Source organism: Vitis vinifera, chromosome 7 (genome assembly GCF_030704535.1).
Source record: "Vitis vinifera cultivar Pinot Noir 40024 chromosome 7, ASM3070453v1".
Taxonomy (NCBI): Eukaryota; Viridiplantae; Streptophyta; class Magnoliopsida; order Vitales; family Vitaceae; genus Vitis; species Vitis vinifera.
The window spans coordinates 17,979,659-18,051,747 of record NC_081811.1 but is presented as its reverse complement, the minus strand read 5'-3'; the positions used below and the strand labels follow the sequence as shown (position 1 = coordinate 18,051,747).

The 72,089-nt window shown below is 34.3% G+C and overlaps 2 protein-coding genes across 7 annotated transcripts in view; one reads left to right on the top strand and one right to left on the bottom strand.

Annotated features, from left to right (window-relative positions):
• Positions 1-2,651, bottom strand: part of LOC104878234 (membrane protein of ER body-like protein) — a 7,033-nt gene extending 4,382 nt beyond the window's left edge. The window contains exons 1-2 of the mRNA XM_010648272.3: positions 2,546-2,651; positions 1,987-2,319 (exon numbers count right to left, since the gene is read on the bottom strand). Coding sequence (XP_010646574.1) covers positions 1,987-2,319; positions 2,546-2,627 — 415 coding nt within the window. The 5' untranslated portion in view covers positions 2,628-2,651. The remainder of the gene's footprint in view (positions 1-1,986; positions 2,320-2,545) is intronic.
• Positions 2,652-20,556: 17,905 nt separating this feature from the next.
• LOC100852895 (membrane protein of ER body-like protein) lies at positions 20,557-66,592 on the top strand. 6 transcript variants are annotated; one of them, XM_059738126.1, is made up of 13 exons: positions 20,559-20,692; positions 20,810-21,078; positions 23,486-23,965; positions 28,802-28,849; positions 29,902-30,174; positions 35,551-35,661; positions 36,661-36,777; positions 41,928-42,095; positions 43,097-43,273; positions 48,874-49,050; positions 57,170-57,355; positions 63,415-63,476; positions 65,739-66,592. In XM_059738126.1, the coding sequence occupies exons 2-13, from the start codon at positions 20,841-20,843 to the stop codon at positions 66,210-66,212; spliced, it is 2,511 nt and encodes an 836-aa protein (XP_059594109.1). In that variant the 5' UTR covers positions 20,559-20,692; positions 20,810-20,840; the 3' UTR covers positions 66,213-66,592. The 6 variants fall into 6 exon arrangements, with proteins under 6 accessions (XP_059594110.1, XP_059594111.1, XP_059594109.1 ...); XM_010648371.3 differs by having other exon boundaries at positions 20,560-20,692; positions 29,902-30,120; positions 35,404-35,661; XM_059738125.1 differs by having other exon boundaries at positions 20,560-20,692; positions 35,404-35,661.
• Positions 66,593-72,089: the final 5,497 nt, after the last annotated feature.

The following is a 72,089-nucleotide window of genomic DNA, read 5'->3' as shown; positions in this document are numbered from 1 at the left end:
GTTAATTTTCATGGATAATAAATTAAAATTTTTATTCAATATTTTCTTTTCTTCTATGTTTTTCTTTCTAATTTCTTCACTTCAAATTTTCTAACATCCAAATATAGTATTAACTAATATATAATAAGAAAATCCATGAAAATAAATTATAATGTAAATTTTATAGTTTTCATTTTATTTTATTAAGGAAATAATAATAAAAAGGTTTAATTTAAAAGAAATTAAATTTGATTATTGAAAAATATTCAACAATAAAAATCTTTATTTTATTAAAAATGATAAAAATGGTTTGTCAAAAACTTCTAAAAATTTGTAAATTATTGATCATGTTTTGCTATTAATGGTTAGTCAAATCTTTATTACTAAATAGATTCAATGTAAGTAATTTTAAATTTTAAATGATTTAAAATTTTTGTTATCAAATGGAAGTAAAATCGACTATCTTTTCTTCTTTGAATGATTAGTTGTTTTATCCAACACCTCAAATCTTGCTCCTTTGCATTTCTCCTGCTTGCTCTATGGGGTCAATCAACCTTAAGAGTGTATTACCATCCAACCCATTTCATCCTAGACCCTTTGACTTGTTTTGGACAACTTGATTTTAGGAAGTAATTTTAGTTTAAAAAATGTTTTTGAAAAAAAAAATATGTATTTGATAAAATTTAAAAAATATTTTTTAAAATTTTAAAATTCACTTGTAGTATTAAAAAATCATTTATAATATTTTCTAGAAAAAAAAATCTGATAGGTGATTCTCGTAAAAACATTTTAAAAAAACACTTTCATTAAAAATATTATGAGTAAAAACATTGTCAAATACACTTTTAAATAATATTTCCCAGTGATTTTAGAAAATGTTTTTAATCTTTCTAATGTTTGAAGTATAAATTTTTTTTATGTGTTATAATGACTAGAAACATTTCTCAAAATTACTGACAAACATACTTTTAGAGTCTGTTTGACACTAATTTTAAAAAACGTTTTTAGCCTAAAATTTTTTTGAAAAAATATTATGTATTTCGTAAAATTTAGAAAATACTTTTAAATTTTTTAAAAATTATTTATAATATTTAAAAATCACATTTGAATAAGCATTTAATATATGATTCTCCTAAAAACACTTCTTAAAAAACACTATCATTAAAAACACTTCTAAACGTGACCGTAACAAAGAAAGACAAGTCAACTCCCTAGTACTGTGGGAATATCATAAAGTGCACGTTAACATACCTACCCGGAGTTATGTTTGATTCCTAAAAGGTATTATATAAAAAAAATCAAATATATAACTAAAATTAATTAAAATTTTATATATTTTTAAATTATTTAAAGTTGACATATAAAAAATAATTTATTAATTTAATTTTTTTTTCTAATTTTTATCTTTATTTTATTTCTCTTATATATTTTTTAAAAAAATTTTAAGAACCAAACATAATCCTATATTAATTAATTAATTTGAATATCTGTGAAAGAAAAGAAGGTGCATAAATCAAGTTTCAATCTCTCATTCATATATATATATATATATATATATATATATAATACAAGGACAAACTCTTCATAAACATTATGATCATGCAAATAAGATAAGGAGTAATATGTAGACGTGTCATATTTATAAAATATGGATAAAAAAAGAATTCAAAAAAGTCATTTTAATGAAAAGTCCATTTTAGAAAAAATAATTATCATTTCATGGGAATAATGTCTATCTCATATATGTGTTTTGATTTTAAAATAACACTACTTTTGGGCTTAAAGTATCTTTATTAATTGGATATGATTTGAGTTAGTATGGGTGGCAACTCATATACACATATAAGGTATTTTTCGTGCATAAAATGAGAATTATAATTATTTTTTCTAAAATCATACCCATGAATTTTTTTTATTATTTTCTTTTCATTTATATTTTGTGAATAATGCGTGTTTACATGATATAAGATAGAGTAACCATAAGACAAGGATGGGATAAAAGAATACCTATGAAAACCAGAAAGCTGCTGCAGGATGCGCATATTATTGGCCACCGAGGATCAGGATTTGTTGTTATTGGCCCCGGAGGATCAACAGGATTTGTTGTTGGAGGATCAACAGGACTTGTTGTTATTGGCCCCTGAGGACCAACAGGATTTTCTCCCCCATGAACGACATTAATATTTTCGATGCAAGCATTGCAATTAGGACAGCGGAACTTATGTGAATCCGGCTCCTCCAAGAACCTCCCAAGTTTGAAATCTGTATCTCCGTCAGTTTTTTTTATTAAGTCAATGGTTATATGTCCTATCCCCGCAGCGTCCGAAGATCCGCTCCCACCTGCCACCATGAAACAAAGAAACTCAGCTTTTCAATTTAGTCAAATGGACACTATTTCTTTTCAATTTTTTTGCATTTTTTTTTTTCAAATCTTTGTTTAATTATCCAAACTTGTATAAAAGATCAAACACAATGAATTTATTTAAAAAAAAAAAAAATCTTGCTTTTCTTCTCTCTTTGTCCCAAAGCCACAAATCCAGAACAAAAGACTTTAGAGAAATCTTACCACTACCATCCGCCGCCTTGATCTCTTCCCCCACTTGTGCCATTATTTCTTCCTCTCTCTCTGGCCTCATCACTTGTGCCATTATTTCTTCCTCTCTCTCTCTCTCTCTCTCTCTCTCAGCTGCTATGGCATTACTCTCCTCATCATCTTCCTATATATAGAGGAAGTCACTGTTAACGGTTCGTCCCCTGTCTCATCTAATAAAAATAGACCAACGGTTGAGGAGGAGGAGAGCGTTCACACTTCACGCATTTCACATGTGCTCCTCTGCTCCCGCTATTAATTTGTTTTTTTTTTCGTTTATATATACATATAAAGTCGTGACTGAACGTGGGAGCTCATCCTCCATTTTCCAAATGAAAATTAATTCAGGGGGATACGGCCCATTCCAATCTTCTCACAGAAAGATCCATTTTCACTTTTTTATTTTTTGAATATTTTAATTTTCAGTTGTAAGGTTTCAATACAAATCACTACAAAAAAGTTCTTCAATTTTTAAAATTTTAGATTAAAATTAGATTTTTTTTTTTATGCTAGACAAAATATCTAAAACAACAATTGAACAAAATGCAACTTTTTTTCTTAAAATATTTTACAAAAAACATCTTTATAATGAATTGTCATTTGTGCCTTGCTTGATGAATTAGTCATTAAAAAAATATTATTATTTATCATGTTAATTTTAAGATATTTTAGGCTTTTTAAAGTAGTTTTAAAAAATAATTTTTAAGAATTGTTTTTAAAAATGGGTTTTAATTATTTTATAAACAAAATTTTACTTAGAAAAAAATAATGAATTCATAAATTATCAAATTATTTTTTATATTTTCAATTTTTTCTCAAAATATTTTACAAAAAAAAAAATCTTCAAGTATCTTAAATTTGTTTGAAAAATATAATCATGACTATTAATGTTAATAATGATTTAGGTTGTGTTTGGTTTTTGGTCGAATAGTTTGGCTTTTTCTATTAGTTAAAAGTAATTTGTTAAGATCAACTAATATAATTAAAGTAAACTTATTATCAATAAATTCGATTTAATTATGTTGATTGATATCAATATATTACTTTTAATGAAAAAACAAAATTTTAGATTTTTTTATTTAGCTAAAAAACAATTAACACTTGTAAATTTGTTTCATTTCTTCTTTGATCCCTCTCTTGTTATATGTAAAGAGAAATGAATTGACTATTAACCTTTCTGGTCGTATAACTTGTCAAGTTATATTTGATTCTCAAAAAATTTAAGAAAAAAAGGCTAAGAAAAGAAATTAGCGAGGAAAAGTATAATAAAAGAAAAAAGTAAAGAAAAATAAATTTAAATTTAATAAATTATTTTTATATATTTTTTAAAACTCATTTTACTTTTTTTATTATAACAATATTAAATAATTTAAAAATTATAAATTTTAAAATAATTTTAATTATATTTAATTTTTTTTATATTTTTATGGTGAAACTAAATATGAAAAAGCTATTTTCTTTTAAGATTTTTTTTTAATAGTTCTCCTAACTAAAAATAACCTTAATAAAAAACTATCAAATAATTTTTAAAATTGTAAAGAATAGAATACCATTTTCAAAAGAGATCCAAAGCAAGTCGTCGTTTTTAATAAATAAATAATAAAAAATGTCTCATGTGGAAGATGGTGTGAAAGAGTGACTTGAATGAAATCAATTGCTTAACTGGCAAAGCTGAGCTGGTCAACTTGATTTGCTTATATATAATTAATTAGGGAAAACATGTCAGGTGGGCGGAGATGGAAGAAACAAGTACATATATAACTATTGGAGGAGGGTTGACGTTGACTGTAACAGCAACTGATAATGACAACTCATGCAGTACTTTTTCACTTCTAATCCATCTTCACCGGACTTTCTCCCTCCCTAATATGACAAATATTAAATGATAGGTGACGTAGCAAAAACCACGTCACCCTATATATTTTATTTTGAAAATATGTATGAAAAAGAAAAATAGAAATGGGATGATGCACATGGCCTGAGCCGTACGTTATTAATTTGTTTTTCTTTTCGTTTATTTGTTTCAGCTTTCGCTTGTATATACTAAGTAAATCAACGTATCCTATACATGTGAAAGTGCGTATATACTAAGATCGACACATGCTATACATGTGAAAGTGCACATGGATGATCTCCTAATTTTATTTTATTTTCAATATTAAGTGTGTATATTCATCATCAAAATTTTTACTTCTAAATAACATATTGATTATATGTAAGACATGTATTTATCTCGTGTCATTATCTAACATTTTATCTTATTTTAACTAAATTGTTTAAATTAAAATATATTTTAGTAATTTGAAATATCCAATTATTTAATATTTGAGAATTAATTTTAATTATTATTTTTAATAATTACTAATGATTTGTATTATGTTATTTAAATTATATCATTATTTAATATTTAAAAATTAATTTTAATTATTATTTTTAATAATTAATTAAAATAATAAATAGTTATAATTCATATTATATTATTAAATTATATCATTCCTAATTAATTGGAAAATTCAATCGGTATATTATCATTATAATGGATAATATCGCTTTTTTCACAATTTACATGATGTGATAATGATGATGATGATAATAATAATAATCTATATTATTATGTTAGATATTATATATTTCACTATTATATTAAATTTGTTCATTTTTTATTTTAAAACATTTTGTTAAGATATCCTAATATATTTATAATGAATCAACTAAACTATTTTAATATAAAAATATATTCATTTAAAGTAATGAAATCTAATAAATAAACAAAATATTTATAAAGTATATAATATTTGCTTTCAAATATATATATAATATCAATAATATTTCTATTGCTCATATCTTATTGGTTTCAACTTTTCTAATTAATTTAAATTACTTTTAGATATTTTAAAAATAATAAATATTTGTTAAAAGGAAATTTTTTTTCTTATTAATATTAATTTGACTTTCTATTGTATCCTTGCTTCATAATTATTGATAAATATTTTATAATTAATTTAAAATTAATTAATTTATTAAATAATATGAATTGTGTGACACAATACCATATTAAAAATAAGAAAATACAATCTTTAATCTAATATATTTCTAATAATGAATATAATACAATCTTTAATCCTTTTTCAACATCAATCTTCATGAAGAGGATCAATAACATTGGGTGCTATGGTAGCCTTAGAGAAAAATCATAACTACGAAAAAGAGTGGGCATCGAGCACCAACCCTTTCCTGAGAGAAAAAGAGAATTCAAAACTATTAATGCCTCCATGAGAGGAAAAACATAGAATTTGAACCCTTAGGAATCAAACAATTAGAATAAGGAAAAATAGAGAATTATGAGGCGAGAATCCGAAACTCTAGTAGAGGTTAGGTTCAACCACAATGTTAAAAATAAATGAAGCATCTCACGTGGCATCTTCACAAACCAAGAAATATGAGATTACGAGGTGATATAAGAATTATGTATTAAAGTTTTTTCTAAATTGTGGAAGATGTTTATTGAAAAAATACTTTTAATATAAATTTAATTTTTTTTACTGTATGACAGATATGAAAATTACGAAAGGTATCTTTTAAAAAGGCACCTTTTGTATAAATTTGATTTGGTGTAATTTTGGAAGGTGTCTCTTCAAGAGAAGTCTTTAGTATAAATTCGAATTTTTAATGTTTGACCGATAAAAAAATTTATAAAAATATGTAGAAATTCAATTTTTTTTAAAATTGTGAATGTATCTTTTCGAGAAACTCTTTTATTTTAAATTCAATTTTTTTTTATAATATTTATCATTGATACGAAAACAATGAAAAGTGTCTTTTGAATAAACACTTTTAATTTAAATATAATTTTTTTTAATATATATCATTGATATGAAAATAAACAAAAACATGTGTTTCTCTAATACATCTACCAAATAGAGCAAAAACAAATTAATAATGTACTACTCAGGCCACGTGGTATTAATATTGTCTTGCATTATCCTCTTTGTGTTTTTTTATACACATTTGTGAGAGTTTTTATCAAAGTAATATGTTTTTTTTTCATTTATTTTATTTTATTTTTTTAATTCTCAATCTAAAATTGTGTTAAAAATATTTGTCAAAGTAGTGTGTTCATACAACATCAAGCTCCATTTTTTTATTATTATTATTATTATTTGTTTTAAAACCACATAAGTAATTTTTTTATGACTAAGATGACAAATGTCAATTCATTGTAAAGATGTGTACTAAAAAATTATATTTTTTCAAGTCTATGATCAGATTTAGGAATTTTGAAAAATGATTTGGCAATGAAGATTACTTATTGAAGCCTTTTTTTTTTTTTTGTTAGCAAAGTACTTACTGGCTTGCAAGAAATGAGCCTTAGAAGAAAAAGAGTTTCATTTTTTTCAATTGTTATTTTATATATTTTTGTCTAGCATAATATTTTTTAAAAGAAAAATCTAATTTTAATCTAAAATTTTAAAAATTGAAGAAATTTTTATATTGATTTGATTCAAACCCCACAACTAAAAAATTAAAATATTCCCAAAAAAAAAAATGGATCTTTCTCTAAGATGGGAAGGGGCCTCTGTTATCCTTGAATTTTCATTTGGAAATTGGAGTATGAGCATCTGTGTTCAATCATGACTTTTTATATGGATTATTTAATTAAAAGGACCATTAAAAACCCAAAATATGAAATCTAATCATTTATTTTATTTTGGTCATATTTAGACAAAAATGTCTTTTATTATTTTCTTGTAAAAATAATAATCCTCTTTTTTCAAACCTACTTGTAAATACTTGAAATGGTGAATGATATTTATATAAAAAAAAATAGTTATTTTTTAAATAAAACTATGAGAGGGGTTAGATTCACAAATCCAAGGATTTGTATATATATATATATATATATACAAAAACGAAAAGAAAAACAAATTAACAATGCCAGAATAAGAGATTCAGGTGGTGGATGGTAGTGGCAGGATCCATCTGCAAGTCTATTCTTTATTCTCTCTTTCATCCATTTTTTTTTCTTTTGTAAATTAATTTGTTTTTTTTTCTTTCTCATATTTTTCTATTATTATTTTTTCTAGTTTTAAATATTAAATTCTCATAAAGTGTAAAATGTGTTACGAATGTTGGAATTGATTTGTTTGTAGGGATTTATTTTGGAAAATTTTAATACATTATTAAACTCAATTAAAAATAAATAAATAAAAAATAAATTATAAAATAAATAAACTAAAAAATGCAAAAAAAATTGTAAAGAATTTGTGGCCATTTGATTAAATTGAAAAGCAGTGTTTATATGTTTCATGGTAGCAGGTGAGAGCATCTCTTCTGAGACTACGACAATAGAACATATAAGTATTGACTTAATAAAAGAAAGTGAGGGAGATAGGGAATTCAAACTTGAGAGGATATTAGAGGAGCTAAGTTCACATAAGTTCTACGAGTTTTGGGCCAAAATGGGCTTCTTTAGAAACTTAATATTAAAAGTGGGCTTCTTCCAAAACTATTGTTCAAAATAGCCCCCATCAATCCACATAAGCATAAAACCCAGGTTTTTATACTATTTTTGTTTACTTTCCTAGCGTCCCATCCCGTGCTCTGTTCTTTGTGTAATTTTTTTCTTCAAAACCCTGGCCCCACCAATGGGCCACTATGAAAGAGACATTGTTGGAGTTTCAAAGCATCAAGGTTGAGGTTGGTCCCAATCTTCTTTTTGGCTTGTTTTATGTAAAGTTTTTGGCACTTTCGCATTTTTTTCCCATATCGGGATCTCGGTTTTTAGAAAAATAATAATAATAATAATAATTTCCTATTGCTTTTGGTTTTCTCTTTTGTTTACTTCCTTCATGACTATTCTAGCATAAATGGTTTGTTAACACCCAAAGATTGAATCCCTTTAAGATGCAGACGTTTGTTGAAGTTTCTAGGGAAAATGAAAATTTATGGGGAAAATGAAAATTTCTGGGGAAAATGAAATTTTCTAGGGAAAAATAACAAATCTGTGATTCTAATATATGACATTTATTCTAGTCTATCTTTTGTCCCTTTTCTATTGGGACTTTGGGAGAATGGATTTTATATCATTTCTTAAAGTTACTTTCCAATGCATCCTAACTCAAGACATACATGTGAGCTTGGTGTCTCACACAGGGCCTACAATTGTATATTGTGATGATTAATGTCTTGAGGGTTGGTTTCAGCTTCGGCCTTGTTAGCTTAAGCATCATATAGGGTAACTTGCATGAAAAAAAAAAGGCTCGATTTTGTAGCATTTAGTTCTGGATCTGGATCTGGATCTGCAACGCACTTAAATGGTCCAACCTTGATTTCTCCGATGAATCAGTTCACTTTTTTTTTTTTTCATTTTTTGGTTGGTAATAAAATGCTTTTAGGTCTTAATTGGTTTTTAGCTTGAAGGTACTCATTACAGTGCTTGATAGCTTGAAGCTACAATTGAGTCGTCGAGTAGCAAAAGAAAGGGTTTGTTTGAGGGTTTTAGGTCTTTCAAGTCAATTATTATTAAATTAACACTACTTATAATATAATTTTTGTCACCTACATCAAAAACTAATTATTACTTATTAAAAAAAAATTACTATATATTTGTAATATCTTTTACTATCCTAAACTCACTTTTGGACTTTTCAGGGGCTTAATGTTAAGTTTTTAAGTTTTGTGAATTTGATAATATCATTAATAAATTTATAAAATATTTATATATTTGGATATTTAAATGAATAAATGAATATAATAATTAAAATTTGAAGGCGTAGTAGAGTCATTTTTATAAATATATCATATTTAAATACTTCACTTTTAAATAAACTTTATAAAATATACTATTATTTATTTTTATTTTCATATTTTCAATTGCTAATTTAATTAATAGCTTGTTTTTAAAAAATAATATTATTTAATTTTATGACAAGTCAACACAATACATGAATAATATTTAATAATTAAAATATCAATCATATTTATTTTGACACATTAAAATCTATATATAGACCCGATGTGATTTGATTGGTTGTGTTTTTCAATATGTATCGAATCAGTTCGGTAGTTGGATTGAGATCGTAACGAAAATTTGGAGACATGATGGACCCTAGACACAGTAAGAAGAGTAAGAAAAAAAAATGTCATTCATCACTTCTTGCTCATTAGATCTCTTCATGTATGGTTTTGTGAGAAACTAACCAATAAATGCTTCCCAACTTATCTCTTCTATAAGATAAAAGGGACGGATCCTTTGTAGAATGATGGGTCCATATCACCTGAGGTTTGTTTTACCACTAGCTAAAATAAATGCCTAGATGTTGGAGGAAATCGCTAAAAAAAATAATGGGTAAATATTAGTGCTAGTAAATTTCATCAAAAAAATATTATTTTCTTCCTCCCTATTTTTAAACAAACAACAACTTTCTAATGAGTGGACTAGAATCAAAGATGAATGATATTCCCATTGACTATTTTGATATATACCATGTACCATTCTCAGAACCTCCACATATAGAAAATCATAGTTTTTAGTATTGGGAAGTTTTTCCCTCTGTTCTCAAAGAAGGAAGAAGCTTTTAAGTTTATTCCATGTTATATGCATCGATGCCACTCTATAAAAGCTATTGTCCAGCCTACTTGTAACTTGTAACTTGTAACTTATAATGTTACATCTTTCTCAATGTATGATACACCCTATCCTATATTCACAAAATACTAGATGCTAGATCCTATTTTGGTTCTCAATTAATCGATATTGTTAAAGTACTCAAGCCCCATGAAAAGAACTTGAATCTTACCTAAACATTAACGTCTATATCATTGAAAGTTAAACACTATTTTAGGGGTGTTTATACAGAATTTTAAATCACAGTTCCCAACGTACATTTTGTCAAAAAAATTAACATATTTAACAGATATTTATTTTAATTTTTAATTTTTAATATAAAAATATTAATTTCATTTTATCAATAAAATATTAAAGGTTAATCTCATCCTAATTATCAAATTAGAAAAATAAACTAAACGTGTTTGTAACCCAAACACATGTAAAACATTTTATTGGACCAAAAAATAAAATAAAATAAAATACATCAAATTACGCAATAATAGACATAATAGTAAGCTTAACAGTTTCTCAACATCCAAACAAGAGAATTACCATTAGATAGTTTTCTAAAAATATTTTATAAATTTTTGTATTGTATATAAGTATGTTGTAATTTTATGAATAATAAGTTGAGCAAATTGTATTTCATATTTCAATTCTCGAACATAAATTTTTTTTTTAAAAACAATTTTTAAGAACTATAGAATAGAGTTAGTTGACTAGTCTTTTTAGATGTGATATATGTTATTGGAACTCGGGGAACTTCCTTAGTTGCCTTTTATTTTTATTTTTTTCATGTGTTTGTACAAATCGTCAATGGAGAAACTGTTAAGTAGAAGATAGTATTTAGGGAATGATGAAATAATTCTTATCCATTTCGAATATACTACCACCCCAGACAAGAGTCCTAATGCCCATATTGATGTTTAGTATTATGACCAATGCTACAATTTATTGCCATTATTTAGGCCATCTAAGACATACTCATGATTTTTTATTTTAAAAAAAAAAAAAAATGGACCTAAACCCTATGCTATTTTAATTTATTTTTTTACTATAAAATGACATGTTAATTTGGTGTCATGAGTTCTTCATCTCTATGAGTTCTTCATTTTGAAATATTTATTGATATTATCATATTAATTCATAATATCATCCTACTCTTTACTTATACACTTATTTGTTTATAAATTGCTTTCATTTGAGTTGAACTTGATATTTAGACATGAAACTTTGTTACATTCCAATATTTATTTGGTTTATTCTTGTCTTTTATGAATCATTGACCGTAAAGTATTATTTTTTACTTGAATAAATATTATTTTTTATATAATAACCATTTGTTATTATCTATATGAAGGCAATTATAACTAATTCCACGGTAGAAGTGATATGTTATTAGAATGGAACAATTTTGAGGACAAAAATGGATTTGAGATATATTGGAAATAATGTAGAGATTGAGCCTATAGATGTGCCCATTCATACAACCTTTGTGGTGTTGTTGAACATGATATATGGTATCATTGGTGTTGATAGACACTATCAGTTGGTCTTGAAATGTCGACATCCAACTGAAATGAACAAATTTCAACCATTCGTGGTTAGGAATGATCAGACAGTTGCACGTATGCTAGTGATGCAATCAAAGTATGGAATGTCTTTAGTTCAATTATTCATCGAGCAAACTCTTAATCACTATCATTTGAGTAATGAAATGGGTCATTTGACACGGTTGTCGGTAGGTGATACTAATATTGATGACGAAAATGAAAGAGATGGGGAAGATGATAGAGATGATGCAATCAACACAGATGAGATTCATTTACTTAACGGTGATGAAAATTGTTGTGAAAGATGAAATATTGATTTGGTGATGGTCCAACAAGTTGTGGAATGTGAAAGCACAAGATATGTGAACCTTGAAGTTGGTGATAGGTCTAATAATCTCGAGGTTGAGTTTGAGGTTGAAAACACATCACCAGTTGCCTCCCCACATGGCACCCAAGTTAATATCTCTAATGACAACCTAGAGGCAACATTGACACCCATTTCATACCATATGCCACCTACACAACAATTTTTAAATATGGACGAGGCAATTAATTGTGTTGTAAGTGATTGGACTCCGTGGAAAACCCAAATGTTGATGGGGAGTTATCAATTAGCCAAATATTTTCCTCAAAATCAGATTTTCAACATGCTGTGAAGATGTTTTCCATAAAATCGCACCAAGAGTTTACTGTTTATAGATCAAATGCAAGTATGTTAGTTCTTAAATATAAAAAAACACCGGAGTGCCAATGACGACTAAGGGCAATGACTGTGAAACATACAGGTATGTTTAAAATCACAAAGTACAAAGGTCCTCATACATGTGTCAATCCATGTATAAATCAAGATCATTCTCAATTGTATTCTAGCTTTGTATCTGAGTATATTGAAACATTGGTAAAGACAGAAATGACCATTACAACTGCTGGAATTCAAGCTGTTGTTGATAAACAATTTGGTTACCAAATTTCTTATCAAAAAGCAATGAAGGCAAAAAGGAAAGCAGTGACTCGATTATTTGGTGATTGGTACAAGTCTTATTTAGAGTTGCCTCTCTTCTTCCTTGCTTTGGAGCAGTCAAATCCATGGTGTATTATGTATTCCAAAATTGTTCCTGGAAACAACCCAAATGAAGAAATTTTCCAACATGTTTTTTGGGCTTCGCTCCATTTATTAAAGGGTTTACTCACTATCGACCAATTCTTAGTATTGATGAGACACATTTGTATGGAAAATATAAAGGGACTTTGCTGATTGCTATGGGATGTGATGGTAATAACCAATTGTTCCCATTTGCATTTTCCAATATAGAATGAGAGAATGCAGATATTTGGAGTTGGTTCAGAGTTGGAGTAACACAAAGGAAAGGCTTGTGTCTAATCTCTGATCGTCATCTTGGCATTATAGCTACTATGAATGAAACATATTTGGGATGGACTGAGCCAGATGCTTATTATAGATTTTGTATGCGTCATTTAACAAGTAACTTCAACACGAAGCTCAAAGATAAAACTTTAAAGGAACTCATGTGTAGAGCTGCAATGGAGAGTAAAGTTAAAAAATTTATTTCTCACATGGATACAATTGGCCGAATAAATGTCAAGGCTAGAATTGGTTGGAGCATATTACTCTTGAAAAATGGGCACTCTCACATGATGGTAGGCGGAGATATGGGATTATGACAACTAACATATCTGGAGTTTTTAATGGTGTCCTTAAGGGTGCTCATAACTTACCAATAACAACTTTAGTCCAATTAACTTTCTATCGGGTTAACAGTTACTTTACAGTCAAGTGAGAGCATGGTGCTAGTCGACTCGCTTCAGGTAAAGAATTCACTCCATATATTGAAGCCAAGATGAAGGTTAAAGTTGTTAAGTCAGGTTCACATGAGGTTGTTTTGTATGATCATGTGGCAGGATGTTTTCATGTTAAAACTAGACACTCTGTTAGAAATAGTAATAGGAAACCTCACACATTTCATATTACCCTTCAAACAAGGTCTTGCATATGTATCAAAACACTTTTGTTATGATTCCCATGTTCGCGCATTCTTACTGCTTGTCATTGTCGAGCAATTGATTTTCGACAATTTGTACAAGGTTATTACACCACATGTGCTTACCTATCAACATGGTCTCCTTTGTTTTATCCCATATTTGATGAGTTGGAGTGGCCTAAATATAATGGATCGATAATTGTACCTTCAGACTCAATGAAACGACTAACTTCTAGTAAGCTAAAATCAAGTTGTTTGCATAATGAGATGGATGCAAGGGAAACTAGAACTCCACAAACATGTGGACTTTGCAAGCAATCTGGTCACAATCGACGTTCTTATCCTAATAGAGAAACCAATGATAGGAGGAGTTGATATACTTCATGAAAATCTTATTGTACTATTTTTTTTAATTTACTAGTATTGACCTTAATCATTTTAAGATATATGTAGAAACTATCTTATTGAACATCTTATTGACGTTTGCTTGTTTGAAATTTTTATTTTTTGTCAATTCATTCTTATTTTGCTTATACCAGGTTACATAGAAAAAATATTAATCTCTGTTGTTTAGGGGAGATGTTGCTCAAATTTTTAAAATTTTAATCATGAAATTCATATTGTTAGAAAATATTGTGAATTCATTCATATTTAGTTTATATCAGGTTACATGGAAAAAAACTAAATCTCTATTGTTTAGGGGAGATGCTGCTCAAATTTTTAAAATTTTAATCATGAATTTCATGTTAGAAATTGTTGTTTTTTATCAATTCATTCATATTTTACTTATATTAGGTTACATTGAAAATTTTTGAATCTCTGTTGTTTAGGGAAAATGCTGCTCAAAATTTTACAATTTTAATCATGAAATTCATGTTGTTAGATATTATTGTTTCTTGTCAATTCATTCATATTTTGCTTATATCATGTATTGATGTACATGTAGACATGGATACTCTGTTGTTTCCTGCTCGTCTTGACCCTGAGGATACATCTGTGCTTACTCTTCAACATCAACATTGATCATCCACCATTCGTGTTGATCCAAATATGGGTAATGTTTTGACTTGTCGACACAGGTTTCATTGAGAATGGGTTTTTGATGATCGTATTCGACCGTACATTACACAGTTAGAATTTTATGTCTTTCATCGAGTGGGCCATGTTAAGGTTGATTGGCCTTTGATTACTGCACTAGTAGAGAGATGGCGCCCAAAGACGCACACATTCCACATGCCAGTTGGTGAGATTACCATCACATTGTAGGACATAGCTATCTTATTTGGATTATGTGTACATGGTCATCCTGTCACTGGTTCTACAGATATCGATTGACATGCACTTTGTGAGGAGTTATTGGGTGTTCAACTGACAGAGACTGATATTCGTGGAGCATCCCTTAGAGTTCATTTTATTAGTACCCATTTCTCCCACTTACCACTAGGGGTTGTAGATGAGGTCACATTACAGCGTCATGCTAGAGCATATTTTTTATTGTTAGTTGGTGGTTCATTATTTCTAGATAAGAAGGGAACCTACATCCAATTAGTAATTCTACCCATGTTAAGAGATTTTGGTGAGATTGCACAATATAGTTGGAGGAATACAACACTAACACATCTTTATCGAGAGTTATGTCGAGCTAGCTTAGATAGTGCATAAACTATTACAGGACCATTACAGTTGTTGCAAGTATAACTACAAGTCTTATTAATTATGTAATTTTATCATAATTATGTGCATTTAAACATAATTTTGTTTCATTTTTAATTATGGTCATGGGAACGATTACATGTGGGTTGTCCTAGTAGATCACTTTCCCATGCACCAATGCCTATAGATGAGAGATTTCTGCCAGATGCACTAGGGAGTAGGTGGAGAGTTCCCTTATCTCATACAAACACTCCTCATCATGTGTTTGTCACATACAAAGATGAGTTTGATAGACAATGATCTGAATAAGTTTGGGCTAAATATTAATATTCTTTAACAAGATTATTAATATTAATATTATAATTTAAACTTTATTAAATACATACTAAGATTTGAATATATTAGGTATTATGGAAGCCTTACATAGATGATATACTAGCATTGCTTCCAAACATTTATTTAGCTTATCAGGATATTTGGCGGATGATGTCACCACTTTTTTTTTTATATTGTTGAGTGGCATCGTCCTAAGCGTGTGTTGTGACAATTTAGACTCATACAGGGTATTCCTTCGACATCCCCTATAAATTCTGACCTTCACTCCATAGATCGACGTGGTCGACCTCAGTTTGATTGGAGGTTGTATCATGAGAACTACATGGCATAATGGGAGGTTGGGGGGGACCACATTGTCACTACAAAGCCTATAGAGCCTCATATGGACTACCATGCTCCGTACATAACATGGTATCGTCGTTTTATTACACCTATGGATGATTTTGGACCTATGCGGTACCAAGCTACTGCCTTATCTACCCACTTATTGGTTTGTATCACTTTAATATTATGTACATATTATGTATAATATTTATTCCAACAAATAATTATATATCATTTTATGTGACAGATTGAGACTGACATCTATCATATCTCGAGGAGGTCATGCATTGGAGGACTCTGATAGTGATGTTTGTCACACTGGTATTGTTGATATTATTCGTATGGCCACTGATGTTATGTGCATTATTCGGGAGGATCATCGTATCCCACATGTAGAGCATGGAGGAGGTAGGTCACCAGTTCAGTCGATAGTTGCTCGACTACCACTTGTTTGAGGTCGGTCAACATCTCGAGGGAGAGGTAGATATATTAGTTGTCAACTCATCACATCGTTAATATCAGCATTATTACAGCCCCCTACCTTTTTATCCTCACGATTAGTACAATCACCCATATCTTCAGACTTACCATCAATGCAACACCCTACTTATACAGACGTACCATCAGTGCAACCTCTTACCTCTTTAGACCCACCATCAGTACAACCCCTTATTTCTTTAGACTTGTCTGTAGTTTAGGCCCTTACTTCTTCAGACCCACCATTAGCACAACCCTTTACCTCTTCAGACCCACCATCAGTACAACCCCCTACTTCTTTAGACCTACCTCCATTACAACCTCCTACCTCTTCAGACCCACCATCAGTGCAGATTGACACATCTACTCAGCTAGATTTACAGTTAGCCATTCCAAGGGGTAGGCGGGGTCTACGTCGACCTAGATTGCTACCTCTACCACCACCTCTATTTCCAGCTCCAACCCCATCACAGACAGTTGTTCTTCATGTGTCACATGCAGTACCTGCTACAGTTAGAGAGAAGCGTCTAAAAAGGAAGAGAGTACCAGTTACACATAGGTTCTCTCCTTGTGGAGACATGTGAGATTATATATGTTTTTTATTTTCCACCATATTAATGTTTATTGGATAATTTTTGCGACTTTGATTAAACTACTAAAAATTACATTTTGTAGTAGACTTTTTCTAATTAATTTCATTAACTAATTTTGTCATAAAATCTATATATGACAACTGCGGCTTTAGAGTGTACTATTATTTCGATAAAGATAAATTTGTCATAATACAAATAAATTAATATCTTAAAAAACAACAAATTAAATATCTTAAATTAATAAATTATATAATTTTATATATTATTTATATGTTACATAAGTTTATTATTTTAAGATTATTAATTTATTAATAAATAAAATATTCATTTATAATATCTTCTATTTATCAATTTATGTTTGTTGAAGTAATACTAGATTCTTAAGTTTAAATATAAATAAATTATTATTAAAGTATATATTTTTAATTTTAATAATAAATTATAATTTAATAGTTTTAAATTAAATTTGAAAGTAAAAAAAAAATTATAATTGAAATCTCAATTAGCAACTGCAGCTTAAAATTATACTATTATTTCGATAAAGATAAATTTTTCATAATGCAAATAAATTAATATCTTAAAAAACGATAAATTAAATATCTTAAATTAATAAATTATATAATTTTATATATTATTTATATGTTATATAAATTTATTATTTTAAGATTATTAATTTATTAATAAATAAAATATTCATTTATAATATCTTCTATTTATCAATTTATGTTTGTTGAAGTAATATTAGATTCTTAAATTTAAATATAAATAATTTATTATTTAAGTATATTTTTAAATTTTCAATCATAAATTGTAATTTAATAATTTTCAATTAAATTTTAAATTTTAAAAAAAAATTAACTAAAGCCTCAATTGACATTTAGTTCAAAAATGAAGCGTCAGTTGGTAACTGCGGTTTTAGTTCAAAAATGAAGTTTCAGTTAGTAATTGCAGTTTCAGTTTAAAAATGAAGTTTGAGTTGCCAACTAAGACTTTAAATAAAATAATGAAAAAAAAAAGTTTTTTAATGAAATGACGTCGTGGCACCACAGAGGTCAATTTGAACATAAGTTTCAAAAAGTGGTTAGATTTTATTTATTTATTTTTTAATAAATGGGTAAAACTCAAGTTTTGTCATGATTGTAAAGCTTGCATCGAAAATATTAATGTCGTTCGTCGTGGAGACCAGGAGCCATCAAAACCATTCGAATGTACATTCTGTAGCAGCTTTCTGGTTGTCATAGGTACTCTTTTATCCCATTCCCATCCTTGTCTTAAAGTCACTTACTTGCATGATGTTCACGAAGGATCTGTCATTTTATCACCATGCATAAGAGATTGAAACCTGATTTATGCATGTTCATTTAGTATAAGTATAGTCATGTTAATGTTGACTTTGTAATTTATACATATTAGATAGATAGATGATTTCAAGGGGTTAAATGGATCCAAAATCTTGTCAGCTAATTACTAAGACCGTTGCTACCTTATCAACACCATTAAAGGGAAGTGATGATGCGGGTAATAAGCGGTTGTAGTGAAACAGAGATAGCACCAAGAAGAACGTTAAATATGAGACGATCCTTACACTTCCAAGTTGTGTATGCCGAATTTGAGGATGCAACACCAGTGACAGTGACAATGGGTGGTGGTGGAGTACGAGCGTCATCAATGAAGTGATGAAGATCATAACCTTCAATAAGAGATTGAATTTGAAGGCTCCATGTGAGATAATTGGTGGATGATAATTTGGTAATATTAGAGAGATTGATTGTAAGGAGGGGATGTTAAGGATCTTGGGAGTTTTGGATGGTGATAGGATTGTTGGTGGAAGAAAAGGATGCACCAGAAGCCATTGAGGAGAAGGGAAAAAAAATAGGAAGAAAATACGTCCAAGAATATTAGGCTCTGATACCATGTTGAAGTAAAAAGGGGATTATTGGGAAACAATGACTTGACTTTTTCATTGATTAAGAATGAATATATATATATATATATACAAACCTAAAACACAAAAACGGGAAACAATCTGCCCAAAAACAAAAATAGGAACAATCTTAGAATTAGTCTAAAACACAAAAATAGGAAATTACAATTAATTTGAAGAATTTAAAAAAAGAAAAAAAAAATTATTATAAAGAATTCTCTAATAGTCTTGTCATAACGATTAGGAATATTTATTACTTACACAATGAATATGGATACTATCAGAATAACCCTTTGCCCGTTTAATACCTAAACAAGAAATAAATTTATGTGTAAATGGATACGAGTCCCATAGTTTTAAAACCAAGAAAAATTAAATAAATAAAAAAAGAAAAGATAATGGTACGTACATATTACTTTCACAAATATTTTCAACAAGTTTAGATCGATTTTTTTTTTTTTAAATGTTACTTTTACCGCAAACTCTAAAAACCATTCTAAATTCCAAAGAGCACAATTTTATTACCAACACTTCCTGACAAAAAAGAACGAGAAGGTATGGGCGTGACGATGGGAAGGTCCCACGGTTTTATGAAAAACAGAACATGGGAAAGTGTGTATTAAAAATAAAATACATGAGAAGGAAAGGTAATGGTCCAGATTGGGTATATATTTGGGCCATTAAGACGCCGATATTACTGATGACAAAAAAACTACATTATCTACCGTTTAATACTGTGAGATCAGGTATGGACAAAGCCCGTTAAGGCGGGTGGGAAGTCAGGACATACTGCATTAATGCCCAGTATTCATTGCTCTCCCAAGTCAAAATCGACGTCTACCCTCCACTTATTATTATTATTATTATTTTATATTTTTCTTACTTGTTGCTTCCGTCTCCACCTATCACCCACACCTACCACAGGTAAGATGACCTTAATCATCCATTGCATATCAAGTCTTAATATCATCCGATGGGTATTTTTCTCTCTAATTAATTCTAAAAAAGCAAGTCAAGTTGACTAACTGGTCCTTGCCACTCGCTCTTTCACACCCAACTCAAAATTGCTCGTTTATTGTGTTCACGTCAACTCCTCTCACTGAGGGTTTGTTTTTTTATAGAAAAAATTAAAATATTTAATATTTTTTATTTAATGAAAAATAATAATTTAATATTATCTAATATAATTAAATTGAATATAAGGATAATAAATTTATTTTAATTATATTGGATGATTTTAATATATTACTTTTAATTAGACAAATATTTAATTAAAAAATAAACATCACTTAACTGTTAACATCAAATTTCTTAGCCCGCCCTAATAGCTAGTATTGATCTTTGTTTCAATCTCCCAACAGAAATTAATAAAATCATTAAAAAAAAAGGAAAAGAAAATTGAAATGTATGTTTCTCCTGAAAAGATGTGAATGGTCCGTGTCCCTTTGAACTTATATGTGGAGTCTGAGCATTATGTAGGCTCTGTCACCAGTCGCGACTTTATATATGGATAAAGAGTAAACACAAGAACAAAAACAAATCAATGGGAGGAAGAGAGGGAGGGGCACGTGAAATGAGTGAATGTGAAGGCAGCAGCAATCAAAATTAATCATGCTGCTTTCCTCCACACCAACCTTTGGTCTATTTTTATGAGGTAGGCATACATCGTATCTGTAGGTCAGACGGTGATATACCCTTAATTACAGTCATGCATTTTCTTTTACCTTATATCCTCACCCTCAATTTCTTTCTCTGTTTTATACATTTATAGAGAGAGAGAGGAAGATGAAAGATGATGGAGAATGCCACAGCAGCTGAGTGAGGAAGAAATGGAACAAGCGAGGCAGTGGGAGGAAGTGGAGGAGGAGATTGAGGAAGTGGGTTTGAGAAAAACAAGGTCCCAGAACCACGCCGTGGTCCCCCCCGCCCCCGCCCCCGCCCCCACCGCCACCGCCACGGTCACCACCACTGAGTTTGGCAGCGTAAGAATCGAAGATGAAGTAGTATTTGAAGAAAGGGTTGATGTGGAGGATGGTAGAGGTAAGAGCTCCTCTCTGTATCTTCTCAAGTCTTCAACTTTTGGGTGTTTTTGAGGAATGGGGCGGATAATGAATGATATGGGTTTAAGCTTAAAGAGCACCTTTTAAGGAAACAACTTTACCAATCCTTCAATCCAAGGGGACCCAAATGGGATGCGATCTCTTTCAGTTCAGGCCAAGGGACCTTCACCTCGCTGACCCACATCATACTTTTTGTTAATTAAGGTTCCCTATTATTATTATTATTTTTAATTTAAAAGACACACAATTGATATTAATTGTTTTTTACTTGTATGCAACTATGCATGCATAACATTTTGTTTTCAACTTGAAAATATATGCCTGCAACTCTTCACTCTTTTCCAATATTTTAATTATCTTATTACAACTTACTAAAGGAAAAAAAAAAAGATCTGCCTTTTATTTTATTTTATTTTATTTTTATAATTGACTAAGATTTAGGGAATTTGAGTTTAATTTAACTCAGAATTAATATTTTTATAATATTTATAATTTATGTAATCCAAAATGATAATATTCATTTTACATGTTTTATTTTATTTTTTTAATTGTTAAAGAAAACATATGAAATTGTAATTATATATATGCTTTTTGATTTTGTTATGGAGATAGATTAATTTATTTATTTATATTTTATTTTATTTGCATGAGATGTTATTTACCATTTTACATTTTGACATACATCTATAGAAAAAAGCTTGAAAAATAACATTATGGGTGGGTTCTACCTAATCTAAATTTGATTTATAAATTAGATAGATAGATAGATAGACAAAGGTTGATAGATAGATAAATAAACAGAGCGGCAAAGGTTGAGGAATTTATCTTTGGGATGGCTAAAAAATGTTCTTGATTTAACTTAGTAGTAAATGTTGATTTTATTCATTTTTAGTGATTAAGCATTAAGCAATGAAGTCTTTCATGCTCGTGCCAGCTTTTAGCTTTCAGAATAAAAATTAAAAACAACACATTTAAAAACTAAAAACAATTTTTTGTTCTTAATAATAGAAAATAAAGTGTTTTAAGAGAACATCTTTTAATTGTTTTCTATTGTGTTTTACTTGTTTTTTGAATACTGTTCTAAAAAATAATTATATAAATACGTGGAATGATTAAAAATAAAATACTAGATGTAAAAATTCTTTTTAAAACATATTAAAAAAAAAATTAGGTTTTTAAACAAACTTTTATTCTACAAAAATTAGAAAACAAATTTAAAAAACCGTTCTTAAAAACTATTTTTTAAAATTGTTTTAAAAAATAGTTACCAAATAAGTCACTTTACCTATTTGGTAACTATTTTCGAAAACAGTTTTGAAGAAAACGTTTTTGAGAATAGCTTTTGAAAATTCTTTTCTAATGTTTTGTAGAATACAAGTCTATTTAGAAATCGAAAATCTTTTTAATATTTTTAAATATGTTTTAAAAATAATTTTTATATCTAACATTTTATTTTTAATCATTTTACATATTTGTATAATTATTTTTTAAAATGACCTTATAAAACAAGTAAAAATAGTAAAAGACAACTTTTTTTTTTTAAAACACTTTATTTTCTATTCTTAAAATGGTTTTTTATTACCAAATATGTTTTCCTAATTTTTTTTGGTAGAGATTAGAAACCGAAAACAGTTGCTAAATAGACCCTCAAGCTTGTTGATATTTTTTCTATAAAATTAATGAACTTCATCATAACAAAAAACAATGAGATTTTGGCGTTATTTGAATTGATTGAAAAGCCAAAAGTCTTTTAAATGCCTATTTAATTAAATTTATGAGTATTCAATTTTGGCTTTTGTAGGAGCTATTCTATATTAAATAAAATTATATTTGAGTTATTTAAGAAAATGAAGAAGAATCTTCTGTTTTCCTACCCTCATAACCAAGGAGAGGGACCACGTTCAGGAGCAGAGGCTGTCATGCATCAATGCGTAAGACTTGTATCCGAAATCTTTCCTTTGTTGCCTTACGTAACTTTCTGCTGCTCCTTATTGGGAAAATGGTTAGTTTTTCTGTAATGGTTTTCAGTTCAATTTACCAACATGTTATGCATCCCCTCGTTGTTAGGAATGGGAATGGGGGTGAATCAAAATACCATGTGGAAGACAAGATCGGGTTTTAGTTCGTATTAGAATGAATTTGTACTCTTATTCCAATTTCTAAATTGAATGGATTTCCCATTCCCATTTCCTATTCAGACACTTCAAGCATGCCCTGAGTGGTGAATAGACAGGGGTGATGACTTGTTTATTCCTAGCTTACAAATTTGTCATCTTCCTTTAGTTTTCCTGTGATTTATTGCTTCATGAGTACCTATTTATGGTCATGAATTTGCATTGAAGAACAAAATTTCTGAATGCAATGTTTATTTTGTTGCTTGATGGCAGGTGTGATCAAATTTGGTGACGCTGAATCTTTTGTTCTTGAGAAAAATTCTAGTGATGAAGGATTGGATGTCACAGCAAAGATCACTGACATTCGAAAGAGTCTAAGCACTATTATCAAACATCAAAATGGAGAAAACAGTAGGGATGAAAGTTTGCCTCGCAATCTTTCAACTTTTGATGAGTCATATGAGGAACGAATTACACGCTTCAAACCTTCTGACAGTGAGATAATAGAACGTGCAAGTATTGATTTAATAAAAGAAACTGACGAAGAAACAGAATTTGAACTTGAGAGGTTATTAGAGAAGCCAAATTCACACAAGTTCTACTGTCCTAATTGTAATGCATGCATTGAAAAGATTATTCTTCTTAGGAGAGAACAGGAGAGGCTTCTTGCAGCTGTAAACAACCTTGAACGTAGTGAGCCCATTGAGACGACATTCACATGCACATCATGCTACACCTTTCTTGTTTTCATAGGTATCACTTCATCTCATCCTTGTCTAAAAGTTACTTTTGCTTCCGGTTGTCTTGTTTACATGAGGAATTTGTTCATATTTATTAATGGTATAATTTTTGAAAGTACCGATTGAATTTCAAATACGATATTAACATATTGAATAAATGTTTCCAGTATTTGAGTATTTCTTAGTGACAAATCACTATAAATATAGGACTCATTGCGTTGGGTAATGCTTGTCATCTCTGTCATTTCATCACTATTAGAGATTGAAACTTCATGCATATTCATTTGTTTCACAGATATTGTAACTAATAGAGCTGTAGGTAAGTTTTGGATACTGCCAATGACACATTCCTAGAATGTGTGAACTCACCTTTCTTTATTGTGATCATGGAGACAACCCCCTTGGAGTTGGATCCATGTTTGAACACTCTGAGAATCCCAGTGGAAATAGATGATAAGCAATGGCGCAAAGTTGCATGATATACAAGTATGATTCCAAGAGTTAAATGACTCATAAGTCTTGCTATCTAAGTAGTAAGACTATTGCTACTTGATGAACATCAATACACCAGAAACTCTTAGGAAATAATTGAATTGAATCATAATTCCAAAACCTATAAAATTTTATTGGGGAAGATTTCAATTTTATTAGGTTTTCCAAAAAGAAGTTTGGGTTTGAGGATTACTAGAAGGATGAGAGCCTTTCATGAATGGCTTAGAGATTGTGGGTTGGTAGGCCCTCTTAGAAGTGAGTCTTTTACCTCATCAAATATGCAAGAGACACTGGTTTGTAAAAGGTTGGATGAATTCTTGATCTCAATGGAGTGGGTCCCAACATTATCTAGGAAGTATTATGGACGTTTATTTACGACTATTGTGCATCATATTGGAGATAACCAAATTAGTTGGGGTCCCACTCCCTTTTGGTTTGAGAATATGTGTTGCAATATCTGAAATTCAGACAGATTATTAGGGAGTGTATAAAATTCAGGTCTAAGGCTGGAAAGGCGCAAATTTATGCAAAAACTGAAGTCGATTAGAAGTTTTATTGGAAGTATAAACTTATTCTGTTCTTGGAGAAAGGACAACTGCAATAATCAAGGATATTGGAAATATTGATGCCACTGAGGAGATGCATCAGTTTATGGAAGAACTCAGATATCTTAGGGTAGAAAGAAAAGTTTAGCTGGGAGATATTGTGGGGAGGGAAGAGATGGGAAATGTCTAGGTTGAAATGGTCAAGAGGGGGAGTACAATTCTAAGGTACTTCACACTGGGGGGCTAATAGTAGGAGGAACAAAAATTTGATTGCACCCATGATGGATCAAGGAGAAATCCAGATTGTCAAGACTTAATCTCTAGGGAAAATGACTAGTTTTTCTGCTGCCCATTATAATCGGCTAAAGAGTAAGACACATTGAGGATTGAAGGTTTAGAGTATGCCCTTATCTGAGACTAGTGGCAAATGGGTGGAAATAAGTTTTCGAGAAGAGTAGATTATGAAGACGATTTTTCATAAGGATAGAGGTAAAGCTCCTAGACTGATGCTTTTTACAATATCATTTTATCAGGATTTTTTGTCAATCATGAGAGAAGATCTATTAAGAGATTTTGAGGAAGTTCACAATAATATGACAAAAAATCAAAGCACTAACTCAGCCTTCATCATGTTTGTCCTGAAAAAAAAGGAAAGTATTATTGAGGTTAAAGACTTTAGCCCCATCAATCTTGTGTATAACTTTTAGAAACTCTCATCAGGGTGCTGTTTATGTGTCTGTGCTTTGTATTCCATGAGACTGTCTCCTTTTCCCATCGAGCCTTTGTTCAGGGTATAGAGGTTCTTGATGCTGTGTTGATAACTGAAATCGTAGATGAGAAGCAGACTGAAGGAAGAAGATGTGGCTTTCAAAGTGAATTTTGAAAAGGCTTGTGATTATGTAGATGAGATTTCTTGGATCACACTGTTTGCGAATGAGTCTCAATCCTAGGTGGAGGAAATGAGTACAGTGTTTTCTTTTATCTATTAGCTTTGCAGTGCTAGCAAATGGGAATGTCAAAGACTTGTTTAGGTCCTTGGGAGGTCTTCATCAAGGTGCTCTTTCACCCTTCTTATTCATGCATGGTAGATTCACTTAGCAAATTGATATCTAGATTTGAGGATAAGGTCGAATGGTTGACTTTTAAGTTGGTAGCGGTGGGTTGAGAATGTCTTACCTCCAGTTTGTATATGACACCATTTTTTTCCTCAACAAAGGAAGAGTACAGAAACTTTGGCTGATCCTTTAACATTTTAGGTAGTGTCTAGGCTTTAAGATTAGCATTAATAAAAGCTTCTAGCTAGTATTCGTGTTGATTCTTACCACACAAAGAATTTGGAGCCTTTGTGGGATTGAGATAGAGTGATTAGCCCCTTACATACTTTGGTCTACCCCTTGGAAGGAACCTAAGGGACGATCATTTTTTAGGATCTAGTGGTGAAGAAAGTTTCCACATGGTTGTATGGTTGGTGGAAGCCAATTTGCCATTATGAGGCAGGATCACCTCAATCTATACCTAAATAGCACATTCAGAGACAACACAAATTTAAAAAATTCAGAGATTTTTTCTGGTTGGGGATCTAGGGACAGTTGGAAAGATTACTTTGTTAGGAAGGACCATATTGGCTAGAGCTTTGATTGGTAAATGGTTGTGTTGATTCCTAGAGAGTGTTTCCTTATGGCACCAGGTGCTTTTAAGAGTATTTAAGGTTTGTATGTCAAGGGTTTGGATGCCAACATTGTGGGTTAGGAGCTCTCATCATCCCATTGGAAGCTAATAACCGAAATTTATCCTGATTTTATTCATTGTATTGGTCTCATGTGCCTGGGTGGTTATTCTATTCTGTTTTGGGAGGACCTGTGGTAGGGATATCAACCCTTTTGTCTTCTTCTCCCTTGCCTTTACTTCTCTTTGTGTTCAAAGGGTCTCTCTGTTGTTAAATTCTAGTCCTTTCTACATGATTCTCTCATTTTTCAACTTCTGAGAAATCTGTTAAATGGGATACTTGATCTGTCAGTTCTTCTGTTGTCTTTACGGAGTATCTTCCTCACTTCAAGCCCACCTTGATGAAAGGTTTTGAGGCTTGTGCCAAATGGTTCTTCCTCTAATTTTTTTTCCAAGCCTTTTTGAAGTTTTTCTGAAGTTGATTCTTCTTGTGCCTTTTGAATTCTAAACAAACCTCTTCCCCACTGAAAGCAGAATGCCTTCGCTTTGGTTGGTGGTTAAAGGCAAAATACAGATAATTTAATTCAGTTATGGGGACCATATATGGCTGTTAGCCCATATCATTGTGTTGTCTACCTGTGGAGTGGGGAATGTGCAAACTGCTCTCTTCCTCCATTCTCCCCTTGCTTTGCAGTTAGGATAGAGACTTTTTTTGATACCAAGATTAAACTGCATGGCTCCCAGGATGTTTCTGATGTGATGCTCAATTTTTGTTTTTTAATTTCCTTTTTCCAGGTTTTGATTGATCCCTCAAAAACAGGGTGAGGAGGGCTATCCTAACAAAGTTATAGATTATAGAATTAGAAAGAAATGCCCAAATTTTTAATGAAGGAGGAGATGAACCTGTAAATTGTGGGAAAATATTTGTTCTCTCCCTTCTCTTTGGATGTTGGCCACCAAGAAGTTCTTAGAAGTTCCTCTTAGCACCTTGTCAAGGGATTGAAGTTAGGGAGTTGTGGAGATACTGACTGAATGAGCTTCTCCTGTCAATCCTTGTCATGAAGCTTAATTTTGATGGATGTTCAATGGGAAGCCCGGGTGAGATGGTTATTAGTGAGTGCTATTTTGAGATTATTGGGGTCAAGATTATTCAAGCTTTTCAGAGAGAGGTGGCGTAGGGTAGGGCTAGCTATTGAGGCAAAAAAACTTGCTTTGCTTGAGGGTCTCAAAGTGGCAAGAGGGTTAGGTGTCAGTAAGCTACTAATGGAGAAGGACTTATGATAATTTTGTCTTAGGTAACTAGTGGCCATATAAGGTCTTTGGCAAAGTACTGGGTTTGTCTTTCTCATGGAAGCATACATCAGCTAATAAGGAAGCCAACATGATGGCCAAGAAAAGAGGCTTTGCTCCTGTTGATTTTATTGGGGATTTCTTTCCCCCTTGAGGTTTTTAAACTCTGGGTGGAAAGCCAAAGTCTACATCAGGGACCTCTGATCTTTGTTTCCTTTTTATACTTTGTACATTTTCTTTTCTTCTTCTAAGGATTTCCATCCTTACTTTTTTGTTTTGGTACATTGCTATTATCTTATATGATACAAGCATAATTTCTTTTTAAAAATTTGTTGGTAAAAAGCAATCAATTTATTTCTTTTCCATGGATGGTTTGACAAAAAAATGAGGAAAGGAGCACCTATCATTATTTAGTTTTTTTTTTTTTCTTTATGGGAGTTTATCTAATTTGTTTCCCTTAACTTACCATCCAATGGTGATGCCTCTAAGAATCTAAACTATTCGATAAAGTTTTCTATAATGATGAGAGAGTGAATCTCAGGTATAGAAAGTTTAAAGGATGAGTTCAGATTTCCAAGGACCAGAAATTTTATTACATAAAAAACCATAAGTGAATGCACTTCCATGTTAGACCATTCATATGAAGGGAGAGAACATTATATGGATGCCATCTACATGTCATTTCACCAATTTATTGGCTTTACTATTATCAAGTTTTCTGTTATTGGAAATTGACCTTCTATATGGCTTGCATGTATGAATATTGGAACTTTCGAGTCCATGATTTCTTTGATTAATTTCAGTATTAGTACTCTTCTTATGGGCTGTAAGTTTAAGTCTTTTCTTCATTTTAACAGGGAATCAACTCATCTCTATTTTTACCCCTAGAAGGAAAGAGCCAAAAGGTATATTTATTTTATCCAATTCTTAAATCTGCTAAAGTTTGTATCAATGTTCTTTTTAACAAGCAATTAAAAATATTGAGAAAATGTTTTTATGAAGTCCTATGACCGAAATGTTGACATTGAGGAGACTATATTGGTTGGTTAAGATTGAAATAAAAGTGAGAAGTGATGCTTCATCATTTTGTTTAGGAGGTCTATTTTGTAGCATTGCTTATATTTTTGTTTAATTCTTTTGCTACTGCCATTAGCTTCTTTACTTTGCACTGGATGAAAAAAGACTACCTCTTGCTCTGAAATTAAATGCGTTATAGTAACTGATTCTGTTATCTAGATGACCAATTGCCTTAAGTAAATCCCCCTTTTGCCCCTGTTGCATTAGTCAACAAATTGTCTCCTAGGCACCTACATGGCTGCAATAGCTATCTATATTCCTCATTTAAATAATGTACCATAGAATCTCATCTATTAGAAATGAATCTTTTTCCTGGATTTGAAGGAAAAACAATAGATTCCCATTTTAGTCATTATGCCAATTGCGGATTCCATTTATACTTTATTACTTTGTTATCACCAGGATATGATCCTTTCAGTTCCAACAATGAAACATCATAGTATTAAGAGAATCAAATTTATTCTACTCATTTTGCTTTAGTTGTTGTAGTGCCATATTTGCATTAAGTGAGGTTGGGCCCAGTGATCAAGTTTCACCTCCTCTCCTCTTCTCCAAAACTAGACATTCTAAATGATTGACTGTGAAATATCGGGAATGGCCTATTCTTTAATGTATTATTGAATATTATTTATATATGAAATTTGTGGTCTATTCTTTAATATACTATAGAAGATCATTTACTTATGAAATTTGTCTTTTTATGAAGGAGATTCCTATACAAAAAAATGATATTAAACCTGCTCTTTCAGGTGTACAAGGCCTAAAAATGATAATAGGGTGCATTTTATATTTGGTTTTCAGCTAGATGATATGGAGTAATAATCAAAATGTATTCCAATTCTTATGATTTTAGGCCTACTTACTTCATGTGCTGATGTAGGAAGTGAGAGGTCCCACATGGAAGGAAGTGATGTTGAAGCTTTGGTTCCATCACGAAGTTTGGACATATCATTGCCTGATCAAAGTCATCAGCCTCCATCTATTCAAAAAGCTTCATTGCCTGTCCTTCCATCGGACAATGGAGGACTTGCTAACAATTTGACCCCTACTATTGAAGAAGTCAAAGAAGATATTGTGGAAGGATCCTCACTGCCTCGAGGTATGGAAATTGATGTCAGAGAGATATCAGAAAATGCAATAAGAAATAAGACAGGTATGGAAAGATATCTAGCTCATGCATTGCATTGGGAATTTATCTCAAATTTTTTAGTATTTCCTTTATATAGATAATATTTTAAGGACAACTTCTTTTAGTGCTTTCTGGTTGGAAATAGGGTTACTGACTTGCTATTCCTTGTCCAACATGGGTTTTGGGTTTAGAACTCTATTGCTATGTTTGGCTTAAAAAAGTACTAAGGAAAAAAAAAAAGTAAGAAAAATGATTTTTTTCATTTTTGGTTTTATTATGGAAAATATAAAAGAATATAAAATATAATTAAAATTAGTTAGAAACTTATGCAATTTCAAATTATGTAAGAATGGCTGGTTCCATGTTTTTGGTTTTACTGTAATAAAGAAAGTTCATCTCCTCTAATGAAGCACCTTTTGAAAGAGCATATAGTGGTTCTTATGACACTGTTTATCAAGTTTACAGAAATTCTTTGCATGGTTCTTTTCAGATTTTGTTCTAGGCACTGATTTTTTTGGTTTTGGGATAAAATATTACTCTGAGGTCTGGCTCAAGTCACAAGGAATTGGTTTGATATAGAAATTTCCAAGTTCAAGTTCCCCTTTTGATCTATCTATCTATCTATCTATCTATCTATATTAAAATGGAAATCCTAAAAGGATGCAAATCCTAGGACATACAAGGTCAAGTTCCCCTTTTGGGACCAAAGTATCTATCTATCTAGTATGATGTTAGTTTGATAATACATGCAGTTCATGTCATCCCATTTTTTTTTTTTGAAAATGCAGTTTACTCTTGTTTCAAATTAACTCTAAATTAATTCTAGTGAACCTAGTATGATGTTAGTTTGATAATACATGCAGTTCATGTCATCCCATTTTTTTTTTTGAAAACGCAGTTTACTCTTGTTTCAAATTAACTCTAAATTAATTCTAGTGAACCTAATTGAAATCAATCTAAACACTATTATTTTCTAAAAAGCTAATTTCTAAATAAGCCAATTAGCCCTGAATTAAACTTAAATCTAACCATAAATGAAAGTACCATCATTATATTGTCATAATCATCATTTTCCCCATCTTTGCATCTTCATCATCCTCTCCGTCTCTAAAATCCTGATATCCAAGTGCCATTATTCAACCATTTTCACCAACTTCCTTATCTTCAAAACCCTAATGTCAAAATTCCATCATGCATCATCTTCATAATCTTCATCAATCTTACCTTTCCTTTTTGTTCCTTTTATTTTTATTATTTTGTTGCTGGGCTTTGACAAAATATCTGGTGGCTATGGCACATTTTTGCTCATTTTGTTTGCTTATTTTTTATTTTGTTTTATTCTTCACAGAAATTCTCTGGTCTTTTAAACAAATTTTCTCTTTTTTTTTTTTAAATTTCCTTATTCTTTTTTCTTTTTTTTTATCTTCTTTGAAAAAAAAGGAAAAAAAAAAACATTTTTGTTTTAGGTTCTCCCATGGTTCTCATCTCTAGTGGGAAGAATTTGTCATTTGTCTATTTATTTTTTATTTTTTATTTTTTATATACTTTCTGTTTTATTTTCAACTTGATGGATTCTATCTTTATGTTCCTCTTATTATTCCTATTTTCTTCAAATTTTTTTTCCTGAATTTTCTTGTGTTGGTCTTGCCATGGCTATACAAACTCTTCTCCATGTAACCTCAACCTAAACTCCCTCATTTTATTTTTCTCTAAGGTCCATCCTTTTTCTATCCCTAAAATCTGCTTCCCCTTATCATCCTCCCTCCGAAACCTAATTTCATTTCTTGCTTTCTTCTTGGCTTCCATTGTCATTATCATCTAAGGCTTTAATTTCATCTCCAAATCCTTTTGGTGAGTGCTAATTCAAAGATATGCTTATTTTTCTCTACAACGAAACAAGAAAGTTTCTTATATTTGATTTTTGTTTGCTTGATTGTTTGTTTGTTTGTTTTTCTTGCTTTTTTGTATTTTGACATGCTTCTGGTTGTAATGATTTTTTGTTTGTTTTTTTTTGCTTTTTTGTATTTTGACATGCTTCTTGTTGTACTGATTTTATTTTATTTCTTGTTTAGGATTTGAACAACATTCAAGAAGGGTTTTTTATGTTCACTTTATGGAGGCTGTAACAAATGTTTTGTTCCATTCTTCTTTCTAGTTTTTGTTTATTTTTTCCCTATCATTCTGAAGGGAGCCTCTGCAACTGCAAGTGTGATTCTACCATTGATGCAATGGTACAATGCTTTTTTTTTGTTTTTTCCCTTAAATTCTTTGATTTTGCTCGTGTTAAACTACCAATTGACCTAAAAATTTAAGTTCTTAGATAATGCACTAAAAATGTATATCAAACTGATTTAGGATAAAGTCTTAAGAACTTAAAAAGTGATGAACGTTGGATTGTGCTTCTCTTAATTGAGGAAGTAATAGAGATTAGATTATATATCAATGCTTTTGAAGTAACATTCGGACTAAGGAAGACTGAAGATTGAAAAGGGGGAAAAGAATGAAAAACCATGTTCTTTTGCTATCATTTAAAAGAAGGGAAAATATGTCAATGCACATCTTGGCCATTACTGAACAAGATCTAACAGGAGAGGTCACTTTTATTTACAAAATAGAGAGGTGATGTATTTGTTAGAAACCTCAGTGGAGGTTCATGTAATTTTTTTTTTTTTTGAAAAAAAAAATCATACAAGCATGGTAACAAGATGGGGAAAGATAATCAAAATGCTCTGTCACAAAAAAGGCTATCAATGAAATCCAGGTTGTACCTGGTAGAGGGTGGTCCTTGCCTTGTTGGAGGGTGCCTTTTGGGAAAGAGTATGCTGTCTTTAAGGTTTCTTGAGTTAGGAGAATTTCTCTATGTCATTCTTTTTCTGATATAACCAATATACCACCATATTAGTAATGCACATGAGCAACAGCCTTCATTAATTCAATTGTGCTTTGCATGGTATATTTTTGTGTTTTCATGTAGGAGACAATAAGATAATTAATGGGGAAAAACCACTCTCCTTGTTCACACTGGTACAAATGAGTTGGAATCAAGTTACACTTTGTGTCAAAATTTTATTCTCACGCCCTTCAGTAAAATTTTCTGGGCATTATATCTCAGTAAACCTATCTCTGGAGAATATATCCTCATTTTCGTAATGATTGTAAGATCTCAAGTTGATTAGATATTGATGGTCCCCATTCCATTAGCTAATAGCTTGTCAAATGAATATAAAGACCTATAATAGAGCAATACATGGATGGATAACTCTCAATTTTTCTATCAATTTGATGTTTTACAAATATGATGAATGTGATCTAGGCATCTTAGCTGATGATAAATTTCTGAAGTATATGATCCCCACTAAAAGTATTGAAGGGGGTAAAAATAGGAACAGTTACATGAGGTATAATTTGATCTTGACTTTATTTCGCTATACATACACATTAAACTATTAGTTAACCCAAAAGCTTAAGCTTGTGGGGAAAGGATCTCTCATGTTTTTCAGGATAATTATGTTTCACATCCCACCTCATGGTCAACATCCTTTGCACATAGATTTAGTAAATAGAGGAATAAATAGATAGGCTAAAATGTAAGACCTCTAGGGATTAAAGCTCTGATACCACGTTACACTACAAATTACCCCAAAAGCTTAATCTTCTAGTGAATGGGCCAACAAGGCTTGTTAGGCTCACTAATAATAGCAGTATATAGTCAATGCCTTATATATTTACCTATTTCATTAGTCAGATTTTTGTTGAGTAACAGAAGTGCTCTTCCATTTTACTGCTGGGAAATTAAGGAGAAAAATCATAGACAGTAGATCTCAATGAAAGAAAGCAAACAAAACAGTACAATTATGATTCCTGAGCAATCAAATTATATAATAACCTGAAACAAAGAAGTTTTAGAATTGCTCAGCATTATGGATGCTATAGTTGTGTTTTATTAGAATGTGAACTCCTTTCATAATTGAGGCTCTTTCTGTGAGCTTTTGTTTTCTTTTTCATTTTTCAAGACTTTTGATGAATTGCATAGCCACCAGTGGCATGTATTGTGTGTGGGCAGTTCGTATAGCTTTATAATTCTTGTATGCTTGTTTAGTTGCTGGAAATTTTTTATTTGGGCAGTTTCTACTTTTGAATTATGCATTTAAGTGCTGGTTTTGATGCTTGTGTTGTTTGTATATTTTATTGATGTGCGGAAATCTTAGTGAACCCTAAAGAAATTTTCTTAGTGTTAGCAAAGTTTTGACATATATATGATTAAATAATAATTTTCATTCTGTTGTCAACAAAGTTTGGCATTTTTTGGGTGAAAGTGGGGTACCAACACCTTTCCACTACATACCCCAATCCCAAAATTCAGAATAGTTTTAGAATCACAGAGACTGTTCCATAGGTGGTAACTCTACTTCCACACAGCTCATGTGGTAGTAGTAAACTCCTGGGCTTATTGTCAGAATTTCACCCATGGAGGATGTAATTGTCCCTGAAACTCCTCTATTGAGAATGCTTACGAAAGGAAAAAGGAACCATTTTGTTTGAGGACTATTTATTTTATTTTGAGACAAAGGGCTGATACATCAGTTGCTTGACCTTTAGTACGACACAAGGAAATGCACGTTGAGGTAGATTCACATTTTGTCCAGAAAATAAAATTTTAAGTTGGTTGATTCTATATGTTTTGCAAAGATTAGGGCCAAATTGTTGATATATTGAAGAAAGGAGTCTCCATTTCACAACTCTATGATGTTCAGAGGAAGATAGGCTCATGATATGCATGCAAGCAGCAAGTTAATGTGAGAGATGAATGGCTATTTTAATTATATTGAGATTAATTTGGGATTTTAGACATTGGATATTTTTATTATAGAATGAATTAACATTCAACTAAGCACATAAAGAGACTTCTTTACTGTCATCCTTGTCTTCTTCTCCCAAAATCCTAGAGTCCAATCTAATAGATTCTGAAACATTGTGGAAGGTCTGTTTCTTGAGATATTAAAATGCTTATCTTTCGATTGTTGTTTGAAAATTTGTGTTTTCATTTCTTAAGAAAGACTTTGCTTGGAGCAATGGTATGAAACGTAGCCCTAAAAATATATGAGAGGTTGAAATTATCAATGCTTTAATGATGCATTGGATAAGATTGGAGTTTGCTTATTTTTGGTGTTTGTTTGACATTAACTGAGCAATGTTTAAATCTTCTGTTTCTTTTGCTCTAGATAATACTTCTTACTTGATGTGCTGATTCAGGATATGATCAGAGACAATATGTGGAAGAGAATAGTGTTACAACAAGAGATCCATTGCATAACTTGAATGGAATGCTATTTGACCGAAATGGTCACATACCCTATACACAAAATGCTTCAACTTCTGTTTATTTATTTGGCATTGAAGGAACTGAAATTAGCACAACCACTTCTCTCACTCAAGGATCTCCACTCACCAAAGATGTGAAAATTGATATCAGAGAAAAAGTAGATGATGCAATGGAAATGAACAATGAAGGTATGGGCAAGATATTGAATTCATGCATGATAAAAATGAATGCTAAGTCCCTTCAGAATGTTTGATCTGCAATTCTGTTATCCATATTCTTTTGCTACATCATTTCATTTCACCAACATGCTTTGTATCTTTACAACAAAAACTTGTTGAACTACACATTCACAACTCTGATTTAGTTGTGTTATGAAATTGAGGTAGCATATTGTATCTGTGAAGAAATTTGTGTAACCCTGTTTCCTTTTTTCTTTTTTATTCTTTTATTTTATCTAAGGTATAATTACATGACTACTACTTGCTAATTTGCCTTAATCATCCTTAACACCTTCCAATCAGGGACAAAAAAAAAAGGGTTCAAATATCTTTGCTCATTAAAACTCTTACAATCTCTCTCTCTCTCTCTCTCTCTCTGTATGAAATCAAACGACACAGTGTGTAAAATTGTGTTTTAAAACTTGTCAGATCAGATGACCTTGTCATGCATAATCACAAAATAAAAATTCACCCAAGAGCACTGTATGGATTGTTTGCGGCCCTTAGTCTTTTATCAGCTTGATATCTTGGCATGTTTGATGGGCATTATAGGTATATCCCATCAAAATTGGACTTGCCAATACTAGGATTCCACAATTTTGAGGGATGTAAGGATTTTTTTTCTCTAGTTATAATATAATTCCAAGCATTTCTCAAGGTAATAAGATGTGTGTTTTAGTGTCTTGACATATTACTGCTATCAATAGGTTTTTTTTTCCTAACAACTTGTGGTTAACAAGACTACTGATTAGCTGGTCATTTTATTTAATAATTTTTTCTTCCGTGCTCAATATTCCTTCAAAATAGGTTTTTTTATTTTATTTATTTTTTATTTATTTATTTTTTTTTATCTTTTTTATCTTTTGGTTACAGATTTTGAAGCATCAATGCTATGGTGCAATTAAAGATGTTAATTAGGTGCCTTATTCATTAATTGAGTTTCCATGTATCCTAAATTGAATTATGCAGATGAAAATAACATACAACAGGCTGCATTTCACAAAGAATCCATAATTGAAATTGGAGAGAGTGGCAAACAAGAAGAAACATTTCATGAAGGATTTGTAGATGAAACTAAAGGAAAAGGTATGTTGGTATGATTTAATGTTGTTCATCCTAAAAAGGCACCTCCTTGTCATGTTCTTTTTTCAGTTTCCTGCTTTTTTTTTTATCTTAATTCTTGATTAAGCTATGAAAAAATGATTTAATATTATCTGCTTCACAAACTATCCTAGACAACATGTTGAAAATTAATATGAACATAACTTTTTCATATGGGGCAATGATACCACTATGTTAATGTCTGGAGTGTATCCATTTGAAGTTTCAAACATACTTGCAGTGGAAAGGACTTCTTTTAGGGAAACCTACGAATAATTAGTGGGTTTCTTGGTTTTCATTTATAAAAGATGCTAATCTCTACTAGAAGGATAGGTTGCCATTGGAAAAATTCTGTATCTGTGAAAATGGTGTATAATTATAACCCTCTAATGCTAGAAATTATAAATGGTGAGATTTGATGTTATATGTACTAGAGAACAAATAAGATGAGAAGAGAATGTGTTTACTCTAATTAACAGACTGAAAAACGGGTGGGCAAGGTGGTTTCAACTTCTTAACGCACTTTTGTAGAAGGTAGACATATCTTGCGGTCCTCGTAGGAAATGAAGTTATTAATCCAAGGTTGAAGAGTCCTGAAAGTGAGGTCATTTGTAAGTTGGATATTGAGAGGGCATTCAATCATGTTAATTAGGATTTTGTGCTGGTGGTTTTAGAAAAAACATGTTTTGGCTTCAATTGGATTAAGTAGACTAAATGGTGCATTACTATGACTCACTTCTTTGTATTAGTTAATGGTACCCCGACAAGTTTCTTCTAGAGTTCCAAAGGTTTGAGACAAGGAGACCTATTATTGTCCATTAGGATGACGAATGTATTCGGTAATCAAGAAAGAATATAGTGTGAATTGAGATGGTGATGATCAAAAGGTGAGATAGTGAAATATCATAGATGCAAATTGAGAAATGAAAAGGTAAAATTGGCCAAAATTGGAACAAGATCTATTAATGAAAAAACTCTCAAATTCAAATTTCAGTAGAAATCAATATCTATGGTGAAAATGCAATTAGGATCTATTATTCATCAAGTTAGGTTAAAAATCTTATAATCTCACCCATACCAATATTTGATTTAACTTTAAATCTAGATCCATTAAAATCTCAAAGTAGGAATCTCAATTACTTTGATCAATTATTCATAATTAAGCTCAATTCAACTTCAATTACCTTCCAATATATCCTATAATGAAACCATCTGATCTTAACACTAGTTATTTCTTGCTTCTCCAAGTAACCAAATTATCTCCTAAGAAGGTGCTTTACCTAGTAGTCGATCTTATGTCTGTCATGGAGCTAGCCCAATCAACATCTATATAAGCTCCTAACTTAAGCTCACCACCCTTATGAAACAAGAGGCCTTTCCTTAGAGTCCTTTCAAGTATCTAACAATTTTGTAAACCACTTCGCTTTAGGGTTTTGGAGGAGCATGCATTAATTGACTCACTACTCTCACAAAATAGATCATCTCTATCTAGTCTTATGCGTGATAGGTGGATAAGCTTTGTAACCAATCTCTGATAAATACCTCAATCAATTGGTTCTTCTTTCTCTTATTTTTCTTCTAGTCAATTATTAGCCTCTATTAAAGTGTCAATGAGCTTTTGCTACTAATCATACTCATTTCTTGAAGGAGATCTTGAGTGCATTTTTGTTGGGAGATAAAAAATCCTGATTGAGATCTAACCATTTCAATTCCAAGAAAGTATCTTAGACTTCCACTATCCTTGATTTCAAATTCTTTTGTCAAATGGACCTTCAATCCTAACATCTCTTATCATTATAATATCATCTACATACACAATCAGTAGTAACTTTCCCAATTGAAGATAGTTTTATGAATAAGGTGCGATCACCTCAAATTTGGGAATAGCCTCTGTCAAGCATAGACTTGGTAAACCTCCCAAACCGTGCTTGGTGTGATTGTTTCAATCCATAGAGGGATGTTTTCAATCTACATACCTTGCTCTTCTATCCTCTCTCCTCATATCCCTTGGTATGTCCATATAAACCTTTTCTTCAAAAGCTCCATGAAGGAAGGAATTCTTCACATGAAATCAATGTAAAGACCAATCCTTAATGGTAGCTAAAGGTAGAAGAATTCTGATGGTGTTCATCTTTGCTATTGATGCAAATGTCTCATGGAAGTCTCTACCTTAGGTTTGAGTATCCTCTGTAGTGATGAGTCTTGCCTTGATGTCCAATGATCCATCAGATTCGTACTTATGGTGAAGATCCATTTGTAAATCAACAATCGCCCAATTTTTTTTTTTTAAATGCTATCACATCTCCTCATTCATGACATCTTTCCATGGTTTTGAGGTTAAAGATTCTTGAATAGAGATGGGTAATTGTTGAGACAACACTTGTGAGGGAAAGGCCTAATATTGAAGTGAAAGTTTCTACACAGACAAAAAATGAGATACGGGGTGCCGAGTGCAGGCTTGAATCCCTTTTCTAAAATTAACAGGAAAATCAAGATTACTAGGAGTATAGATTTTTGAAGTAGAAGATGGACTTGAATCATTATTTTCATTACCTCTTTCATGGTTAACAATGAGAGTCAAAGAAGTTATGATGAATCTTTTCTACCTGGAGTACACGTTGAGAATTGGAGTCCTAGGTTTCTCTACCATGGTATCATTATTTGTGAGTGGACTGGGAGAAGTTTCAGCAGAATTTTCAACATGCATTTTTTGGTGAAACATTGTTTGATTGATTGTAGGAAAGATTACTGGGGTTATCTATGATTTAGGTCAACAATTGTTTTATTTTAATCATCCATATTTGCATCAATACTTCTAGCCACTGTATCATTAATTTCAGCAGCAATGACATTTGTTCCTTCTTTCAACCCTTCTTCCACACCCCAATCCCACATATCTTCCCATTTTGATGTATTCTTCCCTTGAAGATAGGTGATATCAAAGCATGGTTGATTTACTACAGAAGTCACATCCATAGTGACATAATGCTTCTTTGAAGGAGGGTGACGACATTTGTAGCCTTTCTTTATAAGGGAGTACCCTAAGAACACATCCTTCATAGCTCTAAGATTTAACTTTCCATGTAATTGTTTATGGACATGAACACAGGACACACACCCAAAGACCTTTGTTAGCAAGGTGCCTACTCCTTCAAAGTTGGGAAATAGTGTCATGAGTTTGTTTGCCAGTGGTTGGTTTTCTAGGACTTTAGTTGGCATTCTTTTGATAAGGTGTGCAGCTATTAGTATAGCATCACCCTCATAGCATTTCAACACTTTCATTTGGAAAAAAGAGTCGGGCTACCTCTAGATGTCTATTTTTTCTTTTAGCCACTCCATTTTGATGTAGAATTGTTCAAGTAATTTATCAATTCTTGATTGAAATATTCCATGCCGTTATCAGATGTCAAGGTTTGAATTTTGACTATAAACTGAGTGTTGGCATACTTGTGAAATGCAAAGAAAATTAAGGGCACTTTTGACTGGACTTCATGAGATAATCCCAAGTGGTCCTACTACAATTCTCCACAAAAGTAACAAACCAATTAATACTTGGAATATTGGTAACATGGGATAGGTACCAAACATTTGAATGAATCAAAGTAAATGGAGAAACAAATTGAATCTCTTTTATTGGAAAGCTCACACAATGATGTTTATTCAGAGTACAAGAAAACAATGGAACTTGCTAACATCTATTTCTCAAATAAAGAAGGGGACAACCTGTTTAACAAAGGGTGTGAGGGGTGTCCTAAATGGATATACCAAAGAAGGATTTGGTCCAAACTGGTTTTGTTTACCTCCAATTCTCTAATCAGTCTCCAGGTAGTAAAGTATATCTTTCAGCTTACCAAGCTCAATCGTCTTCCCCAACGATACTAAGATAATAACCAATAGAAGTGAATTCAACGGAGCAATTCAAATCTTTTGTAATTTTTCCAATAAATAATTCATTATAATCTATTTAGAACATGAACAACATAGTGCAAGGTAAGGTGGATGAAATGTGCACAGATCCTTGGCTAGTAACTGAGGAGAATGATCCATCAACTACCTTGATTTATTGTTTTCCTGAACATGGTTAGTAACTGGAAAAAAAATTTAGACATGTTGGACATGTGGTCTATAGCACCTGAATCAATGACCCAAGTATTGGAGTCATTTTAGATTGGAATAGAAAGCCTTTGTACCTGATTGAGCCAAGAAATAAGAACCTGAATTTGAAGAGGAGTTTGCATTGGAATTCTCCAGCTGGTTCAACAATTGTTTCAGTCTCTCAATACTAGATTTGTTCAATGCTACTTGTTCTGGTTTTTCTTCTACAATGACTGTATGATTGGCTTGTCCCAATCTGGTAGGCTGATTTCCTCCTTTGTTGTTGATCTGTTTTAAGTTTTGAGGCTTTTTATGTAGCTTCCCACACATGGCTCTTTTGTGTCTTGGTTTGTTGCAATAATCACACCACATTTTATCCTTGTCCACTGGTTTTTTGTAGTCTCCTAGATTTTGATTTGGCTTGGACACTGCTAGAGCAGAATTTTCTATTGTAGGACCTTAACTATTTTCAATTTTGTTGCCCATCAATTCTTTGTGCCTTTCCTCCCATTGATATGTGAAAAGCTTCATCAAATCAGGAAAAAGGTCTTTCCCTAAAACTCGATCACAAATATAGCAACAATGAAGGCTATGAGCTAAGAAACAAACAAGGATGACGACGATGAAGGTTGTGAAGTAGGACAAAATGGTGACAATCAACTCCACCTAAAACAAAACAGATGGAAGGCTGCCAAAAAACCCAAGAGCCTAAATGGCTTTGATACGATGTGAATTAGTAAAAGAAATATGAAAAGCTGATACATTCCTTAGAAAACGAAATATTACAAAATATATAGAATACACTAGTTGACCTATAGATTGCTAAACTTGGAAAATATCCTAACCTCCTATACATAGAAGGTACAAATCAATGGTAATGATGTAGCTAGAAATATACAACTAATTTACTGAAAATAATTGCCTATTCTAACCAAAAATTGCCCCTGTATCTCATGGATCACATTCCTAAGATTACTTTTTAGATTGTTCTTCATCAAATTCTAATTCAGGAAATTATACATTACTACTTATTGGGGCAGGTCCACTTGAGCCAAGATTTTCTCAGGCTGCACGAAGTGTTAGTATTTCAGAAACACATATAGCACCAAGGAGTGCTAACAAATGGGGTGTTGTAAAAGGCGTTGTGTCTGGTAGCTTAACAGAATCAAGTAAAGGCCCAGGAGTTGTTACATCTGATATTGCATCAAGTGAGTGCTCAGAGCTTTATTTTATTCCCTTCTGTTACACCACTATACAAAAGACTATGGTTCCACTTATATTTTGTTAACTAACAAAAATTATGATGTAGTTGTAATATATTCCTACTATTAGTGTGTCTATAAGAACTAAGTTTCTATAAATGTTTATAGTTTATTCTAGGTTTCATTGAACAGAATAAATCATAATTTGTTGTTCAACCAAGTTGAATATAAGAGCAAGGATTGATAATCCTATCCTAAAAGGTGCAGTGTGTACAAGATGGTGAGACCCAGTCTTGATTCAAAGTTTGATGAGATAGTACAAGTTTAAGATATTTCCCTTGAAATTTTGGACAACTCTGAGAGTTGAGTAGTTGAAACGTTTGGAAATTTCCAACTACAATTATCAGGGTGTTGAAACTAAATAGATGCGACTTTTCAGAGGGATTAAAAATTGCTGATGTTTTGGTTGCTTTACGATCCTCAAAGTCAAAACAAAGTTTTAAAGGCTTCAAACTATGTTCTTATTATAACTGGTGTGGAAAAACTGAAGAAAATCTCATTCACTTCTCTCCATTGAATACAACAACCAGCTTTTTATATTAAAAGGTATACAGGCTATACTTTAGGCATATTATAAGAAGAGGAAACTGTCCTAAATCAGATCCCTATAAATCAGGGACTTAACTACCAATATTCTATTTTTACAGATTATACAAAGTCAAAAATCCTAAATTAGGAAAAACCTTATTTTCCCACAACTGGTATATAAAATCTCGAGTCATCATGAGGTGGCACACTAGGCACAATAAATTGAGCAGCTGATATTGCTATGCTTGAACTAGTTGGTACTTACCTCCCCATAAGAGATCTATACTCTTCCTGTTTGTGTATTCAGTAAAGATTTGGTGTCCCTGCACATCACTTAACCAGATACATTTTCTTGTTGGATGGTTGTATCCATATTAGATTATGATGCAGGAACTAATCTATTTGATCTGTTGAAGCAGGGTCAATGGAACCAGGAGATTTTCAGAATGTACAAGATGTTACAGGTTCAGAAACAATTACAATTACTGAAACAGAAAATTCTAAAAAGTGGGGTATTCTAAAAGGCATTGTGAATGTTGGCTTGACAAAATCAATCACAAGCCCAAGTGTTGTGCCATCTCCAGTTGAGGCCATAGGTATATGTAAACCACTGCAGAATACTAATGTATGAGATAGTTCCCATTATTTTTGAGAGATTAACTTGTTAATAATTACACGGTATTTGCAAATACTTCATCATATATATTCCCACTGACAGTATGTGATTATCAACTTCCTTTATTTGGATGTTTTATGCATGGGTCGTATTCTCATTCAACAGATTATATCATAGTTTATTGTTCTATCTGAAACAAATATATGAGCTTCAAATAAATTTAACCATAGTATTTATTAGTTAAATTTGTTATATTCTTGTATTCATATCGTAGGTATGATTATTGAATCATGTTAGATAAGATTTTTTGATGCTTGAGTTACATATTATTGGGAACATGTAAATGGTATCGGACATTTACAGGGAGATGAATTTTTAAATTCCTTGTTATCTAAAATACATCCATAGTCTCTGATTGTGGAATATAGATGATAGATTTCTTAAGCGCCAGATTAGAATGCTCTTACTTGGAAGATGACGAATCACCGTAAGGCACTTTTGGAGGTTTTCCAGTAAAGAAAGAGGTTCTGTTCATAGTTCCTTAAGGGTTATATAATCTTATGCGTGGTTTACAATTTTGATATTGTAAATAGGATTATGTGCAATGTTGATTGCTGATTTGTTGTTGCAGTAGAGTCTCATAGGTGCCTCCCATTGAATCTTCAGGTTTTCTAGAATTATTTTTAACCATAGTAGTTCACAAATTCCAGGTGTCATCAATCTAAACTTAGCCTTAGCGCTTGATCTCACAACAACATTTTGTTTTTTGCTCCTCCAGGTTATTAGGTTTCTACCAAGGAATGTGCAACAACTTGACGTTGAGCGTCTATCTATGGTCAAACCTGCATTATTGGCATCTGTATAAGCTTCAAGTGTCAAACTTGTCCCCTTCTTGAATAAAATCCGTTTCCCTAGTGTTCCTTTGAGATAATGTAGTATTCAGTGCATTGCTTGAAGGTGAGTCTCCTTCAAATTCTGCATAAACTGGCTGACCACACTGGCAGCGATGCTATATCGAATCTTGTGTGAGATAAGTAGATCAATTGGCCCACTAATCTCTAATAGTTTCTCTAATTCACACTAGCATCTTCATTATTGTCTTAGAGCTTATGATTAGGCTCAATAGGCTGTCTGTTGGTTTACACGCTAACTTCCCGGTTTCCTTTAACAAATAAAGCACATCCTTCTGTTGAGATACAAAAATTCCTTCTTGTGACTGTGTCACTTCAATACCTAAGAAGTACTTCAACTTGCTAGGTCCTTTAATCTCAAATTCTCTTGCCAAACACTTCCTCAAACCATCTCTTTCCTCCTTATCATTTCCAATCACAATTATATCATCCACATAAACTAACAATGCAGTAACTCCCCCTAAAGTCCAGTGTTTGATGAACAAAGTGTGATCACCTTGACTTTGCTTGTATCCGTTAGTAATCATCACTTTAGAAAATCTTCCAAACCATGCACGAGGAGATTGTTTTAAGCCATACAAGGCCTTCTTGAGCTTACACACTTTTTTGCCTTCTAGGTTTTTGTCAAATCTAAGAGGAACTTTCATATAAATCTCATCTTCAAGATCACCATGTAAGAAGCATTCTTAACACCAAATTGTTGCAAACTCCATTCAAAGTTGACAACCAAGGATAATAGCACCCTTACTGTATTCATCTTGGCTACAGGTGCAAAGATCTCTAAATAATCCACTCCATAAGTCTGGGTATATCCCTTGGCAATAAGCCTCGCTTTGTACCTTTCGATTGACCCCGTCTACCTTATATTTCACAATAAAGACCTACTTACTCCCCATCGGCTTCTTTCCTTTTGGCAACTCCACTATCTCCCACGTTCTATTCTTTTCTAGTGCTTCCATTTCAATATTCATGGCACGCCTCCGCTCTTCACTATTTAATGCTTTAGACAAGGTGTTAGGAATGACGATAGTGTTTAGTTGGATAAGGAAGACTCAATGGGAAGGTGACAATCTCTTAAAGGTCATGAAATAAGAAAGTGGGTATAACAGGTGTTTGAGGCATTCTCTTGTGCCTTTCCTAAGAGCAATGGGCAAATCATGATCACCATCATCAATGGTGGTAGAAACATTATCATGAGAAGATTCAGGTAGAGAAATTACCTCATTTCCAGGGGTTGGTTCCAACTGTTGGATTTGCACAAGTTCAATGATGGGTGCTTGCCTCTTTAGGTATACCTATAGTGGTCTAGTAGGATTGTAAGTTGATTTTTTGTTAGCCAAAGACATGGGATCAGGAGAGGATAGTTCGACAATAGGCAACGTAGCTAGAGTGGGGCTAGGCATGGTACAAAAAGTATGGTTGGATGAAGAAGATTGGGAAGTAGAGGGCAAATCAAGTAGAATTTTTTTTTGTCCTTATCTTCCTTGAATGATGTCTCTCCCTAAAGATAAGGATTCGTAAAATAACCCTATTTTTCAACAAAAGCCACATTAGCAAAGACAAAATCTCCTAGAAGGTGGATGATAACATTTGTAACCCTTTTGTGTCAAAGAATACTTAACAAAAATGCATTTAAGTGTCTGTGGATCTAATTTCCACTATTACGAGCATGAATGTGAACAAAGGAGACACAACCAAAGATTCTAAGTGTGACATTATTCGAAGTATGAAAGTTGAGGAAAAAATGAGAAAACTCTTGCGTAGGACTTTGAACCCCAATACCCAAGAAGGTAATCTGTTGATAAGATGGGCTGCTGTAAGAACTACCTCCCCCCTAATGGTGTTTTGGAATAGAAAGGCATGGATAATTACAAGAAGATGACCATATTTCTTTTTGCTGACCCCGTTTTGTTGAGGAGTACTAATACAAGATGACTTGACGACTCATGAATAATTTCTTCTTTTTGAAAATAAGGAAACAAAATCTGATTAAAATAATCTTTGGCATTGTCAGATCTAAACTTTTTTATTCTCACATCAAACTGGGTTTTGATTCATATTATGGAAGTTTGGAAAGACATTACTTACATCAGATTTTTGCTTGAGAAGAAAGATCCAAGACACATGAGTACAATCGTCAATAAATGAAATGAACCATCTGGCTCCTAAAATATTAGGAACCGTAGAGGGACCTCAAATATCACTATGGATAAGAGAAAAACGAATAGAAGCTTGTTTATTGCTATTTGGGAATAAAGCACAATGATGCTTTGCAAATTCATAGATTTCACAATGAAAATTTTCTATATCCAATTCTTTGAATATTGAAGGAAACAAGACTTTGAGAATACTAAATGAGTACTAATTGAAGATGATGAAGCAAAATCTTGTCTTTATTTGAGATGGAGATTTTGGTGAAGTATGACAAAGGAAATTTATTCTCAATCCTATTTTGATCACCTAGCATGTCAAGGTAGTAGAGCCCTATCTTTTTCCTTAGCAAGTCCAATTATTTTCCCTGAACCTTGGTCCTGAAAAACAAGATGAGAAGGATGAAAAATCACATTGCAATTCATGTCTTTAGTGAGTTGATGTATGGAAACGAGATTAGTTGAAAGCTTTGCTACATGAAGGACATTTTTTAGGATAGGCAATGGGTTTATATGGATTTCTCCTTGACCGGCTACAGTTGTCAGAGAACCACCTGTTGTGGAAATTTTCTTGTTGCTTGGACATGGTGTGTATGAAACAAATTTATGAGAAGAATTAGTCATATGGTCTGTGGCTTTCGAGACATTAAACACATGAGAAGTGGAATACTTACCTGAGAATGCTAAGTGCAGTGGAAAGGGATGCTAGCCGGCTCGGCGAAGTTGTAGGCCCCAATAGATCAGATTCAGAGGAGCAAGCATTGGGAGGTTTTTCTAAAGACTCAAACAAACTTTTTAGCCTCTCAATATCTTCTTTCTTGAACTTGAACTCTCCATGCTCCTGAATCTCATTCTCATTGTTCGTTTGATTACTGCTGGTAAAATTTGCGTGTCCTTGACCTTTTTGTTGTTGTCCATTGTTAGGCTTCCAACTCCTATGGCTGTTGTTGGATTTTGATGGTCTGTCGTGCAGTTTCCAGTACATATCCTTGGTGTGTCACTGTTTTTTGCAGTAAGTGCACCATATAGGATTTTTATTTGTGATTTGGGAAAAATATAATCGCTAGTTATTAGCACCAGGCTGATGTTCCATGCCTGAATTCTTCAGGTTTCTAGCAGTTGAGAGTAAAACTGAACTTTCTGCAATAGGGGTTTCATTCATCATCACCCCTCTTCTTTCTTCCTCCACACGAATCATAGAAATAGTCTCATTTAATGAGGGTAGATCCTCTTTTCCCAAAATCTGAACTCTGACCTGATCGAATTCCAAATTTAAACCAGTAAGAAATTAAAAAATTCTCTCTTTTTCCACAAACCTCTTCAACATAGCTGCATCCTTGCTACATTTCATCTGAATACATTGATAATGATCCATCTCTTGCCACCAATTCTTCAAAATATTGGAATATTCAATCATAGATTGCTCACCTTGTTTGGTTGCTGAAATCTTGGTCTTGATTTCAAATATTTGTGCAGCATCACGTACCTTTTGAGTAAGTCTGTCTCACTGCATCCCAAACTTCTTTAGCCATGGAAAAAAAATATGCAAGTGCTACTGATCTCAGGTAGCATCAAATTCCACAGCCATGACATAATCATGAAATTGTCCTCGTCCCAATTCTGGAATTTTCGGATCACTCTGCTTTGGTCTGGTGCTGAACAAGTGGCTGAGCTTTCCTTTCCCCTTCAAGAACATCTTCACAACTTGGGACCACTGCAAATTATTTTTTTTTTCATTCAATCGGTATGCTACTTGAATGTTTTGGAGTTCCCATGTGGACTGATCCGACAGGGCTTCAATCGGCTGCACTGTAAGAGTGGTAATGGCTTTAGATATCTCAGACATGGTTGATTCTGTTAGATTAAATGAGGATCAGAGGACCAGCAATGGCCATAAAGGAGAACGAATGCCAAAAAAGAATACGAATAAGATTAAAGGAAAGATTGGGTAGGCAGAAAATCGAGAAGGCCCAAGCAAAACAAAGCTTGAATCTTGAATCTCAGAGGGCAGAGAATGCCAAAAACTGCAGATCCCTGAGAGCCTAGGGCTCTGATACCATGTGGAAAAATTGAAGAAAATCTCATTCACTTTTCTCCATTGAATACAAGAACCATCTTTTTATATTAAAAGCTAGTATAGGCATATTATAAGAAGATGAAACTATCCTAAATCAGATCCCTATAAATCAGGGATTTAACCACCAATATTCTATTTTACAGAATATACAAAGTCAAAAATCCTAAAATAGGAAGACCTTATTTTATCACAACTGGTATATAAAATCTCGAGTCATCAAGAGGTGGCACACTAGGCACAATAAATTGAGCAGCTGATATTGATATGCTTGAACCATTTGGTACTTGCCTCCCCATAAGAGATCAATCCTCTTCTTGTTTGTGTATTCAGTAAAAATTTGGTGTCCCTGCACATCACTTAACTAGATACATTTTCTTGTTGGATGGTTGTATCCATATTAGATTATGGTGCAGGAACTGATCTATTTGATCTGTTGAAGCAGGGTCAATGGGACCAGGAGATCTTCAGAATGCACAAGATGTTACTGGTTCAGAAACAATTACAATTATTGAAACAGAAAATGCTAAAAAGTGGGGTTTTCTAAAAGGCATTGTGAATGTTGGCTTGACAAAATCAATTACAAGCCCAAGCATTGTGCCATCTCCGGTTGAGGCCATAGGTATGTGTAAACCACTACTGAATACTAATATATGAAATAGTTCCAATTATTTGTATGAGATTTTAACTTCTTAATAATTACAAGGTATTTGCAAATACTTCATCATATATATTCCCACTGACAGTATGTGATTGCCAAGTTCCTTTATTTGGATGTTTTATGCATGGATCATATTTTCATTCAACAGATTATATCGTGGTTTATTGTTTTATTTGAAACAAATATATGAGCTTCAAATAAATTTAATCATAGTATTTATTAGTTAAATTGGTTGTGTTACATTTTATTGGGAACATGTAAATGGTATCAACATTTACAGGGAGATGAATTTTTAAATTCCTTGTTATCTAAAATACGTCCATTGTCTTTGATTGTGGATTTGAAAACATGCTTTAAGATTGTTGTCACATAGTGTAATACAGATGATAGGATTTCTTAAGCACCAGATTAGGATGCTCTCACTTGGAAGATGACCAATCACCGTAAGGCCCTCTTGGAGGTTTTCCAGTAAAGAAAGAGGTTCTGTTCATAGTTCCTTGAGGGTTTTACTCAATCTTATGTGTGGTTATACAATTTTGATACTGTAACAATGATGTCCTATTGAAGGTTATATATATATATATATATATATATATATATATATATATATGAATGGTCATGTGAATCAGATGTCAAGATTTGTAGACATCTAATAGGGGATCCACCACTCTTATGTTAGGAAAGAACATTTTGAGTTGCACCTTTTGTGAGTGGATCTAAAACCAACCTGTATGATCTAGAAAATATTTTTATCTGATGTTAACAGAATTCTACACACAAATATGTACAAGGAACACATGTAAGCTAGAAGTATTGGCAATGAACAATGGTAGCCCAACCATATTTAGTTGGAGGGGCTAAAATGTTTTAGGCCTAGGTAAAGAGAGCTTCACTGATAATTCTCAACTCCATGGGTGAAGTTTTAATTTGTTGGTAGTCATGGAATAGAATATTTTAACTATTAAGAGTTGGTGTTCATGAATCTTGAAAATAGAGTTTCAGTATGCTATCATAGGAGTTATATGTATCCTATTAGTGACTCCAAATACCAGTTCCTATATCCTTATTATAAGAGTTAATGAATCTTGAAAAGAGAGTCCATGTGTCCAATTAAGGACTCTTTATAACAGTTCATATATCTTAACATAGGATTTCATTTTTAAAATGGTGGTGATTATTCTGTGGGAGAATTTATGTATTAATGACTCTTAAAGTAAGAGTTCAGGTATCACTGTTGAAATAATGCCAAAGTTAGGACTTTAATTTAGGAATAAAAAAGGAGAGATCATTTAGGATATTTCCTTATGATTTAGTTTCCTAATTTTAGGAGAGAATTAAGCTAGATTGATTGTTTCTTATTCAGTCATTTGTGTATATATATGTGTATGGTGTGTACCGATTCATTATCAATAAAGGAGTTCAGAAATTCTTCATGGTATCAGAGCCAGTTTTCTGAAACCCTAATCCCTTCTGGCCACCTCTTATTCAGGCCATCACTCATTCCGGCCAAATCTTTCTGGCCATATCTCAATCCGATCATCTCTCTCTCTCTCTCTCTCATTCCGGCCATCAGTCCCTGTTCTCAGAGCCAAGGGAGAAAACACTTTCCAGTCAGTCGAATAGTCGTCAGAAAACACTCACCGCCGGCAACTTTTCCGGCGAATTTTTCCGGCGAACTTTCCGGCGACGGTTTTTTTTCTACACCGCAAGGAGCGCCTGGAGGAGATCTCCAATTTGTCCCAAAGCACCGGAACCAGAAACCCATCCACGCGCCGCCCACGCGCGTTTTTCCGGCCGGCGACTGCATCTCACGCGCCGGCGCGTGAGGGCGCGTGAGCCACTTTCCGGCGACGCGCTTCCTCCTCTAGGCTCGCCTGACGCCGACCAGCCACCCTTCCTACCTGTTTGTGCAATCCGAGCCCTGCACGTGCCTCTTTTGGGGTTCTTTTGCTTCCGCGGGCCCTCTGATCAGATTTTCCGGCGTCCTTCGGCTATTTTTTCTCAACTCCAGTCCCTGCACGTGCCTTGAAAAGTGTTCTTCTACCTTTCCGGTCCATGACAAAATACGGAATGGCATCATCACAAGTATCCAGCGTCACGTCACCAGAATCAGGGGGCAGATCTGAAATTCCAAACCTTGGTGGCAATGATTCCTCTCCTATTCTCATCACAGGACACAAATTAAATGGCCATAACTATTTACAGTGGTCACAATCTGTGTTGCTGTTCATTTGCGGTAAAGGAAAGGATGAGTACCTCACTGGAGAAGCAGTCATGCCAGAAACTACAGAACCGGGTTTCAGGAAGTGGAAGATTGAAAACAGCATGATCATGTCATGGCTTATCAATTCCATGAACAATGACATAGGCGAAAATTTCTTGCTGTTTGGGACTGCAAAGGACATATGGGATGCAGCCAAAGAAACTTACTCAAGTTCTGAAAATACTTCAGGACTGTTTCAGGTTGAATCAGCTCTACATGACTTCCGCCAAGGAGAGCAGTCAGTTACTCAGTATTACAACACACTCACAAGGTATTGGCAGCAACTTTACTTATTTGAGACTCACTCATGGAAATGTTCGGATGATGCAGCAACATACAGGCAAATTGTGGAACAAAAGAGACTGTTCAAGTTCTTCCTAGGACTAAACAGGGAATTGGATGATGTTAGAGGCCGAATCATGGGCATTAAACCCCTGCCAAGTCTCAGGGAGGCTTTTTCAGAGGTTAGACGTGAAGAAAGTAGAAAGAAAGTGATGATGGGATCAAAAGAGCAACCTGCCCCAACATTGGATGCCTCTGCCCTTGCGGCTCGGTCATTTAATAGTAGTGGTGGAGATCGTCAGAAACGGGATAGGCCTTGGTGTGATTATTGTAAGAAACCAGGCCATTATAAGGAGACTTGCTGGAAGCTTCATGGCAAACCTGCTGATTGGAAACCAAAGCCACGGTTTGACAGAGATGGCAGAGCACACGTGGCTGCCAACTCTGAGAGCACCTCTGTTCCCGAGCCGAGTCCATTCAACAAAGAGCAGATGGAGATGCTACAGAAATTATTAAGCCAAGTTGGCAGTGGCAGTACTACCGGTGTAGCCTTCACTGCTAATCGAGGAGGAATGAGGCCGTGGATAGTAGACACAGGTGCTTCTGATCACATGACAGGAGATGCTGCCATTCTTCAAAATTACAAGCCAAGTAATGGTCATTCATCCGTCCATATTGCTGATGGTTCAAAGTCAAAAATTGCCGGGACAGGTTCTATAAAACTTACTAAAGACTTATATCTTGACTCTGTCCTCCATGTTCCAAACTTGGATTGCAATCTTTTGTCCATTAGCAAATTGGCTCATGATCTCCAATGTGTTACTAAATTCTATCCAAACTTGTGTGTTTTTCAGGACTTGAAATCGGGGAAGATGATTGGCAGTGCTGAACTGTGTTCCGGGCTCTACCTCCTTTCATGTGGCCAATTCTCCAACCAAGTCTCTCAAGCAAGTTGCGTACAGTCTCAGAGTATGTCAGAGTCTTTCAATTCTGTGTCAAATTCTAAGGTCAATAAAGATAGTAAGATTATAATGTTACACTATCGCCTTGGTCATCCTAGCTTTGTTTACCTTGCAAAATTGTTTCCCAGATTATTTATCAATAAAAATCCAGCATCTTATCACTGTGAAATTTGTCAGTTTGCAAAGCATACTCGAACAGTATATCCTCAAATCCCATACAAACCTTCGACTGTTTTCTCTCTAGTACATAGTGATGTGTGGGGTCCCTCCCGGATAAAAAATATTTCTGGCACTCGATGGTTTGTGACATTCGTTGATGATCATACTCGGGTAACATGGGTTTTCCTTATGAAAGAAAAGTCAGAGGTCGGGCACATTTTTCAAACCTTCAATCGTATGGTTCAAAATCAATTCAATTCCAAAATACAAGTCCTCAAGTCAGATAATGCAAAGGAATACTTTACTAGTAGTCTCAGTACTTATCTTCAAAATCATGGCATTATCCACATAAGTTCTTGTGTTGACACCCCACAACAAAATGGGGTGGCCGAACGCAAGAATAGACATCTCTTGGAGGTTGCCCGGTGCCTTATGTTTTCCTCTAATGTTCCAAACTATTTCTGGGGGGAAGCTATTCTCACAGCTACCTATTTGATTAACCGTATGCCATCCAGAGTGCTTACCTTTCAATCCCCACGTCAACTTTTCTTAAAACAGTTTCCTCACACCCATGCCGCCTCTTCTGATTTACCACTCAAAGTATTTGGTTGTACGGCATTCGTTCATGTGTATCCTCAAAATCGTAGCAAATTTGCTCCTCGAGCAAATAAGTGCATTTTTCTAGGGTATTCTCCAACCCAAAAAGGGTACAAATGCTATTCTCCAACCAACAAAAGATTTTACACCACCATGGACGTCTCTTTCTTTGAACATGTCTTCTTCTATCCCAAATCTCATGTTCAGGGGGAGAGCATGAATGAACATCAAGTTTGGGAGTCTTTTCTTGATGGTGTACCTTCTTTTCACTCAGAGTCACCAAATCCTTCCCAATTCGCGCCCACTGAGTTGTCCACACCCATGCCGCCATCAGTTCAGCCAGCCCAGCACACAAATGTTCCTTCTCCCGTGACCATCCAGTCTCCCATGCCTATTCAACCTATAGCCCCACAACTTGCTAATGAGAACTTACAAGTTTACATCAGGAGGAGGAAAAGACAGGAATTAGAGCACGGATCACAGTCAACATGTGGCCAATATATTGACTCCAATTCAAGTCTTCCTGAAGAGAACATAGGTGAGGATAGGGCTGGAGAGGTGTTAATTCCCAGCATTGATGATTCTACTTTGCCAATTGCATTGAGGAAGGGTGTTAGGAGATGTACAGATCATCCAATTGGGAATTATGTTACGTATGAAGGGTTATCACCATCTTACAGAGCATTTGCTACTTCTCTTGATGATACTCAGGTTCCCAACACAATACAAGAGGCATTAAAAATTTCAGAATGGAAGAAGGCAGTACAAGATGAGATTGATGCACTTGAGAAGAATGGGACGTGGACTATCACAGATTTGCCGGTTGGGAAGAGGCCTGTGGGGTGCAAGTGGATTTTCACCATAAAATACAAAGCAGATGGATCAGTCGAAAGATTCAAGGCTCGTTTGGTAGCTAGAGGGTTTACACAATCCTATGGGATAGACTATCAGGAGACTTTTGCTCCTGTTGCAAAACTGAACACTATCAGGATCCTTCTCTCATTGGCTGTCAATCAAGATTGGTGCTTGCAACAACTGGACATAAAAAATGCGTTTCTAAATGGGGACCTAGAAGAGGAAGTCTACATGGAAATACCACCTGGTTTCGAAGAAAGTATGGCAAAGAATCAGGTTTGCAAACTCCAAAAATCATTGTACGGCCTTAAACAATCTCCTCGAGCCTGGTTTGATAGATTCACAAAAGCAGTCCTGAAGCTGGGCTACAAACAAGGTCAGGCTGATCATACTCTATTTGTCAAGAAATCTCATGCCGGGAAATTGGCCATATTGATAGTCTATGTCGATGATATTATTCTATCTGGAAATGATATGGGGGAGTTACAGAATTTGAAGAAGTATTTGTCAGAAGAGTTTGAAGTTAAAGACCTTGGAAATTTGAAATATTTCCTTGGTATGGAAGTGGCTAGATCAAGGAAAGGAATCGTAGTCTCTCAAAGAAAATACATACTCGATCTTCTTAAGGAGACCGGTATGCTTGGATGCAAACCAATTGATACTCCTATGGATAGTCAGAAGAAACTTGGTATCGAGAAAGAAAGTACACCGGTAGACAGGGGGAGATATCAGCGGCTTGTCGGGCACTTGATTTATCTCTCACACACTCGGCCAGATATTGGCTTTGCAGTGAGTGCTGTAAGTCAATTCATGCACAGCCCCACTGAGGAACACATGGAAGCAGTCTACAGGATTCTTAGATATTTAAAAATGACACCAGGGAAAGGCCTATTCTTCAGAAAGACAGAGAACCGTGACACTGAAGTATACTCAGATGCGGATTGGGCAGGAAACATCATTGACAGGCGGTCCACTTCCGGATATTGTTCTTTTGTCTGGGGAAATCTTGTTACCTGGAGGAGTAAGAAGCAATCAGTTGTAGCCAGAAGTAGTGCAAAAGCTGAGTACAGAGCTCTTGCACAGGGAATCTGTGAAGGGATTTGGATAAAAAGGGTTCTTAGTGAACTGGGACAAACGAGTTCATCTCCAATTCTGATGATGTGTGATAATCAGGCAGCTATAAGCATAGCAAAGAACCCCGTGCATCATGACAGGACCAAGCATGTTGAGATTGACAGACACTTTATCACAGAGAAGGTGACTAGTGAGACGGTCAAATTAAACTATGTTCCTACCAAGCACCAAACCGCAGACATCCTCACCAAAGCTTTACCTAGGCCTAACTTCGAAGACTTAACTTGCAAGCTGGGATTATATGATATATATTCTCCAGCTTGAGGGGGAGTGTTGAAATAATGCCAAAGTTAGGACTTTAATTTAGGAATAAAAAAGGAGAGATCATTTAGGATATTTCCTTATGATTTAGTTTCCTAATTTTAGGAGAGAATTAAGCTAGATTGATTGTTTCTTATTCAGTCATTTGTGTATATATATGTGTATGGTGTGTACCGATTCATTATCAATAAAGGAGTTCAGAAATTCTTCAATCACAAATCTTGAAAGGAAGTTCGTGCATAATATTCAGGATTGGTATGAATCTTTACTTTCTGATATAAAGATTCCTAAAGATCCTATGCCACATACTCTCTTTTTAGTCTACAAATAGAGTTTAAGGAGTTTGTATTTTTCTTTCATTTTTTATTTTTTATTTTTTATTTGTTTGAGCAATTCTGTTATAATTTGTGAGAGGAATGCATCACTATCTCAGAGATTGAAGGCTAAAGTTTGGAAGTCCAAGACTCCAAGGAAATAGGGAAGCAATGCATGTGAGTTAGGAGGATTCTGAAGTTGTAAGATCCTGTGAAGCAACCTGAAAATTGCTGTTGATTGAACTGATCTAAATACATATATGGTACTACAGTGTGTAAATTTTTCAATCAAGCACAATCAAAGAGCAGTAGTTGGTAATTCTCTCTTAAAAGCTATATTCAATATATGAGGCTCCAATTTAGATTTTGAGGTTGATCAGATACTACAAATTGAAGGAAATGTGTCTATTTACTGAAATTTTGAATTTGTCCAAAAGCCTTGAGGAGTTTCAGTGAAAGTTCTTGAAACTATAAATTCAAGTGAAACATCAGGTGTTGAAACTATGTGTTGAACTATCAATTTTCCTAAAAGTTTAAATGTTTAGGATTTGGGTTCATAATGTATATTATGGTTTTCAACATCCTCCCTCACATGTAGCTACTTTTTTGGCTTACATCTGGGCTTAGTAAATTGGTGAAATAAACTTATGGTGGTGAGGTTCGAACACATGATCTCCTACTAAACGAGGCTTTGGTACCATGTTGTAACTACCAATTTTCCTAAAAGCTTAATCTTGTAGGATTTGGGTTCACAATGTATATCATACTCTTCAACAATATGGATTCCTTACTTGGGATGCTTTAAAACTTGGATATGGTTTAAAGTCTCATTGTCCCAAGTGTCAGCACAAATTTTATAATTTCAGAACCTTGTTACTATTGTGGAATCTATATTAATGTTCTCCGGTTATCATCAGGCTGCAAACAACATGGATACATTTATTTGAATATAATTGGATGGTTCACTTCCAATGACAGATTCTTCTTGGTCCTTTTGGATTCCATTAGCTAGTTGAGTCTATCACAAAGTTAATAACTCACTCAAATGCTCCTTACCTTAATAATAATTTATGAATAGCTTTCTAGTTATTACATATACAACTAATTTTTGTTATTGCACTTGAGTTTGCCACCATTTTAATGCATTCTTATATGTCATGCATATTGCATTTGCTTGATAAATTTACTTATTAGATTGTTGTATCTTCATTAAGTTATATGCAGGAAATGATGTGATGTTATTATTATGGCAGGGTCAGATGAACCACTAGCTTCTCCAATCACACAAGTTATTCCTGTTCTAGAAGCACCTACAATTTCTGGACCAGAAAATTCTAAGAAATGGGAAATCTTAAAAAGCATTGTGTATGGTGGTCTAATAGAATCAATTACAAGCCTGAGCATTGTAACATCTGCAGCCGGTGCTGATGCTACCACATGTAAGTGGTTAGATGTTTATGTATTTAATGCACCATTACATAAAACACCAGTATCGTAAAAAATACCATCTATTTTTTTGTTTGCTACATTTAACTTCTTAAAAATCATTATTTGTTTTTGATTTGGTAATTCATATATCTCTTATAAAAAAAATGGCAATTGTTGAATATAATGTATTTATAGTATGTTATCTTTCCTTGTTAATATAGGTCACATGTATGGTAGTTAGGACTCCTAGCCTTGTATATATATATATATCTCTCAATTGTAAGTAGATATTACATGAATGAGAATTAAGGTTTTTCTTCTTTCTCTCTCTCTCAACATGGTATCAGAGCCAAGGAAGAAAACCTAATTCTTTCCTGTTTCCCGTGTCATCAACTCCGGGAAACCTTCTTTCCTGTTTCCCGTGTCATCAACTCCAGGAAACCTTCCGGTGACCGTGTTTCATTCCGGTCACCTTCCCCATCTCCCAATACTTTCCGGTCAGTCGGATCGTCGTCAGAAAACACTCACCGCCGGCGAACTTTTCCGGCGAACTTTTCCGGAGAACTTTTCCGGCGACGTCTTTTTCCGACACCGACCACACCAAGAGGAGCGCCTGGAGGAGATCTCCAACTTTTCCAAAAGCATCGGAGCCAGAAAACCGTCCACGCGCACTTTTACGGCCGGCGACTGAATCTCACGCGCTGGCGCGTGAGGGCGCGTGAGGCCTTTTCCGGCGACGCGCCTCCTCCTCCAGCCTCGCCTGACGCCGACCAGCATCCCTACCTCCCTGGTTTTCCCATCCGAGCCCTGCATGTACCTCTTTTGGGGATTTTTGTCTCCATCAGCCCTCCAAACAGTCTTTCCGGCGAAGTTCCGACTACTTTTTCTCCACCCCAATCCCTGCACGTGCCTTGGGAAGTGTTCTTCTACCTTTCTGGTGGTACCACGCCGCGATCTGAGGCCGTTTCCTTTTTTTTCGGTGGTGCCACGCCGCAATCTGAAGCCGTATTAGGGCTCTCTTCGATCCAAACATAAGATAAGTGGATATGGCTACTAAAGCTTCCATTTTTTCCTCTGTCATATCTGGATCTCCTATGATTACTTCGGAGAAATTGGTTGGCAGTGAAAATTATCTTTCCTGGTCTGCCTCTGTTGAACTTTGGTTTATGGGTCAAGGATATGAGGATCACTTGGTTACCCAGGAGGCAGATATCCCTGAGGTTGACCGCGTACAGTGGAGGAAGATAGATGCACAGTTATGTAGTGTATTATGGCAATCAGTTGATCCCAGGATTCTTCTTCATCTTCAGGCCTATAAAACTTGTTTTAAATTTTGGACTCAGGCCAAAGGATTATACACAAATGATATCCAGCGTCTTTATAAGGTGGCTTCTGCTATTATCCATATCAGCCAACAGGACTTGGATCTATCTACTTATATTGGTCAGATTGCCTCTCTTAAGGAGGAGTTCTTGACTGTGATGCCTCTTACTCCTGATGTTGGGGCTCAACAAACACAGCTTGACAAGTTCTTCATGGTCCTTACTCTTATTGGCCTCCGTCCGGATCTTGAGCCTATTCGTGATCAGATTCTTGGTAGTTCATCAGTTCCGTCCTTGAATGATGTGTTTGCTCGCCTCCTCCGTATCTCGTCCACTCAGACTTTGCCATCTGATAGCACTTCAGATTCTTCTGTGTTAGTTTCTCAAACTACCTCTCGAGGAGGACGCAGTGGTACCCGAGGTAGAGGCCAACGTCCTCATTGCACCTATTGCAATAAACTTGGCCACACTCGCGATCGTTGCTATCAGTTACATGGAAGGCCTCCTCGCATTGCCCATATGGCCCAGTCCTCTGACTCTCCGCTGCCTCAGCCTCCGAGCTCCTCCGCATCTCAGACATCTCAGGCTTCTATTGCCTCTGTTGATCAGCCTGGTAATGCCTCTGCCTGCCTTACCCACACATCTTCTCTTGGACCCTGGATTCTAGATTCTGGAGCTTCTGATCACCTATTTGGTAATAAGGATCTTTTCTCCTCTATTACTACTACCTCTGCTTTACCTACTGTTACCTTAGCTAATGGTTCTCAAACTGTGGCTAAAGGTATTGGTTTGGCCCTTCCTCTGCCTTCTCTACCTCTCACTTCTGTCCTTTATACTCCTGAATGTCCTTTTAATCTTATTTCCATCAGCAAAATCACTCGTACTCTTAATTGCTCTATTACCTTTTCTGATAAATTTGTGACTTTGCAGGACCGGAGTACGGGGAAGACGATTGGCATAGGACGTGAGTCTCAAGGCCTCTATCACCTCACCTCGGATTCATCTCCTGCAGTTTGCATTTCCACTGATGCTCCTCTCCTCATTCACAATCGTCTGGGCCACCCTAGTCTCTCCAAGTTCCAGAAGATAGTCCCTCGTTTTTCCACTTTGTCGTCGCTTCCGTGTGAGTCATGTCAGCTTGGGAAACATACTCATGTCTCGTTCCTAAAGCGTTTGAATAATCGGGCAAAGTCTCCTTTTGAGCTTGTCCACACTGATGTTTGGGGTCCTTGTCGGACTGCATCTACTTTAGGATTTCAGTATTTTGTCACTTTCATTGATGACTATTCTCGATGTACTTGGTTATTTTTAATGAAAAATCGAGCTGAGTTATTCTCTATTTTCCAGAAATTTTATGCTGAAATCCAAACCTAGTTCAATATTTCTATTCGTGTGTTACGCAGTGACAATGCCAGGGAATATTTTTTAGCCCAATTTACTTCGTTTATCTCTCATCATGGGATTCTTCATCAGTCTTCTTGTGCTCATACTCCTCAACAAAATGGGGTAGCTGAACGCAAGAATCGATATCTTGTTGAGACAGCTCGTACTATCCTCCTCCATAGTAACGTTCCTTTTCGTTTTTGGGGGGACGTTGTTCTTACCGCTTGTTATTTGATTAATCGTATGCCCTCCTCTGTCTTACATGATCAGATTCCTCACTCCCTTATCTTTCCTGATCAACCACTTTATTTCCTTCCTCCTCGTGTCTTTGGTTGTACTTGCTTTGTTCATATTCTCACTCCTGGACAGGACAAGCTTTCCGCCAAAGCCATGAAGTGCCTCTTCTTGGGATATTCCAGACTTCAGAAGGGTTATCGTTGTTATTCCCTTGAGACTCATCGATACTTTATCTCTGCTGATGTCACTTTCTTTGAGGACTCACCATTATTTTCCACCACTTCTGAGTCTCTTCCTGTGTCTGAAGTCTTGCCCATTCCCATTGTCTCCCCACCTGATGCTATGCCTCCTCGACCACTTCAGGTTTATCATCGTCGCCCTCGTGTCGTTGCTCCTCTCCCTTTTGCTGAGGCACTTGCTGACTCACTTCCTATCCCTTCGGCTTCATCTGCCCCGGCTCTGCCCTCTCCTAATGACTTACCCATTGCTGTTCGGAAAGGTACTCGCTTTACTCGTAATCCTCATCCTATTTACAATTTTTTGAGTTATCATCAATTATCTTCACCCTATTCTGCTTTTGTTTCTGCTATATCCTCTGTTTCTCTTCCAAAGAGCACCCATGAAGCTCTTTCCCATCCAGGCTGGCGCTAGGCAATGGTGGATGAAATGGCTGCTCTGCACTCTAATGACACTTGGGATCTTGTTGTTTTACCCTCTGGTAAATCTACCGTTGGCTGTCGTTGGGTCTACGCAGTTAAGGTTGGTCCTGATGGTCAGGTTGATCGCCTTAAGGCCCGCTTAGTTGCTAAAGGCTATACTCAGGTTTATGGTTCTGATTATGGTGAGACATTCTCCCCTGTTGCCAAGATTGCTTCTGTCCGTCTGCTTCTCTCCATGGCTGCTATGTGCTCTTGGCCTCTTTATCAGTTGGATATTAAAAATGCCTTCCTTCATGGTGATCTTGCCGAGGAAGTTTATATGGAGCAACCTCCTGGTTTTGTTGCTCAGGGGGAGTCTGGTTTAGTGTGCAGGTTACGCCGTTCTCTATATGGCTTGAAACAATCTCCTCGAGCATGGTTTGACCGTTTTAGTTCTGTTGTTTAAGAGTTTGGCATGCTTCGCAGTACAACAGACCATTCAGTTTTCTATCATCATAACTCCTTGGGGCAGTGTATTTATCTGGTTGTTTATGTGGACGACATCGTCATTACAGGCAGTGATCAGGATGGTATTCAGAAACTAAAGCAACATCTTTTTACCCACTTTCAGACCAAAGACTTGGGGAAACTCAAGTATTTCTTGGGAATTGAGATAGCTCAATCCAGTTCTGGTGTGGTCCTTTCCCAAAGGAAGTATGCTTTAGACATCCTGGAAAAAACCGGTATGTTAGACTGTAAACCGGTAGACACACCTATGGATCCGAATGTCAAACTTGTACCAGGACAGGGGGAGCCTTTAGGAGACCCCGGGAGATATCGACGACTCGTAGGTAAATTGAACTATCTTACCATTACTCGTCCAGACATTTCTTTTCCTGTGAGTGTTGTTAGTCAATTCCTACAGTCACCATGTGATAGCCATTGGGATGCCGTAATCCGCATTCTTCGATATATCAAAAGTACACCAGGCCAAGGTGTATTGTACGAGAACAGAGGTCATACTCAGGTTGTTGGTTACACAGATGCAGATTGGGCTGGCTCACCCACAGATAGACGTTCCACTTCAGGGTACTGTGTTTTTATTGGGGGTAATCTAATATCTTGGAAGAGTAAGAAACAAGATGTAGTGGCCAGATCTAGCGCTGAAGCCGAGTATCGAGCTATGACTTTGGCAACATGTGAACTCATATGGTTGAGACATCTTCTTCGGGAGTTGAGATTTGGAAAGGATGAACAGATGAAACTCATCTGTGATAACTAGGCCGCATTACATATTGCATCCAATCCAGTCTTTCATGAAAGGACCAAACATATTGAAGTTGACTGTCATTTCATTAGAGAGAAGATCGAATCAGGATGTGTTGCTACAAGTTTTGTTAATTCAAATGATTAATTAGCAGACATCTTCACTAAATCTCTCAGAGGTCCTAGGATTAAATATATTTGTAACAAGCTTGGTGCATATGACGTATATGCTCCAGCTTGAGGGGGAGTGTTGAATATAATGTATTTATAGTATGTTATCTTTCCTTGTTAATATAGGTCACATGTATGGTAGTTAGGACTCCTAGCCATGTATATATATATATATCTCTCAATTGTAAGTAGATATTACATGAATGAGAATTAAGGTTTTTCTTCTTTCTCTCTCTCTCAACTCTCTCTCAACAGCAATCATACATCCCATTGAAAATATGTGATCATCAACTTTCTCCTTAAGTGTTGAAAAATGTTTCCAATTACTATTTGGTATATATCCCTTTTGGTAAAGAATATTATATAAAAAATTTCCTATGTTGACATCATTGTAATATTAGATTTCCTTATAAAAATAAGGAAAATTGTTAGGAATATTTTTATAAATATTCTAGATTATGAGAAGAAAAAAGTTATGAGATGAAGATGAGCATATAAAGTTTATACTAAGTGGATAGAGATGTGAGGAAGTGTGGAAGACACCCAGTAGAACAAGGCTCGCAGTCTAAGGTGTAGATATAAGGTGTGGGGAACATGCGACATTTTAGTGCTCAATAGTTGTATTTGTTTTTTCTATTCCTTGTCATATTCTCCATGTTATAGTGGAATCGTTTTTTCATCCATGGGTATAGACATGATTGGTTGAATCACATTAAAATCTTATGTGCTTTTGTGTGGATCTTTATGTTATGACATAAACTCGTGGCATTAAAGCTTCCGCTAACGCAACATTAAGGATGTTTCATATTTAGAATAGTTATTGTTTAATCATGTTAAATCAAAGCATTTGTTGGTAACTCTCCTAAAAGATAACATGGGCATGTATGATGTAACTTGGTTCCTGTCTCACTAGCAATGAAATTAACATAACTTGTAATAAAACTTCTCATATATCCTTTGATTTGGGGAAAATTGATTAACTTTGTCTTTTTTGTTTCCATTATGTAAGATAGTAATTACTTTGTGTCATAATTATGTGTCCTGTTATTGCAGTGCACATTTTAGCTTTGGGATTGGCAAATCTGATTGGTGGCCTTTTTGTGATTGGTCATAATGTAAGTCTTTTCCATTTCAATACTGGTAAAAATTAGTCTTACTATCACTATAGCAGTTCCAGGCTTGATGCACATTCGTAAATAATGATATAATTTACACTCTGAAATAGAATAGGATCTCTGTAGATATAAATCCTTACTAACATGCAAATGGAACCACATTTAAGTTTATATTTTTGGTCATATTGTGTTTTTAGGAAATGCAGATAGGATCTCTATTGATATAAATCCTTACTAACATGCAAATGGAACCGCATTTAAGTTTATATTTTAGGTCATATTGTGTTTTTAGGAAATGCAGATATGGTTTGGTAGAACTTTCATTGCTATTGTTCAAGACACCATTGCTAGTCGGATAGAACATGAGGGGGAGGAGACGAATGGTGAAATCACCTTTTGGCAGCATGGATAAATAATTTGTTTGTTTGTTTGTTTTCAAACAACTCTTTTAGTTTGTTTCTACTCATTCTGATCATGAATGTTCCTGAATTTTACTGGTTATTTTCTGTTAGTTTTTATGGGGTCCTTTCATAATAGTTCAATGAAGGGAAAATATTATGAATTTAACAGGATAGAGCAAGTGCGTATGAAGAGCAATGTATAAGAAAATCATGCAGGAAAAGAGATAACATGAATTTATGTGGAAACTTTGATAATTAAATTAAGGTTAAGAACCACAAAACCAAAGTTCAAAGCTAATCCTATATGAATTAAGGCTCTGATGCTAAAGGTCTTTCATTTTCCAGTTGATTTGTTGCTTCATTAGCTAACCTAGGTCTCAAGAAGAAAGAGCACCCTACACTTCTCAAGTGATCAATGATTCTATTAATCCAATCATTTGGTTTTCACAGCCTCCTCTGCTTCTGAAATATATGAAGGTAAGAAGAGTGGAATCCTCTTCCAGTTGCATATTTTGGAACACAAAACGGACACCTCAATCAACCTCTCCATCAAAGCCAGAACTTCAGCAGCCAATCTAAAATAAGCTGGGATGAAGAACTCTCTAACCATGTTGCCTTCAGAATCTCTGATGACATCACCAATCCCCATAGGACCCAGGTTGCCCCACGGGCAACCATACAAAAACAACTAAATTTGAAACAGCATTAGTGCGAAGTCTACTCAACCCTCAACCTGGAGTCTCTTCTACTATCAAACCAACATATTTCCTTCCATAAAACCATGTTCAATGGAATGCCCAAGTACTCTGTAGTAACTCAACCTCATAAGAAGCACAGAAACTAAAAACATCCATCAAGTACTCCATAGGCCTCCGTCTATTCTAGAATATTCCAGAATTTATCTCAATCCAAATAACTTGAGGATCAGAAGCAATGTTCCAAGCAAAAGCACTCCTATTAGGGTTGCTCCAATAACTCAGAAACACAATTGTCATCGTGTCAAATTCCCATTTTGATCTCTGCCTCTTTAGGATGTCATGAGTCTACTCTCATCATTTTGTAGGGTTTGAAATGGGCTTTTCTTCTTTAGACCTCAAATTAATTTGATATAAGCACATGTATTATGGTTTTAGGCACCATTCTTGGTTAAGATAATGGTCGGTCCCTGAAGAATTCATTATCATTATTCTTCTACAAAATTATGTGTATACAATATACATAAAAATCATGAAGAATCATTTTTGTAGAAGAATATAGTTAAAAGTCAGAACTATAAAATTGGTAAAATTAAAGTTTAATGCATGCAATACAATGTGTTTGTTTTTTTTTGGAGGAAAAGGCAAATAAAACAAAAGAAGACTGCATTCATTACCATGTTACCCTGTCTTACCACTCCTACGAGCCCCATGCTTCAATATCAGAACTTCATCAATTATATGTTCTACAAGGCTGTCTGTTTTGTTATTCTTTTTTTCAAAATCTTTTCAATTTTTTCCCCTTCTATTTTTCATGTTGGAGTTGATAAAAAACTTACTATTAATGGCTAAAGATGTGGCATATTTCCCTGCTCCTTTTGGGATGATCTTTCCCGATGATTGTTAAATATTGTCGTGTCTTGCTGTATTTTGGTTATGTATTCTTTATATAATTCAGTTGTGGAAATACTCGCCATAATTGATCTAGGTATCATCAGGTACATGATTGCCTGTCAAAAAAAAAATGGAGTACATGATATGACTTGTCCTCAGCAATATTCGTAGTTTCAACATATACCTCTAAAAAATGACACCCATTATAGGATCTATTTATTTTTTCATTAGTCCAAATTTCTTGTATCTTGAACCTTCACTTAACCTTACAGCTTATTGAACTAAGAAATGATCAATCTGAAGAGTCCACTAGTCAAACAAGCAAAGAAATGGATCGTTATTACCGACAACTGGGTCAAAGAGAGAATTTCAAACTTCATGCAACAGTGGTTGTGTTATCATTTCTCCTTTTTGGCTTAGTGGCTCCTGTGACTTATGGCTTCTCATTTCTTAAGAGTGGCAACAAGGATATGAAGCTTGTAGCAGTTGCAGCAGCTTCTCTATTATGTATCACTATGCTTGCTATTGGAAAGGCTTACATCCAAAAGGCATCCAATTTTTATGGGTACATCAAAACCATATTGTATTATGTTATTGCTGGGTTTATGGCATCAGGTGTTTCTTATGTAGTTGGCGATCTAATCAAGAAGCTCCTTGAGAAACTGGGTTTGTTTGAGTCAAGTGCAGCTTCCACTCTGTCCCTTCCTGGGACTGCACTGGCAAAATCTGGATGGGGATCCTACTGATGAAATCCCATGACTATGTAGTTGGCCTTGGTAGTAGGTGGAGTATCATTGAAGTGCTGCAAGTTGACTGTCAAATCTAGAGGATCCAACCAATAATTGCGACTGATTTACAGTAGTTTCTTCTCAGATTCCACTTGCTTTTCATTTAGATTATTGTAAGACATATTTGCCTTGCAATTTTGGTATGTTAGTAGAATTGCTTTAGCTTCTTTATATTTACTATCTTATTAGCTAGCAGAGACTAAATTGTACCTGTCCTCCCAGAGACAGGTGTAAACTCATCCCCCTTTTTTGTTGAAACTTTCACTTGGGACCTGTTTGATGGTCTCTTAAGGTTAGAGAAATTCAATTTTGACATATAACTGATAACCAATTTATCATTTTGGCTTTTTGACATATGCATACACCCCATTAATCTAAACTTGTTTTATATATCAAAGTAGTCAATAGCCATCTTAGAACCAATGCTACTGTCATTTCTACATCTCTTGCTTTCCAGAGAGTGTTGTATAATTTGTGCGATTAAAGACTGGGGATGCAAACATTAGTTATTCGGATCACATCTTTTATGACTCACTAGTGCCAAACTTAACACTTTTCTGATACCATCTACACGACCCGTTTTATGTAAAAATTATTTTCTTAGGCTAATGACTCTTGTGGTTTCAAAGTGTGTCTGCATATTTTATGAGTTCCATCTTATGAGTGGAGAAGATTGAGACATGGACGTGTAAATGAATATAAGATAGAGCTACCTTTAGGCTTATGCATTCTGGAGTATCTCTAGTGCCATTCTAGGAAACAATACCAAGGTCCTCTAAATACACAGTGGTAAACAGTGAGAAGAGTACATAATAGTTGAAAAGTGAATGAAAGAAACAAGAAACCGTGAGCAAAGAGGAATTGTTGAACAAAGAATTTATTGGCCTAACTTCTTTTCAGTGGATTTCAGAGGGTGAGAAAGATGAGCAACCCTGGATGCTATTGGTTTATTTTTTGCTGAAAAGTTGCTAATTCTCCTTTAATTCTTCAACTCCATGCTCCATGTTGTTGGTTCCTTGATGTTAAAACCTCCATAAGGTGAATGCCATATCCCCTACATTATTATTTGTAGTTTACAAACAGATATAGTGCTGAATTTTCAGAACCAAAAAGTCTTTATGTTATTGGACATCTCATAGGCTGTGAAATGTGCAACACTGGAGAATTAGGCTTGCATCATTCTTCATCGGACACAAGTGAAAGATCTTTCAAAGGCCCAAATGCCTTAAGAGGAGGGGTCATTCTTTCGCGTTTTTATAGGATCGCCTAGTTTGGTGAAATGGATCCGAAGCTTAGATTATGACACCTACTTCAAGGTGCAGTGGACACATTTTCCAACTTATCTAATGCTCGCAACACAGAGGACATTAGCTTGGCACTTCGGATTTCGACCGTCAGTTTTAGACGTCTTGAAGGGATGACTAATGGGGTGAAACAGAAACTTTCATGGCTATAGAAAACGACCAACTTCTTCATACTAATGCCGAAATTTTAAATATTAAGCATCTCATTTATAGCAATTTCAACTATAGTTGTTGTAGAGTTTGCCAACTATCAAGTGACAAGTGACAAGGCTGTTGACTAAGCTCAACTAACAAACAATAAAGCTTGTTGACCTAGGTAGGAAATAATGGCTAGAAGTATTGTTAGTTAGTTAGAGGTTTTGATTGTTATATAAAGAGCAGACTTAAGAAAACTTACTTGAGGGCATTCAATTGTACAAAATAGAGAGCAAGAAAAGAAGAGAGCTTTGAAATCCATAACCCTAGGTTTGTTTCGGTATAGAAAGAAAGAAACAAAGGTGAGGAGGGTTCTTGGGGAAAAACTGTAATTTCTTTGTTTTTTATTCTTGTGTAAATTTTGGTTGGTACAATTTAATAAAGGTTTCAGGAAATCAGTGTGGATATAGATCAAGTTGATTGAACTATGATAATTCTCTTGTGTTCTTGATCTTGGTTGATTGCATACAAGCTGTTTGCTTTTATTCTTAAGAGAAGTTCTTGCAAACTGGTTGTCTTTTTTTGGTTTAGTTTTTGCTCTATCAATCCCTAGTTCAAGGCTGGTTTTACTCAACAATTGGTATCAGAGCCTTTGGGTTATAATGGGGACTGAAAATGTTCGATGTAGAAAAGTTTACAGGTAGAAATGATTTTGGGTTATGGAGACTAAAGATGAGGACATTGCCGATTCAACAGAGGCTCCAAGATGCCTTACTTAGAGAGAAAAACCTGCCCAATACCATGCAAGAAAAAGAGAAGACATAAATGTTGGAGAAAGCTCATAGTGTCATCATTATTTCTTTAGGTGATACTGTGCTGAAAGAGGTGACCAAAACATAGTCTGCAGCTGAGTTGTGGCTCAAGCTCGAGAGCCTATACATGACCAAGTCATTAGCAAACCGATTACATAAGAAGATCAAGTTATACACATTCAAGATGACCTCGGGTATGTCAATTGAAGAGCATCTTGATCATTTCAATAAGATAATCTTGGATTTGGAAAATATTGATATCAAAGTGTCAGATGAAGATAAAGCAATTCTGTTACTGACTTCTTTAGATGCATCATATACTAACATGAAATAGGCCATAATGTATGGGAGAGACAACTTGACCTTTGATGAGGTGCAGTCCATTTTACATGCTAGAGAATTACAGAAACAAGAAGAATCCAAGGATGAGTCTGGTGAGGGTTTAAAAATTAGGGGCAGATTTGACAAACGAGAAAAGAAGGGCAAGAATTCAAAGGCTAGATTAAAATCCAAGACCAGGAAGTTCAAGTGTTTTATCTGTCATAAGGAAGGGCACTTTAATAAGGATTGCCCGAATAGGAGACAAAACACAGTAAAAAAAATTGTGAATGAGGGTGATGCTGTTGTGATTTTGGATGGATATGACAGTGCCGAGTTGCTGAATATGACAGAGGTGGACTCGGGCAAGGAGTGGATACTTGATTCAGGGTGCTCTTTTCACATGTGTCCTATCAAAGCTTGGTTTGAAAACTTTAAAGAAGCTGATGGAGGTCATGTCTTGCTAGGCAATAATAAACATTGCAAGATTCTTGGTACTGGTACTGTTAGGATCAAGCACTATGATGGCATTGAAAAAGTTCTTGAAGATGTCAGGTATATACCCGAGTTAAAAAAGAACCTTCTCTCACTTGAAATGCTAGACAAGTCAAGATATACATTCAAGTCAAAACCCAACTCTTTGAGAGTGGCTAGAGGCCCACTTACTGTCATGAAAGGGACAATTAAAAATGGGTTGTATACCTTTATAGGCCAAACTGTGATAGGAAAGGTTTCTACTATGTTGAAGGAGGATGCAGGGATAACCATGCTATAACATCAGAGGCTAGGTCACATCTGCCACAGGGGATGATTCGTTCCCAATTGGTGTCTCAGCTGATTCATGTCCTCTCAATGGTCCCTGACAGTGGTACCATTTGATTCGTGTCCAGTTGGTGTCCCTTGATTGTGGTCCTCAGAAGGGAGTAATCAACAAAATTTATAACCTATTACACCATGAACTAGGGTAACAAAGACAAAGCTACTATAGCATAGTGGCTCTAGGATCGTTCACTGGGATGAGTTTTCACTCCACAATTGATATTAATTCAAAGATGAATTGGTGCCTTTTCATTTCAAGGTTAGCTTTAAAAGAAAACATAATCTTAGGTGGAAAAGGTTGGTTTTAAGCTAACCAAAAATAATAACTGATTTTAATTACAAATAAAAGTGTTTCTTGGAGTTTAGATCACTGGGCTCAGATTCCTTATACAAAAAGGAGAGTTTCGGTCACTTGTTTCTTTTCCTCGCATTGGGGATTTAACATATAGTTATTTCCCGAACCGGTTTGGTACAGATGCTTCCCTTTAATGGGTTCAAACACTAAATCCCTCTCACTGATGCATCTTGCAATGACTCATACCTCTCACCTAACACTTGCCATTCAAGGTGATCTTTAACCTTGGATTACCGGTCAAAAGCTCGCAAAGGATAACTAATGGATGTCTCCGTGGAGTCCAAAAGCTTACCAAGTGTTGGCTATTCTAGAAAATCCTACCTTCAAACCACCTCCCAAAGGCTCGCAAGAGATAAACTAGTGCATCTCAATGGATGGAGACCACTTGCCTTATCAAGTGTTGGCCCAGGTGATTTAAAGGCGTTTTAAGTTAACTAAAAAGATAAAAACCATTAACGGGTCACACTTTCTCTTCATTAAAAACTAAAACAATAAAACTTCCAATTTATGCATGTGGAAACTTACCCAGCTTTCCTCACTCCAAGAGACGAAGAGCCTAGCCTCTCATCCTCTGAGAAAAAATCCTCAGAGTTTGATTGGCTAGAAATAAAAAGAACGAGAAAACAAAAATATATATGAAAAGCAGAGCAAGTGCTCTATATTTTACTTCCTTCCCAAAACTCTACAAAGGATTGATCTCCGAGAACAAGCTCCCGAGATATCTTTTTCTGATGATAATTACAAACTATATATAAGGGGTTATTCACCCTTTTTCCAAACTTAATAACTAAGGAATCCTATAATTGGTGGGTTACAAGGAGATTTTGGGGATTTAGACAACAAATATCTAAAGCAAAATATCTCAAAATGTCGGTCGCACATAGACATCAAATATCTAAAGCAAAATATCTCAAAATGTCGGTGGCACATATCGGGAAGCTTTAGGAGAACACCGTGGCACTGTGCAAAATGGCTGCGAAACTCTCCGGGTAAGCGCTATCAGTGGATCCGGATACGTCTGACCGGGGAAGTTGAAACGCCCTCCTCTCCCATCCGGCGTCAAGCGCCGGATGCGAAATATCCGGATGGAATGTCGGCGGAGAAGAATTCCGGATGTGAGACATCCGGGTGGAATGTCGGCGGAGAAGAATTCCGGATGTGAGACATCTGAGTGAAATGTTGGTGGAGCAGCTCCATCCGGATTCTTTAAGAGGATATGTGGCGCGCTCCCCTATCCGGACTCCCTCAGGGAGAAGCACACGACACTCGCGATCATCATACCCGGACGATAGCATATCCTATCCGGATATGTTGTTTCGGATGAAAAAGACAGCCTGCCACAGCTCACGCGGCACTCCGATGGTGTGTCCAGACGCCCTGTGCCTTGCCATGGATTCCAAAGAACTCTCCTCAATCTTGGATTGCTTTGGTGATCAAAAAACTATCAAAACACCAAAACTTAACACAATTTGATTAGAATTGATTGCAAGGGTTCTTAATATGTTAATTGGGTTAAAAGGTAATAACTACTACTCAAAAGTGTTTAAAAGAGTTAATTACAAGCTATGAAATAGCACTTTTTGAGTAGTAATCAGGGGACTACAAGAGCTATAAAAGCAAAGGGTGTTGGGAAACTAAAAGTTGACAGATTTGCCTTTTTGTGAACATTGCGTGTTTGGGAAGGCTACAAGGGTGAAGTTTGCTAAAACAGTACGTGAAACGCAAAACTAGTTGCACTATATACACTCTGACTTGTAGGGATCATCACGGGTACCGTCGTTAGGTGGAACAAGGTACTTAACTCTTATTGATGATTACTCTAGGAAAGTGTGGATTTATTTTCTTAAAAATAAAAGTGAAGAAGTTGAGAACAGATAATGGGCTTGAGTTCTTATCAAATGATTTTAATTCATTTTGTCAAAAGGAAGGCATAGCTACACATAGAACTATCAGATATACACCTCAACTAAATGGCCTAGCTGAGCGCATGAATATGACCATTTTGGAGAGGATGAGATGTATGCTGTCAAGTTCAGGGTTGTCAAAGGTTTTCTGAGCTAAGGTTGCAGAAACAGTTGTCCATTTGATCAAT

Bases quoted from the DNA above. Each gene is read 5' to 3' on its own strand.
- LOC100852895 (XM_059738125.1), top strand. From the start codon at position 20,841: ATGCCACAGCAGCTGAGTGAGGAAGAAATGGAACAAGCGAGGCAGTGG. The intron at 21,079-23,485 runs GTAAGAGCTCCT...GCTTGATGGCAG, and splicing joins TGATGTGGAGGATGGTAGAG to GTGTGATCAAATTTGGTGAC. The intron at 36,778-41,927 runs GTATGTTGGTAT...TTATTGGGGCAG, and splicing joins AGATGAAACTAAAGGAAAAG to GTCCACTTGAGCCAAGATTT.